Source organism: Prunus persica, chromosome G6, assembly GCF_000346465.2.
Source record: "Prunus persica cultivar Lovell chromosome G6, Prunus_persica_NCBIv2, whole genome shotgun sequence".
NCBI lineage: Eukaryota > Viridiplantae > Streptophyta > Magnoliopsida > Rosales > Rosaceae > Prunus > Prunus persica.
The window spans coordinates 4,871,312-4,941,019 of record NC_034014.1 but is presented as its reverse complement, the minus strand read 5'-3'; the positions used below and the strand labels follow the sequence as shown (position 1 = coordinate 4,941,019).

The 69,708-nt window shown below is 36.8% G+C and overlaps 11 protein-coding genes and 1 long non-coding RNA gene across 17 annotated transcripts in view; 4 read left to right on the top strand and 8 right to left on the bottom strand.

Moving 5' to 3' along the window:
* Positions 1-1,808, bottom strand: part of LOC18771933 (abscisic acid 8'-hydroxylase 2) — a 6,059-nt gene extending 4,251 nt beyond the window's left edge. The window contains exons 1-4 of one of the 2 annotated variants that reach the window (XM_020566801.1): positions 1,198-1,808; positions 627-945; positions 361-510; positions 1-88 (exon numbers count right to left, since the gene is read on the bottom strand). The exon at positions 1-88 is cut by the window's left edge and continues 167 nt beyond it. In XM_020566801.1, the coding sequence (XP_020422390.1) occupies positions 1-88; positions 361-510; positions 627-945; positions 1,198-1,418 (778 nt within the window). In that variant the 5' untranslated portion in view covers positions 1,419-1,808. The remainder of the gene's footprint in view (positions 89-360; positions 511-626; positions 946-1,197) is intronic. The other variant, XM_007207259.2, reaches the window with a different exon arrangement.
* On the bottom strand, positions 5,379-7,658 carry LOC109949490 (zinc finger MYM-type protein 1-like). Its single transcript, XM_020565173.1, has 2 exons — positions 7,381-7,658; positions 5,379-7,266 (listed from the first exon to the last, which is right to left on the bottom strand). Exons 1-2 carry the CDS (start codon positions 7,656-7,658, stop codon positions 5,379-5,381), a joined length of 2,166 nt encoding a protein of 721 aa, XP_020420762.1.
* On the top strand, positions 13,338-16,265 carry LOC109949547. The gene is made up of 2 exons (XR_002271997.1): positions 13,338-14,234; positions 14,337-16,265. It is a non-coding gene; the product is annotated as an uncharacterized LOC109949547 (long non-coding RNA).
* On the top strand, positions 20,309-21,314 carry LOC18774905. Its single transcript, XM_020566724.1, has one exon. The coding sequence runs from the start codon at positions 20,693-20,695 to the stop codon at positions 21,002-21,004; it is 312 nt and encodes a 103-aa protein (XP_020422313.1). The 5' UTR covers positions 20,309-20,692; the 3' UTR covers positions 21,005-21,314.
* Positions 24,907-27,646, bottom strand: LOC18772760 (laccase-2). The gene is made up of 6 exons (XM_007207954.2): positions 27,475-27,646; positions 27,221-27,372; positions 26,873-27,117; positions 26,560-26,688; positions 25,482-26,459; positions 24,907-25,276 (listed from the first exon to the last, which is right to left on the bottom strand). The coding sequence occupies exons 1-6, from the start codon at positions 27,601-27,603 to the stop codon at positions 25,146-25,148; spliced, it is 1,764 nt and encodes a 587-aa protein (XP_007208016.1). The 5' UTR covers positions 27,604-27,646; the 3' UTR covers positions 24,907-25,145.
* On the bottom strand, positions 30,153-32,384 carry LOC18774245 (zinc transporter 1). The gene is made up of 2 exons (XM_007205751.2): positions 31,646-32,384; positions 30,153-30,769 (listed from the first exon to the last, which is right to left on the bottom strand). Exons 1-2 carry the CDS (start codon positions 32,271-32,273, stop codon positions 30,378-30,380), a joined length of 1,020 nt encoding a protein of 339 aa, XP_007205813.2. The 5' UTR covers positions 32,274-32,384; the 3' UTR covers positions 30,153-30,377.
* LOC18772465 (E3 ubiquitin-protein ligase SDIR1) lies at positions 32,664-36,498 on the bottom strand. 2 transcript variants are annotated; one of them, XM_020566437.1, is made up of 10 exons: positions 36,245-36,498; positions 35,579-35,588; positions 35,388-35,498; positions 35,180-35,234; positions 35,038-35,090; positions 34,694-34,922; positions 34,393-34,510; positions 34,164-34,212; positions 33,502-33,630; positions 32,664-33,118 (listed from the first exon to the last, which is right to left on the bottom strand). In XM_020566437.1, exons 3-10 carry the CDS (start codon positions 35,463-35,465, stop codon positions 32,993-32,995), a joined length of 837 nt encoding a protein of 278 aa, XP_020422026.1. In that variant the 5' UTR covers positions 35,466-35,498; positions 35,579-35,588; positions 36,245-36,498; the 3' UTR covers positions 32,664-32,992. The 2 variants fall into 2 exon arrangements, with proteins under 2 accessions (XP_020422026.1, XP_007207345.1); XM_007207283.2 differs by having other exon boundaries at positions 35,388-35,588; positions 36,245-36,497.
* On the bottom strand, positions 40,234-41,898 carry LOC18775003 (E3 ubiquitin-protein ligase RDUF2). The gene is given in 2 exon segments (XM_020566594.1): positions 40,234-41,124; positions 41,127-41,898. Coding segments are annotated over 2 exon segments (1,089 nt in total). The 5' UTR covers positions 41,812-41,898; the 3' UTR covers positions 40,234-40,720.
* On the top strand, positions 48,890-57,463 carry LOC18773001 (pumilio homolog 1). The gene is made up of 9 exons (XM_007208058.2): positions 48,890-50,151; positions 51,517-53,081; positions 53,167-53,308; positions 53,396-53,503; positions 53,846-54,058; positions 54,158-54,268; positions 55,330-55,524; positions 56,136-56,310; positions 56,937-57,463. Exons 1-9 carry the CDS (start codon positions 49,510-49,512, stop codon positions 56,972-56,974), a joined length of 3,189 nt encoding a protein of 1,062 aa, XP_007208120.1. The 5' UTR covers positions 48,890-49,509; the 3' UTR covers positions 56,975-57,463.
* On the bottom strand, positions 58,438-59,409 carry LOC18772541. Its single transcript, XM_020565196.1, has 2 exons — positions 58,951-59,409; positions 58,438-58,843 (listed from the first exon to the last, which is right to left on the bottom strand). Exons 1-2 carry the CDS (start codon positions 59,290-59,292, stop codon positions 58,670-58,672), a joined length of 516 nt encoding a protein of 171 aa, XP_020420785.1. The 5' UTR covers positions 59,293-59,409; the 3' UTR covers positions 58,438-58,669.
* On the top strand, positions 64,654-68,113 carry LOC18775462 (transcription factor PCL1). 4 transcript variants are annotated; one of them, XR_002272264.1, is made up of 3 exons: positions 64,654-66,043; positions 67,178-67,218; positions 67,927-68,113. XR_002272264.1 is itself a non-coding variant. In XM_020566937.1 (2 exons), exon 1 carries the CDS (start codon positions 65,066-65,068, stop codon positions 66,017-66,019), a length of 954 nt encoding a protein of 317 aa, XP_020422526.1. In that variant the 5' UTR covers positions 64,654-65,065; the 3' UTR covers positions 66,020-66,043; positions 67,870-68,113. The 4 variants fall into 4 exon arrangements, 3 of the variants coding, with proteins under 3 accessions (XP_020422526.1, XP_007205582.1, XP_020422524.1); XM_020566937.1 differs by lacking the exon at positions 67,178-67,218 and having other exon boundaries at positions 67,870-68,113; XM_007205520.2 differs by lacking the exons at positions 67,178-67,218; positions 67,927-68,113 and adding an exon at positions 66,576-67,094.
* The window catches only part of LOC18771923 (pentatricopeptide repeat-containing protein At5g59600), a 2,319-nt gene continuing 546 nt past the window's right edge, over positions 67,936-69,708 (bottom strand). The window contains exon 1 of the mRNA XM_007208523.2: positions 67,936-69,708. This exon is cut by the window's right edge and continues 546 nt beyond it. Coding sequence (XP_007208585.2) covers positions 68,382-69,708 — 1,327 coding nt within the window. The 3' untranslated portion in view covers positions 67,936-68,381.

Here is a 69,708-nt window from a genome sequence, read left to right as displayed (position 1 = left end):
CTCTCAGCAAGCCACCACTTTCTTCCCCATCACTCTTCCTTCTCTTCGCTATCAATCCCCTCAACGTCTCATTGAGAAGCTTCCTTGCCTACTCCACAAAAACACGAAATTCACAAAAACATATTTAAAAGTTCAATTATTTAGGTCCGTTTGATAATCAGTCTAAGAGCTAGCATGTATGCTCTGGTCCAATCCAATGTATGTGCTTGAAGACCAAATTAAGGTGAGCTTATGACATGTCTTAAATTCCAATGCTGTTGTAAAGAAATTAAAAATGTCCAATGTCCAATGATATTGATTGAATTTGGAAAATTGGGTGGACCACAAAAATAAAATATACATAATTTTTTTATATATCACCTTCATGGCTTTGTGAAAAGGAGTTCCAGGTAGATCAAGAGGCATAGAATTATAGCCCTTCTCAAGGCATTGATACAGATGTTTAATTCCTTCCATTTCAAAGTCCCTATTGTTGCCGAAGGCTGAAATCATTGCCACATCAAAAGCAAACTGGCAGGCCAGGCCAAGAAAAGGAACAAACTTTAAGATTCCAAATGACTCAAGAGTCATGCAAGAAAAGTCAAAATAAATTATACCAACAAAACTGACAGATATATATATTTTACCCTCTTCATCTCTTGCAAAGTGTTGATGCTGCTGTTTTCCCAAGTCGGTAGAAGCCTTAGAACAATTTGCTCAATCTCTGAAACTGACCCTTTTATTGCACAGGGCAAAAGGGCAGCCTGAACCAGCTTCTTCAGACTTGCATGGTAGGCCCCTTGGTGGAAAAATATGGCTTCTGGTCCTATCATTCTCTCTTTGCTTCTTGGATAAGTTGGTTTGAACAGATGCGCCTGGCTCACAAGAACCATTCTTGCTGCTTCTGGGCTTGTAATCATTACACAGGGGCACCCCAAAACATGGGTCTTAAATATATTTCCATACCTACAAAAATATAATGAAAAATAAATCAATGAACTATATTTCCATTCCTCTCTCACATCAACTCATTACATGTCAATCATGTAGCGAGATTATATACAACTGTCGTATATAAGAATTATATATGCACTAACTATGATACAATTAAAATAAGAAACGTGTTTGATAAAAAAGAAAAAAGCTAGCTAGGATGAACTAGGAAATGAAGAAAATTGCAAGGCAAAGTGGGGGGGTTCTGGTGGTTGAATTGAGTACCGTTTTTGCCTGCTGGAGAAGAATGAATTTGGGTTTTCAGTGTAAAGCCTGAGAGTCTCTCCAATATAAGGCCAGCCCATTGAGCCAGGGGGCAGGCGCTTGTGTTTGGGGTGGCGCCATTGGAGGACCAGGCCTAAGAGCAGAAGGGCTGGAATCAAAAGAAGAACAAAATCAGACTGTGAAAAAGGTGGTGTTAGTAATGATGAGCAGAAAAGTTGCATGGTGGTGAAGTGGTGATGGGTTTGAGAGGGAAATGAAGAGGTGGCGTTGGGTGGCTTGAACAAGTAGCTATAGTGGGGGTGACAGTGAAGCAAGAAGGGTGAATAAATGGAATGGTGGGTTGGTTTTTATAATGATGTGTGGAGAGAGAGTTGTTGGTGGGGAGGTTTTTGGGACAGACGGCACTGGTTTTATGGGAACACCTTGCTATGGCCCCCCCCCCCCTTTTTTTTTTTTCCTCTTTTAGGGTCATCCCCACCCTCCTTTACCCCCACCCTGTCTATACTATCGATGGGACACTTATAAATAGGGTACCGACTACTAATTTACAGTATAGTATATGTAACACGTGATTTAGAATTTGTAATTCAAATGATTCAGATATCATTACAATCAATATTCTATGTTCGGTTTTCGTCTTCTCTAATATCGCTTGAAAACCAAGCAATTTTTTTTACCTTTGTAATTTTCAAATGGACAGGCCTAGACCTACAATGGCTGATCCAAGTTGCAGCCACAAATCTTGTTTAGCCAACTCGTGGCCTCATACGTGGAAGAATCTCAGGTTGGTTCGTGCGACTGAACCATCAGTCCGTACAAGTTTTAGCACCAACTGCGGGCCACCCTTCTCTTTTTTTTTCTCTCTCCCTTTCTCTTCCTCCTCTAACTCTTAGTGTATGTTTGGCTCTTTGCCCTCCCCACCTCTTTGTTTTTCTGGGTTTCTATTTTTCTCTTGTTTTCACTCGTCTCATGCCATTTTAGGCAAAACCATTCTCTAAGCTAATTTGCTCGCACTCTCGCTCGATTGACAAGTCATTGTTTGCCTTCCACGTACACCAACAAACACCCCATTTTGTGCATGTAATGAAGCACAGCTTTCAACACATGGGCATGCTGACAGGATACCCAAACATTTCCTTTTTATATACCTCGATTCAAAAGCTCACGATTTCCATTCCTCGTCAGAAAAGGCAAAGATTTGACCCAGAAAAAACAGAGAGACACGGCAACGAGATTTTTAAAAAGAAAAAAAATAGTTATTAATTGTTAATGAATTTCGTAAGTAACCGTCAATCAATCGTTGATAAGTCTTTGCATATAAATCATAATTTGACCGTTTCACTAATTATATATGAATTTTGATGGAATGGGTAAAAAAAAAGGGTGCGTGATGATAAGTTTTGTAAACCTAATTAATCCAAGCAAAGCAATTCACGTGGGTGGTGTCTGGTTTACAGTTTTCCTTAAACCAAGTGCCTGCCTTGACTTGTAACCACAGTAACACAGAGAGAGAGAGAGAGAGAGAGAGAGATGGCTGTGGGCTGTGGGCTGTGGCCCTCTCCTCTGTGCTGTGGGTGCCGCCCGCTTATTGCTAGCTCATTGCTCACGTTAGTCTTGTTCCAAAAATTTGACACTGTTCTCACGTGTCTTCCCCCACGTCACAGCTGGCCTCAGCTACTCTACCCACACGTGTGCCATCATCACCTCCACTCCACATTCATATAAAACTAAAAATAAAAGTTTCTTTTTTCTGATATAAACAAAATTAATATTACCTCATATTTCAGGAGGATTGAGTTCACTAGAAACACAAGATATGCATACGTGATGGATGACAATAGGTTTTATCCTTATTTATAGAGAATTTTTGTTCGACATTGACTCTTATTTCTTTTCTTCTTTTTTTTATACAAACGATATTCGGTTTTATCGTCATATCATCCAGCTAGGGTCTTATTGACATCTCCCTCTAGTATCTGACACGTGTTTCGTACTATTATTTAAAGACTAATAATAGTAAAATTAAGGCAAATTGATTGAGTATCATCTTCCTTTGTCAAATTGAAGCCCTATTGATTAGGTTTCATCATGTACGCAGAATGTGAACTTACAAATTTAACCACTCTCTTGGGTTTACCTTACTATTTAGTTTTATGTGACTTTTTGACTCTTGTTTGTAACTCATAAAATATGATGGATGGAATGGATGCATGGAAATTAAATGCGGGCGGGCGGGTGGCCGCAAGAAAATCCCAGCACGTCATTACTCTAAGATGGACTATCCAAAGGACCTCAATTCTCCAACATCTGCACGGCTATGATTTACCCACCTGCCCCTCTCCTTGAGATCATCGCCCAGCTGCTCCCTCTACGTGTCTAAATCTCGGTGGCTGCTTGTCGGGTTTTCCCTCGATTGCACCGTAAATGTCAATGCACTCGCGGCCGGCATGAACGGCGACGCAGCGTTTATGGGTCCCATTTCTTTTCTACCTTCCCTGTTTACCTCACCGCTGATCTGAATTTTGAGATAATATGGGCATCTGTGTGAACAGAATCACAAATAAATATAATATTAAGCTATGCGTTTATTTCATGCAGGCTTGTGCTTTGAGGATATGGGCATTGTAAATGCACTGTTTACAAGTGTCAACTTAGGGTATTGGGACCCAAAAAAAAAACTTAGGGTATTGAGTGGGACCACAATATCTTTTAGAGTCTTTGATAGTTCAGTCATCAGACTGGACGGCCATGATCCGTCATAATCATTGAATTATAGTTTTATGGTAAGCCTCAAATGTTCAAAGTTTCAAAATCAAAATGGTGTGCTCCTTATTCACCTACCGCATATATAGTCATTAAGATGGCAGAATCAAAGGAGTTTTGCCAACATAGGTCAACCAAAAGTTGGACAACACCAACGATTCGATGGGATCCGAAGGAAACCTACTAAATCTGAAGTGCTCTTTTTCTCTGACGTTACGGTTAGCGGAATTGTGCCAAGTTGAGATGATGTAAAGTGGCGACTGATGAATTGAAGAATTATTATACGTATTAGAAAGTTACAGAAATTTCATAACGATCACGCATCAAAGCTACTTTTAAGGCAAGTCCAATTCTCATTGATCTAATACATATATAGTCATCATGATTCGGCGGTATCTGATGGAGTTCTTGTTAAATTTTGCTATCTTGCCTACATGAACGATTATAAGTATTATCGTGAATTAATAATTTGTGTGGATCGAACAGTCTGTTTCACATAATAAAAAGTTATAGAAAATATATAACGTTTACATGTGGGGTTGCATACATGAGTGATTATCAATTCTTAATCAGTATTTGTCCGATACATGAGTGATTATCAATTCTTAGTCAGTATTTGTCCGACAAAATATTAATTATTGGTTTTGCCATAAATTAGTAAATTGCCAATAAATGCATGACAATTGTTGATTTATGTGAATCCAACATTTTGTTTTACGTAACAGAAAGTTATAGAAAGTAAATAAGGCTTACACCTATGCAACTAGCTGACGTTATGATTGTTTCTTATGATGAAAAATGGAAGTGGCCTTGTGGACTTGGATTCGATTGTCTCTCTTTGAATAGTTTCTTTTTTTTATCTGGACATCAATATATATATGTATATATTAATCAAATTTGACTATTTTACCAACGAGATATTTTTCATGTGGACTTTAGTCATTAGATTGTCGGAGAATATAGGGATTCAAATTCTTCCCGTAGATGTCTCAGGTTGATTTTTCTTTCATTCATATTGAATAAATCAATGACGTGTTATCTTCGTTGTTGAATGTCATCCACATTTCCCATGTGGATTTCTGATTGTTCCCATATGAACAAAAAAAAAAGCATAGAAAATTGTTTTTGAAACAATGCTCAACTATTTCTTTGCCAACTCATGACTTTCCTTAAGTGGTGTACAGTGGCAGATCCAGGATATTTCCTTTCAGGGGTCAATATCTAAAGGTGAAAAAAATTTATACAAAATATACTCATAAAAATGAAACGATAATATTAGAATTCATAATTCATAGAAAAAAACCACATTACAATTGTCCACGACGAGTTTTCATATTCTGAAAACGTAGCATTATAGTTTCATTATCAATACAAGCAAACACATCTTTCTCAATATAAACAAGTAAACTATCACTCAATCATTGATCTCCCATTCGGTTGCGAAGTGGACCTTTCACAATATTCATAGCAGAAAATGCTCTCTCCACAGAAGCAATTGCAACCGGTAAAGTTAAGGCTAAGCTGATCAGCAAATAAACATAATTATATGTTCTATGCAACCCTTTCTCCACCATTTTTCTTGCAAGGCGACCAATCCCTTTCAATTGAGAAAAATCAGTCATCGTACGCATATGAGTAATATAAATCTCAAGTTGATCTTCAAGTGCCAAGAGATCTCGGGAATTAAAATCTTGAGGATAAAATTCAGCAAAACGAAATAGCTTTTGTTTGTCAAAAGCTATGAATGAATCATCTGGACTCAAACATGTCAAACAAAGAAGTAACTCAGTATTTACCTCACTAAAGCGACGATTTAATTCCGCAAGTTGCCACTCAATGATTTGAATAAAGATGTCCACACGATAATGATGGAGGTGTGTTATTATAGGAGCTCTCCGATGTGATCTCCATTGAGCTACATATGCATCATCCATGTTTGGAACCAAGATATCATGTTTGGCACAAAAGGAAGATACTTGATCAAGCAAGGCTTCAAATGCATTCTCTCTCATGTGTTGTAGTTGGTCCTTGCAAACTTTGACTAAAGTCATTACATTCTCAATATCTTGGTCTTTCCTCTGTAATGCTTGTGACAAGTCATTTGTGGCTCCCAATATAGATCTCATGAAAAATAGGTGAAATACAAACTCAAAAGATTGTATTTCTCTCAATGACCTATTTGCTTCACCTAGATTATCAGTGGAGCCATCCTCAATAATAAATTTGAGCACTTTCACCACAGATTTAAACATGAAAATGATACTAAGTAATGTACCATAATGTGAGTTCCAACGTGTATCACCGGGACGCTTGAGACAAGTTTCTTGATTTAAGCCTCGCCCTGTTGGAAAAGTATCTTTTTCTACAGCTTCCGTAACATCCTTTTGTAGTTGATCTCTAAGAATGTCACGACGCTTGCACGATGCTCCAACAATATTAACCAAGCTATTGCAAGATGTGAAGAAAGTGGCAATATCAGCATTTCCCTTTGCCACGGCCACAAGAGCTAATTGAAGTTGATGTGCAAAACAATGAATATAATAGGCACAAGGATTTTCTCTCAAAATCTGTGTTTTAAGACCATTGAACTCACCCTTCATATTACTAGCTCCATCATATCCTTGTCCTCTTAGCATGGAAATGCTCAATTCCTCTCTTGCAAACAATGTGTCAATAGCCTCCTTGAGTGAGTTTGATGTAGTATCGCTAACATGTTGAATGCCCACAAACCTCTCAATTACATCCCCACTTTTGTCAACATAACAAAACACCACCGCCATCTGTTCTTTTACTGACACATCACGTGATTCATCAACTAATAAAGAGAAGAATGCACTATCCATATCCTTGATGATTTTCTTAATAGTTTCAGTGGCACAAGTATTCACAAGATCTTTTTGAATTTTTGGAGCTATTAACTTGAGATTCCCGGGAGCATTTTCTAACACAACGGCCTTCACTTTCTCATCATGATCAACAAGAAACTGTAAGAGCTCTAAATAATTCCCCTTGTTGCTTGAAGTGTCACTCTCATCATGCACACGAAAAGGAAGACCTTGCCTCAATAAAAATCTCACACAATCAAGAGAAGCTGTCAAGCAAATACGATAATCAATACGAGCTTGCTCTGATTGCTTTATCAAAACTGTTCGAATGTGTTGCTTTTGATTCATAAGATCCACACAATACTGTCTAGATTGATTATGAACACTTCCAACAGGTCCAACATGTTGCCTAATTTTATCTTTCTTCTTCAAATTCCTAAAACCCATCTCTGTGAAGGCGTCGCTACACCCTTGACCAATTCTGAAATTGAATTTGAAGAGATAACAATAAAGGCAAAATGCAGCATCTCTACTAATACTGTACTCCAACTAGTCAAACTCATCAAACCACTTGACATTAAAGCGTCGATCATACCCTGAAAGATCAATTTGTGGAAATGTGTGATCCTTGGGCTGACATGGACCCTTTTGTAGATATGCTCTTCGAACTTCGTCTCTAATGTTAGGATCATAATCCAACATTTGAGGTCGAAGTCCAGGGTCTGCAATAAGATTAGCTAAGATATCTTGCAACTCACTTTCTTTCGAACTATCCACATCTCTAGAAATATCCACATCTCTCGAACTCGAACTACCTACATTATCCGAACTAGAAGTAGTTGATGCGAACCTTCTCTTAAAGTATCGTTCCATAACTGTATTGGTAGAAATAACCAATCAAACATCAACAATATTAAAAAGCCATAACTTATGCAAACTAACCAAAATAAAATCCAACAACTAATCAAATTTACCAATTATTATCTAACATAAAACACTAATTTATTCAAACAAACTAACCAAAACTAGAAGCCCTTAATTTATTCAAACTAACCAAGAGATATAATCTTACATAAAAGTAAAATCCTAATTTATTCAAACTAACTAACCAAAATCAAAACCCCTAATTAATTGAAACTAACCAAGATAATCATATAATCTAACATAAAAATAAAACCCTAATTTATTCAAACTAACTAGCCAAAACCTCTAATTTATTCAAACTAACATAAAAGCCCTAGTTAATTCAAACTAACAAACTAAAATAAAATCTTAACAACAACTAATCAAGAAAAACACTAACATATAAGAATCTTTACTAATTAATTAAAGCATAAAGAAAATAGGATAACATACTTTCAAACTAACTAACCAAAATCAAAACCCCTAATTAATTGAAACTAACCAAGATAATCATATAATCTAACATAAAAATAAAACTCTAATTTATTCAAACTAACTAACCAAAACCAAAACCTCTAATTTATTCAAACTAACATAAAAGCCCTAGTTTATTCAAACTAACAAACTAAAATAAAATCTCAACAACAAAAAACAACAACTAATCAAAAAACACTAACATATAAGAATCTTTACTAATTAATTAAAGCATAAAGAAAATAGGATAACATACTCTCAAATTTGAGGGATAAATCCACCTTTGAAATCAAATTGAATTTTGGAGGCACTTATTCAATTTTCTGCTGCCCAGTGCCCACCGCCGACGCCACTTTACTGCCTCCACCGACTGATTTGTGAGGGGGGAGGGAAAGCCACCATTGAATTGGATTGGAGGTTGGTTGTTTTAGTTGGGGTTGGAATTTAGGTTAGAGAATTTGATATTGAGAAGAAGAAATGGGTTTTGAAACTGATGGGTATCGGGCTGCTGCTGCTGTTTTGTTTTTTTTTTTTTAACCTGTGCCAAAACGACGTCGTTTTGGCCAGGTGTTATTAAAATAAAAAAGTATAAGTGAAACGACGTCGTTTTGAAGAATAGCGAGCAAAAAAAAAAACCTTAAGTGCAACGACGTCGTTTCGACGTCGAGGGCGCAAAAAAAAAAAAAAAACCACTTAAATGAAACGACGTCGTTTTGACGTCGACCAAACAAAAAAAAAAAGGATGCGCGCTGTGCGCAAGCTCTCCACAGCTGCACAGCAGCACAAGAGTTTGCCCCATTGGGGCATTTCATCGAGCACCTTGCGAGGGTCAATTTGGGCGGCTCTAATGGAGGATTTCAGAGGTTGCAGGGGTCAATTGACCACCCTTGCTCCTCTGTGGATCCGCCCCTGGTGGTGTATATATATATATGATTTCGAATCAACAATTTTGATTATGACATGTGTATGTTGAAAATTCCCTAATCACAACGGGATGGACAAAGAGATGCACATAAATATATAACGATTTGAAAGACAATGCTCTCGCTTAATATGTGGCATTGCTTGTGCTTGTACTTTTTCTTTACCAGTGTGTTTTTATAATAGACGATGGTCTAAACTGCAAGGAGGAAATGAGGTTTCTCATACACACTCACACTACCAAGATGTCATGGAAATTCGAGTAGGTTACACTCCGTTGGCTTCTTAAGGTGTGTATAATGTTGATTGAGTAGGCAATCCTTGATTGTTACTGTATAGAAGCTCTTGCATGAAACACAAAAACCAACTGCTAGACTTCAGGACAAGCCCAAAACCCAAAAACTAATTGGGCCTCCAACTACTTCTCGTGCGCCCAATATCGTTTTAGGTCTACAATATAGTTTCCCGCGCTTTCCAACACCGACCTACATTTCGAGCCTTGCATTAAAAAACCCAAAAGAGCGCATTACGCACGGTCGTAATGGAGCCACGTGTCACTGCCACGCTCTTCGAATTCGCGACACGTAGATGTCGCAGCTGTCCCTGGGGCTGCCACAACAAGTTCAATTTAAAAGCGGCACCTAAACGACCGAGTAGCAAGTAGCGACTTCCAGAACAAGCTTTACTAAAACAGTGCTTCCAGAAGAAGCCACTCTGTGCCACCAAGTCTCCCGCCACTTCAAAAACAAAGCCCTATAAATCCTCTGTTTCCCACATCTTCAGTTTACTGCAGGCCGGCCTTGAAACCGACTAAATTTCTTTTTATTATTTTTGTTGTTGCTGTTCGAGATTTGGTGAAGATGGTGATGAACATGATGATGATGGAGATTAAAGAAGAAAACGATGGTTGCTGTACGCCGAAACGCTGCGAGTTTCGGATACCGGAGTCGGTGGCGCCGCCTCCCGCACCGAAAAAGAAGGCGTATTGGGCGGGGAAGAAGAAGCCGCAGCCGCCGAAGAACGGGTATTTCAACCCTCCTGAGCTTGAGCTGATGTTTGCAGTAACTCCAACACGCCAAGCTTTGGATTAATCAAATTAAATTAATTCCTAGGTGTTTCCTGATTGACATGTTTTGTTTGGGACAAGATAAGCGGTTATTTGTAAATTTTAATGTAACATAACTACTCTGTTTTGGGCTGTGTCTTCTTGTACACTTGAACTTGAAGCGTAGGGTTTGTACTTTGGTTATGGATAATGATATCGACATCATGTGCACAGTCCATCTTCATCGTCTTCCAGAGAAGGAACTGCTCTGCCGCAAACATAGCTAACATACACACGACATACTCTCGGCTTTGATTTGTAGTTTGAAGTTTGGACTTTTTGAATGTAATTAGCCGGAGCATGCAGTCCACTAATCCAAAACCAAGTTGGGCTTTACCATTCCAATATTTGCTAATTGGGCCGGGGCTAATTTAAAAAAAATCAAATATTAGAAATTTATGGTAGAAATAAAATACGGCAGTTGTCTATGTGCCCGTCTCTTTTGAAGGGAGTTGATTTTCCCACTCAACTCTCCTCGGTGCGGCTCTTGATTTGAAGCGAACCGAAGAATCACAATGGAAATTAACGTACGATTGTCCCAAAGTTAAACATCTAGCTAGTTAAGCGTCCCATCCATAGCATAGCTAGTTAAATCTCTGGATCACGATGCTTCCTGTATTTAATTAAAAGATTCATGTTTAGAGCGTGATCGAACAAGACTCCCAAAATCAATGCCCCAATCCATAGCAGATAAATCAAAAGCAAAAAAATTAGGTGGTAAAGACGGCAACGTATTTTATTATGTTAAATTTCTAAAAGATGAGGGCATGTGACCCACTAATAATGGCACCAATATTGTTTTTAATTTAACCATTTATAAAGCTCAGAAGGTGCGAGGTTATATCACAAAAAATCTCGATGTTATAATGAATGGAACTCCTTATTATAAGTTATAGCTTATTGTAGTCAAGTTTTCGATGTCAGATTTTATATTCTTAAACATATAGCATCTCTTCTCCATTAAAAAATAAAAAGATAAAAATATGATAGAATCATAGATATGCGTACCTTCATCAATAACATACATGTGTCATGAGAATTCGAATTATAGACCACTGATTTGTAAATTAAATTCCTTTTTTCATTAGACTAACCCGATTGACACTAATATTTTAAGCTAAACGTTGTTGTTGATGGATAAGACGATTTAATATTTAAAGTAAAAATGCTTCCTTGACAGATAAGGGCAGCAATACAAGCCAAAAGGCCAAAGGTATAATCCTCTTACGCACTAAGCTCACTGGGCGCGGCGGAATCTATGAATTAATAATAATATTTTTTATTATATGATACTAAAAAGATTTCTTTCAAAGTTTAATATGACTTTAAAAGTTGAACAGAAAATATGATTCTAAAAAGTTACCACTACGCGTCATATTCCCATTAACTGTTATCCTTCTTTTTATTTTTGTTCTTTATGAGTGCACTAATCTTAAAAGTAGGCTTAATTATTGATTAGATAAAAAGAACCCAATTATTTTGTCATTTTCTGATATCTTTTAGTTTCAAGTTATATTGTCTTCAACTTAAGTACATAAAAGAGCATTACGCATAGGTTTTCGTTTGATAAACAATAACACATAAGTTATTTTTATACTTGGGATAACTTACTTATTACAAAGCTACAACAATATAAAGGGTTAGTCACAATTAGTTATCGAACTCACTATAAATATGTGTCGTTCTTACATTCACGTGAGTTGAACATGATTGAGCCCTCCATCGAATTATTAATATATATATAAAATAATTCTCAAACGCAAGTTAAGGTGGTTCGTTTCCATTGATTGTTGATTAATATAGACTTAGCAAATACCGGCCATCACTTCCGATTTGTGGAGCGGTGCCTTTACACGTGACCGCACGTGGCACTGTCTATTACTATTACCCGTACAATTACAATTAGCCTGCTTGCAAATTACAATCATGATGATTTGTTGTACTATAAAAGATGAGTATGTCACATGGCACTTGCCCATATATCAAAGTTAAAGCAGCCGCGCGATTCTTTTTCTCTAGTTGGACTGATAGTGCCTTGTGTTATTTTGCATAATCAATGTAATAAAGCAGAACACAAGGAATTGTATATTGGATTGCAACTGCCTCCGAGGCTTTGCTAGATTGCACGACATCATTACTTAATGTACATATGTTATATGGATTAGGACTATGATAAATTATAGGTTTATCCAACCGTCACTGAGTTGACTCTAGTCATCACCGATTCAGCCTACCGATAACATGGTTGGGTCTAGCAATCACCGGGTCAGCTATGACCATCATCGATCGGGCCAGTCAATTACATGGTCGGGTCCAAACTGGCACTGGGTGGGTCAAGACACATTTAATAGCTTGTTTGTAAATCACATGAAACTTTCTTTTCTTTTCTTTTTAAAACAATTCTCAATTTTCTTTTTCATTTGACAATTAATATAGTTACCAAAAAAAAACATGTCTTTCTTTTTTTAAAAAAATAAAAACTAAAAACTGCAATGATTAACAAATACGCACTTAGTTTTTCGGTTCGATTTCAATAGTTTTCACTACAAAATCAATAAAATCCAAAACTATTTAATCATCTAATTATCGTCGCATATGGCTTTTTTACTAATCTAAAATAAATGATGATTATGATAATCAAAATTATTAATGTTTTTGTAATTTGTTTGATTTTTATTCCATGAAAGTTTTTAATTGATACTCCGAATAATGAATACTTCTGTTCATCATACCCTACTTTAGAATGGTTCCAAACAATTTGGATCTTTTGCTTAAACTTTCTCTTCTAGGATTTACTTGACTCCTCCTCTCAACTTGCCACATCATACCCTATTTCGGCAACTGGTAAATATATATAATATATATATATATTTTTTTAAAATAAAAAATTGTGATGTGTTAGCTCTCAAGGCCCTTGGATGAAATTTAAATGATGTGGCATGTGGAGAGGAGAAGTCAAGCAGATCCTAATAGAGAAAATTCAAACACCTCTAGAATGAGGTTTTCCCAACCCCAAAAGAAAAGGAATAGAAAAATAAAATAAAAGGCTTCCTTATTAGAGGACTAATTTACCCGTAATTAGTGACTTTCTTGAGCCAAAGGTCCTCTCCTAAATTATATTAGGTGGCTGTGGTGTAACATGAAAAGTTGGGAAGCTTATGCGATCTGGGGTCAGGCATGTCCATTCCTCCCACATGAAAAAAGCCTGAGGATCTGGCTTTGTATAGATAGAATGGAGCGAAATCTTTTAGTATAAAAAGATAGCTACTTAGTTTCTCCTTATATGGGATGGATGCCTGTAAGTATCAGTGGCCTAGCTAGCTAGGTCTCCTGTGTACTTCTCTCAGGAGTTGTCATTCTGGTCTTGATAAATTAGGATGTTCTTCTGCAACTGCATCTTTGATTGCTCTCTCTTTCTACTCTTCAACCATAGGCATGTTTTCTCTTCCCCTTAGATGGGACTCGTCAAAGATCTTGCTATCAATTCTTATTGGTTTGCTGTGATCCACACAAGCTAAGTGGCTCTGATGGCCTTCTTTATAGATATCTTGTAGTTTTTGAAATAATTTTCCTCTTCTGATTTTTTTTCTGTTAAATCAGGTGGATGGGTCTTAATTAGCTTCTGTAGTTCCTATAATGATATTCATAAGATGGGTTGGTTCTTTTTCGCTTTTCCTCCAACTTTATAGAGTCTAGCTAGTACTTCATCCATGGGTTAATTGTCTTCCCTTTAGGGTTAGGGTTTCTGCTTTTATCTGCAAATTTGCATGGGGAGATCTCAAGACCGTCATGATCATCAGTCAGTAGTGAGTCGGTATTCGCAGGTGCGGCATCATCAAGATTCACATACTTTAGTGAGGGGTCTACCTTTATCGATCGAGTTAATTGGTACTACTAACACCACCAATTGATTTTTGTACTCGAACTTCCTTTAGTACTCGAAAGGTAGTTCCTTTGAACTTTGAAGTGGGAATCTTGATGATGCTGCATCAGCAAGTACATGACTATTTGGAACCGGCGCCAATTCTCCGATTCAAACATGACAGGTTGCCCCTTCTTGAAGAAGATATGATTTCTGCGGTTCTTTCAATTTCAATTTGAATATGAATTTTGATGATCTCATTTTTTGTTGTCTTGCTGAACTATAGATAATGACCATTCATCATCATGTTGATTCTTACTTCAGTCGTATATTCAGATTCACAATCTGACATCAAGCATCTCGTCGGCAATATATAAGTTTGGTAAGAGAATATTACCCTTATTGTTATAGGTTGTTTACTTTAGCCCTTATTGCTTAAGTGGTGCTAGTGCTACCTTGATTCAAAAGACTGGTATTACATGAGATGATATGACCCAACAAAGCACCATCTTTGCTCAGTTATTTGCTGTATGTATTAATTTTCTATGCATTTTAACACCACCCAAAAACAGTCAGAGCACCTGATGGATCTTCTGATTGGCCACCAGAAATGCAAGAGGCCAAGGTAATATTTTATGATAAATACTGCTTCATATATATATATTTCGATGATTGTCATTCTCTTCAGCTTTTATTCTCTTGAGGGATTAAGGTTAATTATGCATGAAATCCATGGTTTTTGTTTACAAATTTTTCTTAACCGACCGACTTCATATATACTTCACTGTCTTTTTTTTAATCCTTATTTTTGTCAAATTGAGGCTTATCATTTTGCTGTTATCATATATTCTTCTGTAGTTTAGGAATTGGAGCTCTGATGTTTGTTTGATTCTCTTTGCTCTTTATTGATAATGGGCCGGGTTACCCAAGAATGTCAGGAATCTGATATTTTATGTTTTACATCGGAATCAGCTTTTAGTTTTAAGTCTGTCCTGTCGTATGTGGATTCATGACATATGCTTAATAATAATAATATATATATATATATATATATGTGTGTGTGTGTGTGTGTTGTATTATTACTTGTGAAAGCTTTGAATGACCAAATTACAGCAGATCATTAATTTTGTGATCCAATTGCAACACGTTTTCTAAGCGCTAAAATGCTGTTTTCTGGCTTGGTTGGAAGGAAAATAACAACTTTTGCTAAAGAAAACAGAGTAACTTTTCATCATCTCAAACAGAAGCATTAATTGGTGTACCTCGGACTAGTAGGAAGCTAGTTGAGCCTTCACTTTTACAGAAGGTGAAAACTGACTTTATGTTTTTTTTTATTTTTTTTAAATTTATTTATTATCAGTATAAGGATATGCAATGGATGGTACTAGCCAATCACTTTCTTTGAAGCAATTATAGCCCTTTTATATCTATGTTTTTAAGTGGTCAGTCTAAGGTTGATATACATTGTTGGCTCATTTCTTGATAGCTTAAAATTTTAGAGCGAGTGTCTAACATGATACCATAGTCTTGTTTACAAGTGGTGTTGAGTTCGATCCTTGTTTCCAACTTCTTTGTTGTTTTGCAAGAGTGTTAGTTTGATACACATAGTTGACTTATTCTCTAATAGTTTAATCTTTTGAATCGAGTGATTGTCTAATGTACAATTAATAATATAAGTTCCCTCTTCATCATTTTTTGGCCGCAAAACATTCTTATTTAGATGGATATATGCACTTGACTTACTTTGATGCTATCTTACACTACTTAAAGTTGAAGGAGTTCTTCAAAAGTTGATATTCAGCTTAGTATATAAGGAGTTCTTCAAAAGTTGATACCTTATTAAGCAATAAGGAGTTTGTGCATGGGAATAACTTTTTACAGCAATGCCCAAGTTCCAACTGTCTATGAATTCTTTGGCCTGCGTTGTGGAAAAGAATAAAGAAACAAGCTTAATTGGCATTGCTGCCATTGACAGCATTTTGAATCTTTCGTTAGTTAATTGTAATAGATTAAATATTGTTTTCCTCTCAAATCTTGTTGTTAACTTCAAGCTTCAACTTTGGATTATGTAGTCATACTCATTCGCCTTCAAGAATCAGATAGATGCTGCTAGACAAACATATGCATTATTATCTAAATGTTCATGCTTATGGCAGTGAGTGAGGACTAAGTCAATTTAATTTTATATCATACTTTGCCACAAAATTACTCTAAATGTCTACATGTCACTTTGACTTAAGTTCCTTCATGTGCTTGTTACTTGAACTTCAATATTAGAGAACTTTGGGGCAGTAGTTGAGGATTAGACGAGCACAACTACACACTAGGATCCAATTATCCAACTATCAAAGCAACCTACATATATGTACGTACCATCTTCTTGCTGAAAGCGATTAGAGATAACTTATCTGCAAAGCTGGCGCTCCCTATCCCTACAAACGTACCATTCCAGCCAACATGGATGATGGTTTATTCAAATCTAACCCAACAACACCGCCAACAAGAACGTTTGAATACTAATAAGTGAAGCGAGAAAGAAGGACAAAATGGATAGCATACCAAAAATATAAAGGACAATATGGAAGAGGGGGTTGGGGCCTAGTCAAGTACGTACAGCCTGCAGCATCTCTTAGTGGGTTTTTATTGGGTCCATTTCTAGCAGTGACATCAAAGCAATGGACCCAAGCCGTAGTCCTATTGTAAGTTGGATCCAAAGCTATGCATAATAATCTCAGTACATAAATTAAATGGTTTTCGATTCAATTGGTCTCTGAACTTGACAACGAGTTGCATTTTGATTTTTTGACTAAATTCTTCGTTTAAATAGTCCCTTTACTTTCTATTATGCCACAAAACTAATTCAATATGTATTTTATATTTCAAAATTTTAATATGACCAATTAATAATATAAATACTTAATATTGAATCTGTTGTGCTTCTGCAAATTATGAGTCTTATGCCAAAAAACAAAACAATTGTCTTATATTTATGCATATCTCTGATCAAGATACATACTTAAACAAGAAGGCACTACTTTTAGTCGGTCATGTTATGTGTGCTTATAGCTTAGGCAAGTGTGTATCCATTGAAATTGTGGACAGAACCGAAGCCATTTATGACTGATGATGCTTTGCTTGCTTGAGGAATGTCAATTCCGCCTCAAGAATAATAATACACAAATTATACAGCGCGATTTCAAACGTCCTTCTGACATTTTTGTCTCTTGGAAAATTGTTATTATTATTATTATTATTATTATTATTTGGGGTATATATGAAGCCAACAATGTGAAACGTGAGGACCCTTTTGTTTCTTTCAAACCTCTTTCTCACGAGAAAAATTTGTATATCACCGAAATAACACTGTTTTGTTATCTCAATCAATCATATTCCACTGCGCATGATAAAAATTTCAAATCACAAAATATGATTGAATGAAAATAACAAAACCGTAGTATTTGCATGACATACAAGTCTTTTTCATGCACACACAGCTTTCTTTCGAGTGTAGTAGACAGGGTCCACGCCTTCCATGGTTCCACGTCCTCCTGGCCACCCTTGTGCGGCTCACATGTATGCATGTGGGCTCTCTCATGTCCCAAATGCTCATATTCTTAAACCCACATGATCATGAACCAGAATTTAAAAATTACTTCGTTTATCACAAACCAAAAAAAATAAAAAAAACTCTATAGAAAAGTTTAAAAGGTGCATTGTATACCAACCACAACATACCATGTGACTTTATTTTGACCCATCATCAAAACTTTGGTTCGATTGACCAATTCAGTTTTGTCATTAATTCCCTAGATCGAGTGGTTAAACACTATTACTTAGATATAATCATACCCATGCAACTAAATAATTTGATTCATTGATCTAAATTCAAGACATGATCATCATGGTATTTGAATTTTGTTGAATTTTGATTTAACTACCTAGATATAATCATACCCATCCAACTAAATGACTTGATTGATTGATCTAAATTCAAGACATGTGTGATGATAAATATGGTATTTGAATTTTGATTTAACTACCGTGTAAATATCCACTCAAACGATTCAATTCCGATCAACTAGCTCTTAATTTAATGACGCGCGCTTCTCTTCTCAATAGTGTAAGATATCTTAAGTTGGTACCCATCTCTCCCCAAATGATTTTAAAAAGAAAAACTATTGAATACTAAAATTCAACTCTAAAATGGCGACGTTTATAAACATTAGTATCTAAATAAGAGCCCACACCACAAGATGACCATACAAGGCAGAGGCACCGCCTGTGTCTAAAGCACGTGCACCTGTTTATTTACCCATTTCTTTGAAGGACTTGTTTGCGTTAATGTGTACTTTTACTAATTTTATTAAGCTGAAGTTGATTCTGCTTTGTGGTCAATATTCCTCTAACAATGATTCAAATCTTCTGTAAAGGTCACATGGGAATACTATTCTTTTTCCAGAGAGAAAAAGCCTTTAATTGCTAAATATGTTTACACATTTTAATTTTATAATTAAACTATAGACTAATTATATGTTCACATATTACCAAATTAAACTGGAACTGCAAGCACCAAAAAAGTTTAGAATAGACCTTTTGACTGGTCAAACCTTCTAGCAAAACATAATTTGTTTAGCTAATTACATTCCCAATCACAAGATTCCTCCTTTTTATTTTTCTCTTTTATATATGGGGTTATTTGGGTTGTAAACGCTATTTTTTTTAATACGAACGATCTATTGGAGTAGAGCGCGCATTCGAACACAAGAGTTCAAATACAAGAATAACTACTCTTAATCATTTGAGCTACAAACCCCTTATAACAATAAACGTACGTTTTTAGAAGTTATAAAATGGTTCAAGATTTATTTTCTAGATGAGTGTAACAATTAATCTTGCAGCAGGCTGGCCAACACACAAGAAACATAACCCAAATCAATTTCCTCATGCACATGCAGCAGGGAGCAGCACCAATGGACACAGATTTGAATTTATTTTAATAGTTACCGGAAACCATACTTGCATAAGATTTCAAACTCGCTCTGACTGTTGATCCAAAGGGTGCATGTGCATGAGAATCCTAACCTCTTACATATGTACATAATTATTTAAACTTGCATATTTGGTATATATATATATATATAGTAGCATTCAGTTTAGTGGCATATAGTTAGGTCCGTTAAGATTATCTTAGTACAATGTTTTACAATTACAGAGAAGGTATCTTTGATTAATTAGATAATTAGGGGCCTAGATGTTTATAATTAATGACTTCCTTTTCACACAGTCGTCATGAAAAAGAATCCAAGATAAAGCTGAGGAAATTTAAAGAAGAAGAATAGCATGCATTGCATGGTCAAACAGTAACAATTTAAGCGCATGCAGTTACTCCTTAATTACAAACACAAACTAATTGGTAAGAGGGGGTTTGTTTTCTCTCTCTTCCATATAAGGTAATTATCATATGTAGCGGAACGTAACTGATTGTGAATAGCAAAATAATATTATCTCTGTGATATACAAAATTTTCTCGTTCAGATGGGCCCTGTAAATTTTCAAAAAGATATTCTCAAGGTAACCAAAAAACAAAAGGAAAAGAAATTTGAATTTTCAAAATCTGCAGAGTACTGTATGTGTTGTGTAAAATAATTGGTACAACAAACCTTTCACATGAAGAACAGAAGTAAGCATTGTCCAATGACCAAGGTTTGCGTGGATCTCCATGTATTTGAACGTTGCAGCACCGTACAATAATGGTGTCTCAAAAGAAAAATATGCATTAAAAAAACAAGATAAATAAAAACGAAAAAGAGAGGATCTTCTCCTCCTTCAGAATTAGGAGGTGATATGCAATGGGAAAAAGACTGTGAGTCTGCGGAGAAAGCAGCCAATTGGTCAATGACATAGAGCCATCTGACACTCATCAATAAATGATCATGCACACATGCTGCAGTGCTGCACCAACAAAATTACTTGTCCAATATTTACCCATCAAATTTTCATATTACAACATAAAATAAATCTTAATTTTAGAATTTCAGTATATATTACACCTTAGATACTTTGTTCTGGGTATATTCATGAGTGCATTGTGTATAATCATAATAATGTAACTAATCAAAATGACCAAATCAAATAAACTAAATTTTTTTGCCTAGTAATGATGAAACGTTAATTTAACGAGTGTCAGTTGTCGAATTTTAGACATGTTGACCTTTAATTATATCACAAAACTGACAAGTTAAAGAGGAGCAGCAAATCAGATTAAATACTTGGGTTTAGTAAAAATAAATAACCCATCTTAATAATGGATGAAAATCTAAGGGCTCAATAATAAAATTTCTGGTAAGTTCTACTCATATGTGGTCAGTAATATCATCACTATACGTAAGCACTCACAAAACATCTCCACCAAAACACTCCCTGCACCACTATATATAATAACACCAATACCCCCACTGTACCCACCGACCCACAGGGCCATACTCCCATCTCTCTCTCTCTTTCTCTCTCTCTCTCTTCAGAAACACACATTGACATTATAAAGCAAACAGGTTGATGAGAAGTTAAGTGCCAGCTACCAGAGGCCAGAAGAGATCAAAGATCAACCTCACAAGTTTGAGCATTGCAAATTTACATACTATTATGGATGAGAAATGGAAGCTGCCAAAGAAGCACCAAGAAGGCACTTCGTCTTCTTCTTCTTCTTCCAAGTTTGCATTCACAAGGAGTTCATCAACAAGAAGCCAGTCTTCAAATGCTCCTCTTTTGATGAGGAGCTATTCACAGAAGAGCAATGCCTCTAATTCCAAGTGTCCACTTCCCAGAAGTATGTCACAGAAAAGCTCTAAAATCAGCAGAAAATGTAGCAGCCTTGCCAAGGAACAGAAGGCTAGATTCTACATCATGAGAAGATGTGTTGCTATGCTTGTTTGTTGGCATAAGCATGGTGATTAATTAATCTTGATGGGATTTCCCAAATTAATCCATTATTGTGTTAGTGCTAGAAATTAAGCTATCTCCCCTCTTTTATTTCATTCATATATAAATATATATATATATATATATCATCTTCCTGTGTGATGGGACTCATAGATGTATCAAATTTTCTCCCATCTGATCAAGAGGAGACTGATAACCAAAAGTTCTCTAGTTTTTTAATTTTAATTTTTGCTTTCCTTAATCTTGGTTTATATTAGAGAATTATATATATCATTTGTAATTACAATTGAGATGAGGTACCAAGTCTTTTATATGTACATTGTGAGAAGAGATTAGCATATATATCAAATACATATTCAATGTTCAAGTTAATCAAATCTCATGACTAACCCAACATCCATAATTTTCAATATTTAATTTTCAATTTTAAATAAATAATTATTTATTTTTATATATTTTTAATGTTTGGAGGAGAGAAAGATTCCCTTTGGATGTTGGGGGGAGCTGCCAATATAATAAGACATTAGAAGTAGCTTCTATCTGCCTCGGAAATGCAAGCCACACCTTTTCGTTGCTTTGATGAGAAATTTTGAGTAAAAATTCTCTTAGAAGTGACATCATACTTTAGTTTGATTTAATCTAGGAATGTAGCTTCTCTCCCATGTATCCTCCTTATACACTAATCTCGATGCCTACCTATATTCTAATTGTGCCCTATGCCGCTGCTGAAAAAAATGGAATATATTAATAACTTGCTTAAAATTTTGATACTTTTCAATTGTCAACATGGAAAGACCAATGGTTTCAATTTGACAATGGAAGAGATACATGAGAGGTTTAGCTCATTTTTGTGTGGAAAATTGGTGTTCTCGATTGATGATTTGAAATAATTTGGGGAATCAATCCTGTAAAACGTGCATGCCAACTATGGGTGTGGATCATAGTTGAAGCAATTGATTTTCAAATACACACAAATTCTAGTGAAAGTAAGTAAGAGCTTCTATATTCTTGCCAATAATATTGTGATATATGTGTATAAGTTTTTTGTATGTATGGCAACATGTGAATGTGTATACATTCCACTTCATTTGCAAAATGTGCCATAGAATATAGATCAAGAGCTGATCCCACTATGGACGGATCCAGGATTTGATAATAGGGTGGGCTGAATTTACCTTACATACAGACCTACTAAAAGATAGAAAACTCAACGGTACAAGTTAATTTCATTGTTAACAAGAAAAATTGAAGTAGGAATTTTAAGATCAATTATAGCAATTACACAATACACTTCTCCCTGAAAGGAAAAAAATTGAAAGCATTTATCCATTACAAAAGAAGAAAAAAAAGACTGAACCATTTTAGTCCATCTAGCCATTCAAGCCAACTTAGAAAATAAAAATGAAAAGAAGGTATTCAAGCGAAGATAAAGGATTTTCTCTAAATGAATGAAATGAGTGTTTTCTTAAAAGGGGTATGTGTTACATGTGTGGGGTTAGTTCATATTTTTCTTTCTATCAGACTTGTTGGGGTAGTTAACGAAAGAAAAAAAAAAAAAAAAAAAAAGAGACTTTTTGTGGGTGGGATAAGGGTGTGTGAGCCCGTGTGGGGTATAAAAAATCAAGTCACCTAAGGTACCTATTAACCTTGGGCTATAAAAAAATCAAGTCACCTAGGCTGAAACTCAGGTTAATTTATGAAATTAATTAAAATACTTAAATGTTAATTATTCATTAAATAAAGAACAATTAAAACATAATTAAGAATTAATATAATTGAATAAGGCTAAGGTATTACTTAATTGAAAATATTAAACTAAACAAACTAACTTTGTATAAATAAAAAATAAAATAAAACAAAGTCCACAAAATAATTTAAATAATTTATTAAATTATTTAAACACTAATTATTCCCTAAAGAAATAATAAGTAAAACATAATTACTAATTAAAGTAATCAAAAAAGGCTAAGAGATTACTTAATTACAAAAAGGAAAAGCATCCCAGTTGTGCAGTATTTAGTCGCGTGACTATACTTTTAAAATATATTAATATTTAAAGAGTATCACTGCGCTATATTCTTCAAATATATTCAAATATTTTAAAAGTATAGCCGTCGGGCTATACTGTTAAAATATTATATATTTTGAAAAGTATAGCCACGCGGCTGTACTATTTAAATATTAATATATATTCAAATGGTCTAACAAAATATTCTATAGAAGGTACAAACCTTTATGGATGCATTTTCTACAAATTCCACCAAATATGTAATTCCATTTCAGTCACCATGAAAGTTTAAATTTATTTATTCTTTACTCCAAAACTTTCCCAAGTAACATGAAATGAAAACAAGATCCTGGTTGATTAAATTAACACTGAGTTATTGACAAAAACAAGCAATTGGGCGTGCACACACTCACATATAAGCATATAGAAAAATTGAAGTAGGAATTTTGAGGTCAATTATAGCCATTACACAATAAACTTCTCCTTGAAAGGAAAAAAATTGAAAGCATTTATCCATTACAAAAGAAGAAAAAAAAAACTGAAATATTTTAGTCCATCTAGCCATTCAAGCCAACTTGAAAAATAAAAATGAAAAGATTGGTATTCAAGCCAAGGTAAAGGATTTTCTCTGAGGGAATGAAATGAGTGTTTTCTTAAAAGGGGTATGTGTCACGTGTGTGAGGTTAGTTTATGTTTTTCTTTCTATAAGACTTGTGGGGTTAGTTAACTAAAGAAAAACAATATGAGATTTTCTATGAGTGGGATGGGGGTGTGTGTGTTTGTGTGGGGTGTAAAAAATCAAGTCATCAAGGCTACCTATTAACCTTGGGCTATAAAAAAATCAAGTCACCTGGGCTATAGCCCAGGTTAATTTATGAAATTAATTAAAATACTTAAATTCTAATTATTTGTTAAATAAATAATAATTAATATAATTAAATAAGGTTAAGATATTACTTAATTGCAAATATTAAACTAAACAAACTAATTTATATAAAAATAAAAATAAAGTCGGCAAAATAATTAATTAAAATTTATTAAGTAATTTATGAAATTATGAAAATATTTAAATACTAATTATTTACTAAATAAATAATAATTAAAACATAATTACTAATTAAAGTAATAGAAATAGGAGCCGATTTCCCACTCCTCTTTTGTGCACTACACTCCTTTTTTTGTTATAATAAAAACTATTAAAAAATAAAAGGGAGTGTAAGTGGACAAAACGGGAGTGAGAAAATCACTACCCATAGAAAAAGACTAAGATATTACTTAATTACAAAAAAAAGAACAGTATAGTTGCGCGGCTATACTTTTAAAATATATTAATATTTAAAGAGTATAGTTGTGCATCTATATTGTTCAAATATATTCAAATATTTTAAAAGTATAGCCGCATGGCTGTACTGTTAAAATATTTGAATATGTTTGAACAATATAGCCGCGCAGGTGTGTGTGTCCATGCGGGGTGTAAAAAATCAAGTCACTGAGGCTGCCTATTAACTTTGGGCTATTAAAAATCAAATCACCTAAGCTATAGCTGAGTTAGCCTAGACGTAGGACCATCCCTGGTCCCACATTGGATCACAATAGGTTCGATAAAGAGTTAATGTATATATGGGTGGATAGGTATCAACATGCTAGTCTTTTGAATGGAGTGCATGTATGAAGCTAGTGAGAGGCAAAACAGGCCCATTTCAATCCCACATTTTCTTTATGTTGGGGTGAATGTCGTGGACAAAAAATATACCTCATGTAGGAATGGATTTGATCAAGAGTTTGAGTTTGCATCATTGGATCTTCTATTGTTAGTGTTAACAAGGAGAAATTTGATTTTTTTTTTTTTTTTTTTTAGTCAATGGGAAGAAAGAATTTGAACTTAAAACATCTTCTAACACCGAAAGAAGTATCAATGTAAAATTGCATTATTATTTATTTCCAACAAAAGCATCAATGTTCCGGCTAACACAAAACCTCCACAATTTTCTTCCATTTTCAGGGGAGGGTGCCAATGTTGCAAGCCTCTGGCTGCTCTATAGGGCGCAAATTAAAACAAAAAATTTAAGTTACCAAAAAAGAAAAAGAAAAAGACAGAGAGATAAATGTATAAGGAGCCTCATTGTATCCCAAAAAAAGAATCAACGATCAACACTTGGGGAGATCCGACGGTGGAGGCGGCAGTTTCTGATTAGGGAGCTTCCCATCCTGGACTACCCATGCCATCCTTAGTCCCCAACTCAAATGGACGTCAAAGTGGCAGTGCAGGAGCCAAACCCCTGCAATTTCAGTCATACCAAAAACATTAAAGGAAAAATACTTATGTATTGTCAATATTTATTAAAATTGTGTGAATATATGATAGCATCGAACAAAATATAGATTACTACTCGGTACGAGCCAATCACTGCCTTAACATTATTTATTTGCTTTGTTCTTATTATGTGTTGATATTGTGCTTATGTGAAACAAACCAGCAGTTACCTGGATTGTCCGCCAGAAATCGGATAGCCACCCAACCCCCAGAGGGCACTCCAATAGTGTTCCGTTCAACAGGATCAACAAGGTTGAAGCTGGCAGGGTCTTTGTTAGGGTTAAAGTTTCCAAAACCTTGTCCAACAACAAAGAAGTTGAAGCCATGAAGATGGAGAGGGTGGCTCTCAGCACCCAAAATGCCAGTGCCCTGCAACACCACTTCCACACTAGTATTAAACTTGAGCACCACCGCTTTTGTCCCATTGCTCACATTGATGTTGGTGTTGTTGGATGGAGTGCCTGTGTAGTTGAATGGCTGGAGAGGATTGGTGGGAAAATCTGTGGTGAAAACTCCATTGGATTTGCCAAAGAAATGAGATTGAAGGAGGGCTGTTGTGGGAAGAATAAAGGAAATGTTGTTAATAGAAGCTGCAAATTTGCTGCTGTTGTTAGGCCCTTGGCATGTCTGGTTTTTGGGGCATGGGTTGGTTCCAAGGCCTACTGTGAAGAAGAAGCGTTTTCGGACAGTTTTCGGCACATTGGCTGGGAATTTGGAATTAGCCAAACTCCTGAATTTTGCTGAAAAATTTGCAACAAATGAGGTGGCATTGATTTGGGGGAGGGTTGGCCTTAAAAGAGGAGGGTTTCTGGGGGAAGTGGAGGCAGAGGGATTTGAAGGGTTTTTATATTCAAGGATTCCAGCCACAGTGGAATTGTCAAAAGTGCCCATGCCTGTGAAATAGGGCCTGGCAAGCATGAGGAAAGTAGCATTTGGGTAGCTTGGCTTTGTCCTGAGAAGCACATTGGTGGTTTGGCCTGGTGTGATGAGCAAAATATCAGTCTTGAAGGGCTTGACATAAAGAGCATCTGCTTCCACTACTGTCAGGCTGTGGTTTGCTATGCTGAAAAACAGTTCATCATTGACTGCAGCGTTGATCAAACGCAAGAGGTAGGTCTTGCCTGGCTTCACCTTCAGCCTGAAAGTGTCTGAAAAGCATAAGAACAAGAAGAATTAGAACTTCATTTGTAGTGAGACAAGACTTGTGCTCCATAGACAATAAGGCTCACATGACCAAGATATATATACCCTTTTTGGAACAATTGTACAATGGCCCTGGAAGTCCATTAATTGTGTAGGCTTCAGAGACATTTGGACCTGCTCCAGTCTGAAGAGCCTGGCGAATTACAGCCTCTGGATCAGCCTTCCACCACTCACCTGTAATGAATTGGTCAAAACAAGTTAGCAAATTAATTGTGGCATATGTTATTATGTTGTCAGACAGTCGAATTTTACGAAATATATTCTGAATCTAATGTGTGATTCAAGATTAACAATCTAACAACATAACATGAAAATTACTCGTATAATTAATTATATTAAATTTGGTGGGTTTAGTTACCAAAAATGATGGGAACTTCTTTGTGGGGTTTGGGGAAAGGGTAGGAAGCATTGTGCTTAGGGAGGATAATGAGGGGTCCATAGACAGTAGCTCTTAGCCATGAGATGTGAGCATGCCAGAAGAGAGTTCCCCTTTGGCCAGTGATGGTGAAGTTGTACACATAACTCTGGTTAGTTTGAATAGGGCACTGTGTGATATATGATGGCCCATCTGCCCATCCACTCTGCAATTGTCTGATCCCATGCCTGTGTTTAAACAAAATTTTAAATTTAAAAAAACAGAGAATTATACATAGATAATTAGAAAATCTGAATTTTATGTATGGATAATGTGTAAGTTGTGTCATACCAATGGAGGCTGATGTTGTTCTGAACATGATTGACCACCTTAACCACAATCCTGTCTCCCTCTCTAGCAATAATTCTAGGACCAGGGAACTTCCCATTCACAGCCACAATGCTCTTTGTCTGGCAAAGCCTAGTCACATTTTTCAACTTTATCTGCACAAAAATTACACAAAGATATAATTAATTTCAGCTAAAAATAAAAAATAATAATAAAAAAGCTCAATGGTGGCAGTATAAAATATTTATGGTGCGTACGTCAAATTTGTAGTGCCTTGTAACACCACTTGCTGCTGCAGCAGAAAACTCAGGAAGGGACCAAAAGCAGCTCAGAGCAAGAAGAAAAGCAGCTACAAATGCTGGTGATAAAGGGAAAGCAGAAGCCATTTTTTTTTTAAAAGTTGGTGTTTCTTTTGAGATATCTCTGCAAAGGTCCGAGGAACTAAGGCTTGTGAGAGTAGTTTATATACAGATGAAAAAAAGTGTGTTTGGTCAATTAGGTAATGGGATGTTACAGGTTTTTGACAAAGAGAAAATTTACCAACTGAACTTGTTGGTCAAGTTGGTCAATGAAGTAAAGTTAATTAATTTATTTCTGTCTGTCAATTTGGTGCACGCCGCTGGCCTCTTAATTTTTGTTCTTATTTACCAGATTTTGTCCATCGATCATTATCCTCAACAGAAGCCAACGGATTCTTTTTATATCTTTTCACAAAAGCCCTTTTGGTCTAGTTCAAAAAGCCACTAATTGTGTAGTTACAAGTGGGGTATGTGGAGGTTTGTGTAACTATTGACAGGTTAAATTAAATTTCTAGGGCCTTATTTAATTATTCACCTAATTTTCCACAATTTAGATATTGCTTATGTGACAAGTAGCCATGTAGTTTATCTTATGACCCTCACAAAAACCATGAGTTATAATACATTTGAAATATACTGTTCCATACAAAATTATCTTTAAAAACTAATATACATATGCCGGGTTAGTGCTGGTTGAGATTTTAGCAGTACTGACTGATGTCAATCGGTTGTTGGATTTGTGATTTTTGATCAGTAACCAAATCGATTTCACCCTTAATTTTAACCATCTATATATATGATATCTTTTCGTCTCTTTCAAGTGGTGGAGTCACATGTAGGTGTGAGATGGCCTTGGCTCTCCAAATCTACATGTAATTCTATGTACTCTTCTAAGAATTAGTATACAATTTTGAAACAAAAAATTCATGCAATGGCTCCCCAATTAAGATATTTGGACTTCTTGACCACTCTAGAATAAAATTTCTAACTCCGTCCCTACCTCCAACTCTACGTACATAATCCATAAACCCTAGCTAACTCAAGGCCACATGACAAATGATACGTCATTAAGCTTGCACCATGAGCTATGATTTTGCCTTGTGCACGACAATACACCACGAATATCTTGCCATCATGAACACCGACAATTTTTGCATTTCTAATTTCATGTGACAAAAATATTCTCTTTATGATTAATTATGGTTTTATGAAATGGTTGAACTTTTGGTAAATTTGGAAATTACCAATTTCCACAGAATTCCAACAGTCCGTTGGACTTTGGTGGCCCAACCCAAGAGATATGATCTATCAAAGAAATATTAATATATTTTTCTGAACCGAAAAACAGAAGAGAGAAATATTACATTTGAAGTCATGATTTTTGTGTCCAATCATGTTGATGCATTTCATGCAAGACTCACTTGAGGTTGGGCCTCTGCCAGCCAAACAGAAATTAATACCAAAGACTCCAAAGAGGACGACATTTGATCCACCACCAATCTTTCAAGCAAGAAGAGAAATGATAACAATTGAATTTAGGTTTGGTTTCAATTGTGCTTACCCCATTTAGCACAAGCTTAAACTTTAAAACTGGTTTGGATTGAACAAAAACTAGTTGGATTTTCACCCTACCCTATGTGTTGATGCACCAACTACACTCCTTATAATCTACTCTAAAACTACAATACATTAAGACAAATTACCTACACCTACTTGTAGTTCAACACTTAGTCCCCATCCCATGATTTTATCACCCAAAAAACAAAAACAAAAAGTAAGTAATAATTCAACTGTGGAGACCAAGTAATAATTCAACTGTGGAGACCAAGTTGTTATACGTACATAACTGTACCTGCAAGAAAAAGATCAGCCTGTGTCTGTGTAATGATGATATTGTGGGGAAAGAAACCGGTGTTGAAAATGATTAGCACATGAAGGGTGACAATTTTTTTATGGTGTACCAAGAGAAGGGAGCAAGAAACCAAAAAGGTTTAAAGCATGTTCACTCTTAATTAAATTCATTAATGTGGAAGAAGCAGCGATCCAATGATCCAATGCAGAAATCCAGGCTTTTAAAACGCATAGTAAGCAAATGGTAACTAAAGAAAGAACAATTTCACTTTTAGTGATTTATGAATTAGGATGTGAATCCAAACTCCACATGCATTATTCGAATATTTTGAATCTTGCCGAACTCTTGTTGTGAATGTGGAGTAACTGTAATATAAGTGGCTGAACTCAGAACTGTCGTTTATGAGATTTGAATTTAAAACTTGCTTCGACAAGTGGAGATTGTAACTAAGAGCATCCGCAATGGTTGTTCAATAGTGCAATACTATTTTGGGATCTATTGAATTGAACTGCAGTTTTACTTACAATGGTACAATTCAATAGCTTCAGTTTATTGGCATGTGGGTCTCATAGTTAGCCTATTGTAATTCAATAGAGGGTTCACCACATAGCACTCTCTATTGCAATGAACTAAATCACGTCATTGCAAGTGAGATTTTACTATTTTAGTTCAATTTCATGCAATAAAATTACATTGATCCTATCCATTGCATATGCTCTAAGATACAAAGTGAGGGATCAAAACCTCGGCAGTGTAGATGCTTATCCAATATAATAAATAAGGATAACACAAAGCTAAAAACTTTTCTAGGGCCATTATTAAGAGGAGTGGATTTGGTATTGCTTACATGATGAACCTTTCACGCAGAAAAAGCACCAAAAGAAAAGTAAAAACAGGATAACCATTGTCCAATTCCAAGTTCCAGAAAACACTCGAACATTCTTAGTTTTAAACAAACACAAAGCAAATTATTGAAATCCATTTGTGGTAATTTTAATTAGCTCATTAATTAATCCCAGATCATAACAACTGCTATCACTCCCACCCCAAGAAGTACAGCAAGAAACTTGAAAGCTGGAGTGTCAAAGTAAGATTTGGCTTGTGGCTTGAAGCCTTTGGCAATGAGATGGTTGATTGCAACATAGATGAAAACCCCACAAGCAAGCCCCATGGAAATGGCATAAATCCAATCAGCTACACGTCCTTGAGTTGTGGCATCAATGGCAATGCCTATGCCTACTCCAAAGGGGCTAGAAACAGCAAAAGCAAAAGAGTAAGCTGCAGTCACCAGCAATGCCCTCTTAGGTAGCATTCTCAGTAACGCTATCCCCATAGCAATGGCCGCAAAAATCTTGTGCAATGATATCGTCCACAGATTCCTCCATGCATCTGCCTTTGTATCTGCAATATATATACATATACTTAAATGCATGCGTATACGTAAACGGGTGTTCGAATTCCTAGAGTCGGATTGTGGAACTTAAAAGTTTAGGGTTTAGATCTTGCCAAGTTAATCAATATTATACTCTAAACTTTGAATGTGTGTCTTTTAGCAAATTTATATGCATTCAAATGATATATGCACATCGTCGCCTCAAATTGCATAGACTTATTTGAAGAATCAGATTTACATACCTATACATAAATATTAACACACATAGGAAAGATGACCAATTTGGACTCTATATATAGTTTGGGAGTTTTTTTTTCTTCAATCAGGTTCATATACGTTCAATTCTTCAATCAAGTCCTTAGTTTACAATCTTGATAATCTATAGAAAAAGTGTGGGCGAAATCCGACTGTTTATCTATTGTTGGCCTCATATGCACCAACAATCAGAAATCTCTCATGCATGCGTAAGCGACTGACCGTAGCATAATTTTTAGGGCGATTCTTCCTAACATAATCTTTATTGTAAATCAATATTTGAAATATTGTATTGTGAGATAGAATCATTTTTGCTTCGTTTATCAACTTGTTAGACAAAATTATTACTTCTTTGTGACTCAAAGCTGTGAGAACCGATTTGAGGCACCATCTAACAATCTGACGAAGTTATGAACTAACCTCAACTATAGCGACCTAACTACAACTATGGGGACTTAATTGAGTAGACGCGCGAACTACAAGGTTCAAATTAATTAGTCATTTTCTATGTACCAGCAAAAGAAAATTTGCCCATAGTTAAATGGTAAAGCATGCAGAGTAATAGATATATACCATATATATGAAATTAATGTGAAATCAATAAGAGTTAATGAGAGCTCAAACTATACCTGCAACTCCAACAGCAATACCCTCAAAAACTGAATGAAAACAAAGGGCAATGATGAGAAGTATGGTGTCTCCGAAAGACGATGTCTTCAAGAAAACCGGGCTGACGCCGTCTTCATCTTCCTTATGATCATGCTCTGCATCAGTCCTTCCCTCCTCCACTTCCACTCTAGCTTCTTTTTCGCTGGAACTTGTCACGAATAGCACGATGCAATCTCCGAGCATGGTTAGCAGATACCCAGCCGATGCTAGCATGAATGCAAAAGGGTATGTTTTGGTGGTAAGGTCACCAAATGTCTCAGCTGAGTCACTCAAGAAATGCATCAAAGAGGTACCAAGAAAAACCCCACCAGCAAATTGCGTGCCCAAGAGAAGAAAGCTTTCGTTCCATCGGTAGAAGTAGGGGGAGATCCCACCCGCGAAAGTGCTCACCAGTAGAATAATCAAACACCATACTTTCACCAAAACCAAGCCTTTTGAATGCAGAACTTTATGTTCGTCCTCAGTGCCGCTACCACTGTCATGTTCTTCGCCGCCGTGACACTTGACTAGAAACGGTTGCAGGAGTAGAAGCAAAGAAACTAAAACACAGGTTGAGTTGAGAGTCTTAATGAAAGGGATGGAAGCCATGGATGAGTTTTGATGAAGCTCCTCTCAAACCCAATGGCTTGTGTGCTAAGTTATTTATCTAACGGTTTCGATTGCTTATACATTTAAACCTTCTTGTTTAATGGTTAAACAGCAATACTTAAACAGAAGCCGACTGGCCATATATTGGCTCGCATTAATTCTTTCTCATTGCAGTACAAGTTTGACTTTCGAAGATCGTATAGCATTGATGTACTACACAAGTTCCACAAGAAGCTTGTTTGTTCCCCTATGCTTAGCTTAAGCCATATACCAATATTCTATTTGGTCCGGCTAAAATAATATGGCAAGTACTTTTTTATGTGACTCATCAAATCATAATATATTCAGTGATGTGAGATGCAAAATCAAACAATATTCAATACCATAAACTTCAAAATAATATGTTGTATCTCTATAGACTTTATTTCTTTTATAATATGGAAAAGTCACATCTCTCGTAGTCGAGATCACGCTAATAATACGCACATATTACGCATGAGATATACACATGATAGATACTGAGTAAAACCCCAGACATATATCATTGATCGGACATATAATTCTATAATATTGAACACATACATACTGGTTATGTACAAGTTATGCAAAAGATCCCCTCCTTATTTGCAAATTGCGGTAGTACATGTGCTTCATTGCGTATTTGTACTACACTGCGTGTATGTACTCCGTTGCGTATACAGGTTGTGTAACAAGGCTCGTTACACCATGTCTGAACCGTCGGATTCGCTCTCCCTGCTCTCCGGCCATCTTGATCCAGCTCTAAATTTGCACACAGGGCATGTGCCTTGCTGCCGGAGCCATGGATCTATGCAGTTGGCATGGAACTGCAAAATAAAATGATACTCTTGGCATTTGAATGTACAAACCAAAAATAACGGCCAACACACATCCTGGATTATTAGAATGGAAAATTCCGAATTTTACAACTTGCAGCATAATGAGTAGTTCAAAGTTTCAAACCTGAGATATAAGCAATTAAGAATGACCACAACTTTCTTTTCCTTTTTCCTTCTTTTTTTTTTTCTGGTTGGGTACCACGTCAGGAAACCAGTATTGACAACGCTTGATGAGAATTTTTAAAATAAAGAGGGAGGATGGAGGAAAGTGTACACAAGAAAACGATTGCAATTTAATGAATCTTACTAATCGCATTATGTACTGCTAATGATAATAACCCACAAATCAAGACTGAAGGCAGAGGGTGTACCTGATGCAAACATGGCAAGCTACGCACTAGGTCCCCTCCGTTAACTTGCTCCAAGCAAATGCTGCATGTCAACTCATCTTCTGGATCCTTCATGCCTCCATCCACCCTTTTGGAGTCTTGCTTTTTCAGCTAGAAAAAATGGAATCAAGAAATTGAAAGCTATCCATAGGAAGTACGCATAACGATGACAATGTGCACTGTGCATTTGGGAAGAGAAAAAGAAAAGCCACAAAGAGACACATAGAGAGATGTAATACACTACTATGTATATGTTGGTATGGGTTTGTCATGCAACCAACCGTTAGAAAATTATGCAAAAAGTAAACAGACTCAGCAATCCAAGCCACCACCCACAGATTACCAAAAGCTTGAAAGAAGGATGAGAAGGTAACAGGTCAGGGCCAAATTCCATCTGCCGCATGGCTGAACAAAACTGTGTACTGAGAACCAATAAATGAAATGTGCTAATAAGCTTCTCATAAGATTTCAAAGTTGATTGTACCTTTCCCTAGTCTCACTGGAAACAGAACACAGCTCACAAATATATATTTACAATGTAATACAGTTAAGTGACAAGCTAGCTGTTTTAATCAAGAAAAAGTAACAACCGCCAGGCAAATTCTTATTAAATAGGCAAGCAAACTAAGGGTTCAAGAGAATACCTCAACTGGGGCTGAAGATGATGATGCCTGTTGCAGTGATGAACCATCCCTAAGAACAGAAAAGACATCTTATCAAATAATGTCACATTTGATGAAATTAAATCCGAATAAAAAGAAAAGAAACCTGCTATTTGTTATATACGAATATATTGAAAGAGTCGCAGATATATATATAAATTCTCACAAGTGACATCATGCAAGAAGTGATGCAAGTTTTTTCCCATCTTACAGGATCTCTGGGTCGGTGACTTTGTGCTTGTGGACAGGTAAGGCATTAATCTCCTCCTCGCTCATTGAAGTTGCTGTAGAGGCATTATCAGAGTCCAGAGCCCTCAAAGTATCATAATCTGCAATTGAATGTACAGAACAATTCATCTTGCCAATACACACATGATTGAAATCCAACTAAACTAGAACCAGAGATCTAGACTTGCTTTGGACATCTTTGAATGCACCTTTAACATCAAAGAGGGAGCCACTCTGATGACAAAACTTATCCAACAAGTACAATTCAGACAAAAAGACAGTACCTAGATCATCAAACTCCCGGTCAAGTAGTGCCAACTGGAGTCTTAGTCCTTGTAACCGTCCTCTGGTTGCAAAAGCTATTGAAGGTGGCATGTGCAGTCGCAGTTCCGTATGATTAAGCAACCCACTGGCAGCTGCAGCATGTGCTCTAGCCTGTGCTTGAAGTTGCTGACAAGTTGCAAACATCCTCAGGGTTGTGGCCATCAAAAAGACACCCACAACTAGCCAGAGCTGCATACACAGATACAGAGGATTACCTCCTTCTAATTGTTATATAAGTTCTATTTTCCAAAGTTTCTAAGTGAATCACTAGTATGCTTAGATTGGACGCTCAGTGAAAACATACCAGAAAATTCGGTGACATCTGGTGAGAGTTTAAAAGCATGAATAGCAAGATAACTGTTAAGCAAACAGGCAACTTATGGATTAAAAATGTGGTCTAGTACAGGGCATGCAATGAACAAAAAATACAGAAACAAATGCATTACCCGTGACAAGAAAAGCCAGTGAATTCGTGCTTACTGGTCGAGAAGCATGAATACGCTGATACAAAAAGGAAAAAGTGTCAGCAGTCAGCAGAATGGCATGATAAACTCATCAAGACATGTATGAGTTACAAATGACCAGGATGCAAATAGATACGTATACAACATAGCACGCATACTTCCACATGTAAATGTATGTAAATGAACATACCATTGCTGGTCGTTCAGGAATAAATCCTGGAAAGCCACTTTCAATATCTGCTCTAGCCCCTCGGAAAACAAAACTCATAGTTGCCACTTGCAAAAGATTTCAAAGAATTCCCTTTGTCAAGAAATTAATAAAGAGATAAGTATGGTGAAGTACTCGAGTATTCGAGTATAACAGTTTATATATCTCCCAAACCTGCAACAGCTGCAAAAGTTCCGAAGTACATCAGTTACTACTACACAAACAAAATTCAATTGTGAAGCAGTGGAAAAGCTGACATGCCTCATAAAAATTTTCCACAACAAATCATATTTTCCTCTAACAAGTATCATTAAAAGTTTCCCACCTGGAAAATTTTACCATAAAATTTCTCATATCCTATTTTACACAACCACATGGTTAACATTTCACCCCTAAAATTAGTGTAGCAAACTTAAAAGATCCAACCCCATTTCTACCACAAAATTCAGAGAGATTCCCTTATTCTGAATGCAAGGTTAAAATCTCTCTGATTAAGCTGTCAATTCCACTACTGTTTTTCAGCTCATATTGTGATTCACAATGTAAAAGGTACAATTCATTTGATAATTTCCTACATTTACTCCATTCCCAATTTCATATTGCTAGCTAATTCGCCCATGCACACTCCATCATTATACATGTAAATGATGAACATAAACACAGATCTAACAAATTATATAAATTAATCACAACTTATGCAGAGATGAAAAATGAAATGCTTAACCTTAGATTTGGTGGAAGAAGCAAAGAGACTGCGATTGTACGACAAGTGCAGCAAATAGTAAAATTGCCATCAGATTTTCTCGGAAACAAACAGAATGAGAAGGAAAAGGACTTACAGATGTGAAGCGAAACACAGAGCAGGTGGAGAGATCTTGTTGCGGGAGATAATGTGGAAGCGGAGATTGGAGAAGTGGAGGGAACGAAAGAGATTGAGCAACGCTCTTCCTGTTTGAACAGTTAGTTCTGCTTCTTCTTTCTTTTTTCTTTTTTAATTTTTTTGAAAGGGGATGTATATATTGGTGAAAATAATACTAATTTATTAATTTGGAGAAGGCTCTAGAGGCTGCCACGTCCGCTTGCCTGTGATCCAACCGCTGCCACGACTTCCTCAGCATGCAAGGTTGCGCCAACGCCGTAGGATTTGCGCTCCTTATCCGAATCTGCCACGTCACACCAGTGAAGTGAAAAATAAAAATAAAAATTGGAATTTTTTAAATAAAAAAAAATCAAAGAAAGATAATTTCATTGAAACTTCAATCTCTGGATTTTATAAAGAAAATTTAATTATTAAAATTATTATAAAAAAAAAAAACGAACTACTACAAATTGATAATCAATCAGCCAATTAATCCCAAAAAATATTAATGTACACTCTAAAAAGTCAATTGACAGTTGGACTTAACATATAAGCAAAATTATAGCAATGGTCCCTCAAACAAGACCCCATTTTACTTTCGTTCCTCAATCCCAAAAGTTGTTATGGTCATCCTTCGTTAGATATCGCGTTGCACTACTCGTCCTTTTGTTAATTCTATTAAATTTTTGCCAAAATTAAGGGTAAATTGAAATTTTCATATCAAATTTTAAAGACAAATAAGACTTTTACTTAGTCACCACCTCATTCTACCCAAACCTAACAACAACTCTCTCTCTCTCTCTCTCTCTCTCTCTCTCTCTCTCTCTCTCTACAATGATCTTTTTGGGTTTTGTTTAGATTGTTCAATTGATTGAGAGGAAGACCAATCAACGAAAAAGGTTGGAAGGAGGAGGGGGTTGACAGACAAAGAGGAAGAAAATGAGAGAATGAGAGAGTGGGTCGAGGTCGGAGTGGGTTTGTGGGGGTGGGTCGGCGGCGTATGTGTGGAGTTAGGTCGGTAAAGGGTGGCTGGAGGAGAGAGAGGTGGTTGTTGAGGATGGGTTGTGCTTATTAAGGATTCAGCACATGAAAAGACAAATGTAGCCTTATTTTTAATGGAAAAGTTGACATGGTTGACGGAAAGGACGAGTTTTGAAAGTCGAGGCATAGTTGAAACACCATCATAATAATTTTTAGAGCTAAGGGACTAAAAGTAAAGTCGGGACTTACTTAAGGGATCATTGCTACATTTTTTCCTATCATATATATAAGAGTACATATAGTGCAAATAATCTCAGCACTTTTCTATCTAAGGGTTTTTTTAAAAACTTACATTTTATATTGAAAATGTATCAATAACTTGTCCCTATTTTTTTTACATACCTACATACTAAACATTTTTTATAATCTCATTTTTAGATATAACATCGACATTATTATCACCAACAAAATATATTGACAAATTATTGATACATTTTCGAAAATATCGATTCGCATTTGTTCTCCATCATGCACATATCTAATCTAAATTAAAAAAACGACCATCTTGCACAAAATTCTGGTCCAAATTTATTGTGTTATGTGTTTTTTTTTCTTTCACCCTGTTATTTGCCAACCGGAGTTATTCTATAATGAAGGCCTCAGGGGCGGCCCTGGGTGGCGCAAGTGGCGCCACCGCACAGGGCCCCCGAAATTATTTTTTTATATATTATATATATTAATATTATAGAAATTGTATATATAGTATAGCGTGCTACCCATTTGCACAAGGGCATGTCTAGTGGAGTTGGCTCCAGCGCTTCTCCATTCAATCTAGCGCTAGAGTTTGATTCTCACTGAAGTTGGACTATTTGTTGTTTTTATATTATTTTTGCATTATAACTAAAAACTTTACATACTTATTAAATAAATAAAAAAATAAAAAAACAGAAAGCCTTGAAATAAAGGAAACATCGAAGCTAACCATAGGATGAGTATATATATATATATCCCCCAAACACTTTCTACTCCGATCATTCTTTTTACTAGCCTCTCTGCACGCGCTTTCGCGCCTGCGATAGGCTTTTTAAATTAAAATTTATTTTAGATTTAAAAAAGATAATAGGTAGTTGTGTTCCATAAAAATAGGATTCATTATCTGATTTTTCTTTTAATTTTAATTTTTTTAATATGAAAAGGTGTAAATTTACCATATTATCCTCATTTAATTAATAATTATAATTCTTAATGTTTGGATTAACCAAGGGCATTTTATGGTATTATGAATGTTTCACCATTCTCTGCCTTTTGCTTTATATATATAGATAAAAATAAAATAAAATAAAAATAAAAATTTCTTCCCTAAAAAAAATACTTTTTTCATTCAAAAAAAACAAAAAAAAAACTTCATGGTTTCTGAGTCATATGTAAAGCTATAGAATTCTTGTTGCCAACCGTCCACGAAGCACAGAAGTACAAGCAGCCAAACTGGACCAAAAGTAAAAGAGAACTGGGCCTAATTTCAACCCCTCAGTTAACTCGGGCCTCCACGATTTGACCTCCTTGAATTCTGTTTTTCTTTTTTTGTGATGGGCAGAGGCAAAAAATATCCCATGGGGAATATTCCTTTCCAATTGCTTGGCAGAAAATAAACGACTTGCAATTTCTGTCCAGCCAAACACAAAAATGCTCAACAATATTTGTTATAATATCTATATATATATGTGTGTGTGCAAGCTAGATATGAGTTGGCTGGACTTTCCTTGCAGCAAAAAGCCGAAAGTCAAAAGCCAAAAACCAAAAGCCAAAGCCAATATCTATATCTAGTCTACAAGGATATGTTGTAGACTTGCTTGACTTGGACATTTATTTTAACTTTGATTCGGTAATCACTTCAAATCAAGGACCATTTAAAATCTGCGTGCTCCCGTTGTTCTAATATTCTATTGCCCTTTCTGGCAATCTGAGGATATATCAAGAAACAATTATATGACCAAGTTTATCTGCTAATAGGGAAATCCAGTAGCTTCCCCCTATGGACGTCATTTTTACAATAATTGATAACATAACTGATCACGGAACAAGCATATGAATTAAAAGAAATTTTTACGTTCTTTCTGACTAATAGTGGTGTCTAATTATAAAAGAGACGTGTGTTTAAGAAATAAAAATTAGTTATGCGTCATCGTTTAATTGGATTATACGATCACATAACGGCAATAATCCAGTGAAATATTTCTATACTCACTACACATTCTTTGTATTCAAGAATTTTTCTAATTATACATAGGACAATACTTAAATGCAAACCTTGGGTGCACCTCTTTATCCACTCCGTTGTGATTAACGGATCCACCATACACGTCATAAACAAAACAGTTCATTTTCAAAATCATCGTTTAAATATCATGTTTGCAAAAGAATATAAAAAAAAAATTTGAAGATCATTTAGTAATTCATGTGTATATAAAAAAAAAATTAACAATTTTGATAACAATTAAGATCCTCATGATGAAATGTCCATTTAATTGGCACATATAGATGACTAAAGGATCTCCAATTCGATTGATTGATTAATTTATTTTTATAGAAATGATATGTGATTTGTTCACCCACTACAGATCCCATACTACCCCAATAAACTGAAAATCCATAACTCCAATTTAAATGATAATTTTAAAAATGGACAATTTGAATTATTATCACATGTGTTTAAATGAAGATGAAGATTTGTTATTCATAATGTCACCACCAAGAATTTTCCTGATAAATAATGGAAGGGCTCCCGCTCCTCCTACAAACAAACTCAGTGGGCGCGTTGTTGGTGCCAATCAGCCAGCTAGGCCTCAGGAATAATTCTGATGAATAATGGATCCTTTTTTTTGCTATAAGTGAGATGACCCATCACAACCCAACTCACGGGATATAAACACTGTAAACTTAACAAGTAGCTTCAATTATTTGAGAGAAGAGAGGGCCAAAATTTGGTGCTTTCCAGCCACAAAGGCCAAACATAACATTCATTCATTCACGGTCGCATTCTCAAGCTACATAAAAGCAGAACTATGAGCTGACACTTTTGCTGTCGCTCACTTCATAAATAAAATCTAACTTTTTTTCTAATTTATCGGGACGGGAATTCGAACTTGAGTGTAAAGAGCCAATCATCAACCGACTTAATCCACATCTGCTAAATAAAATCTACTAATTAAACTGTAATGAGCAACAGAAGAAGTTGCTGTAATTAAGTTTTAAGAACTACATTTCGAATTTGCTGTAAAATGCTACCTTTTGAGCAAATTTTGCTTTAAAACAGAGGCCTGCTAGTTCTCAGCTCAGTTGCTTTTGTCATGAACACAGAACCCAAATCCGGCGAACTTGAAATTCTTCGAAACTCCAATGCTATAAAAGTATATACAGTGATGAATATAAAAATAAATAAATAAAACCCCAAAAAGAAACAAAATTTGCGGCCTGTTTAATCATCCAACACCCAAGCCCTGCTACGCCTCTGGACAAACCGGCCAAACACCGAACTTGAGTGACTCTGACTTCTGCTGAAAACCGACCCGGATTCGGACCCGGACCTCGAGGAAGACGAATTGGACCTAAACCGACCCCAAAACGACGCCAGATTACGGAAAGCCCTGCGAATCCCACGACTCTCACTTCCTCTACTTCTCGATGACCATAGTACCCTTCTCGGAGCCCCGTTCCCGTTGAATGGGCCATCCATTTCCGTGTACACAACCGGCAATTCCCTCTCTCCGGGTCGTCTGCCGCCGGAGAATCTCCCCACAGCGAACCCACCGCCGGGTAATCTCCAGATGGTCAGCCCCATGGTCTCTCGTCGAGACCCGGGATCCGAAGTTCGGTCATTCGGTCGGCGGGCAGCTCGTGCCGGCAAACCGGGCACGAGTTTCGCATAGCAAGCCAGGGGAGGATGCAATCCGAGTGGTATATGTGCTTGCACGGCATTTCTCGGGCCTCCGACCCGAGTTCGAATGCTTCCTTGCAGACCGCGCAGTGCGCATCCGACACGACGTGTGTTTCGCCGATTTGAACAACGGGCATAGAGTCCACGGCTGATTTAGACGCGGGCGGATTTTCGGGTCGGCCCAGCCCGGTGATTTCAATCTGGGAGAGCTGGTCGAGCAACCGGTCGAAGCCAGAGCCCATTAAGATCTCCGACATGGTGGGCGGGAGGGGCTGGAGCCCCGACCCGGCAGCGTCGTCGTAGTAAAGCTCGAACGAGTTGGACTCAGTATTTGACTCGGCCCCGCCACGTAGGACAATAACCGGGTTGAAGGGGGAGGACCTGTCTACGGGGGCCCGACGGACTCGGCGGGAAGTCGGAGCCGGGTTTTGATCGTGGACGTGGGAGGACGGGAATCGACGGTGGTGATGGATCGGCGGTGGCTGTGGGTGCGGCGTCGTTTCGATCTCTTCCAGAAAACCGGTTTCGCAGTGGGGGCATGAGAGGGTAGAGTCCTGTACCCAGACACGGACGAAGCGAGTGCATCTGTAGCACCAATACGACGTCGTCGGCGACGGCGATGACGTAGCCATAGAGGTTTAGAGATCTGAAGGGTGAAGAGAGAGAGAGAATTTTAGAGAGAAGGGAGAATGAGGAGAGATGAAGAGCGGAGGGGGAAGAAGAAGGCTTTTATGGAGGCACGCGTGGGAGGCGAAAAAGGACGAAATAGGGTTCTTATTACCTGGCGCGTAATTTCACGCGGAGTTTCACTGAGCACTCTGATTAGAGAAAGTATTAAGACTAATTGTCAGTAAACACAAGCTGCTCCACCATCCTAAATGATTTTTTGGGCACTTTTATATTTTAGATAAGAATGATAAATCCAAGATGCAAAAGGGTATTTCTTCTCTTCCTATGGATTCAAAGAATTTAGATAGTTTATAATATAGTGATAAAGAAGTATTTATAGTGTTGTTATTGATGTTTTAAAATCGTTATTTTATTTTATTTTTTATATCTTTTAATGTCATTATTTAAATATTGTATTTATTGTAAATGAATTGTAACTCAAGTGATTTCAGTCAATTATGTCCGTGAGATTCTATATTCGAATTCATCATCCGCCAACGTCGCTTGAATTTATAAAATAAAAATAGTGTTATCTTTTTTCCAAGAGAAAAAGATTTCAAATTAGTAAATTATGAACATGAATAATTAAAATTATATAATGTTTTGGGAAAAATCAGAGTACTTTTATATAATTATAGATTAAGGAATTTCGAAGAAGCTACAAAAAAAAAAAAAAAAAAAAAAGGAGTCCACCAAAAGATGAGTCACTCAGAGGCTCAAGTGGGTCAATTATAAAATTGGACATGTGATTAAATTGACAAGGGAAAGAAATATGAGAGTATGAGAAATTAGAGGGATTGGATGGCGCGTAGGTGTGGGACGTTGACTTGAAATGGGAAGGGGACGCCGGGTTTGAAATTTAAAATCGGTCGCCGGTTTCGGCAAGAAGATTCCTAACAACAACAACAAAGGCAGAGGCAAAGGCGCGTCCTGTAAATTTGGCTTGGCTCGGCTTCACTCGTCTACAGAGGCCACACCTATATCTGGCATGGAAATTGGAAGGGTCATGCTAGGGAGATCAACTTTAGATACCAACTTGTGTACTAACTCTCTAATAGAGGTGGAGCCCACCAATACAATGGGTCCCACACTCTATTAGAGAGTTGGTATCTAAAGTTGGTCTCCCTAGCATTTTCCAAATTGGAATGGCCTCCACCAAATTGGGCCCCATTTCCCTCTCAATCATGATTTTTTAATTATAAATTAGGTGCTGAGTTCCATTTCCATCCAACTGTATGTATTCTCTACTGTTTTGACTCAATTCAAATAAAGTGATATAAAAGTGTTTCATATCAAAAAGTTTATTTTAATAATTTTTTTTTAAAAAGAGAAAGCGATGTTTTTTTGCCTAACTGTATTAGATGGGACAATATATTGGTCATATAATATTATAAAACTCACAATAAATTTAGAAAAATAGTCTCATGATATCAAACTATTTGGTAGTGAAAGGTATAGCGTACAAAATGGTATCCTAAATCAATCTAGGCATAACCGATAATATATTATCACACTCTAAATAAACTTGGAATCACGTATATATTATATATTTTGTATAAGTTATGTTTCAGAAATAATCAACAACATTATAAAGAGATATAATTATCTTTTTTTAAAGGTTGGTTTGAGAGTGATTCTAGATAAGTCATAATTACTTTTGGAGAGAAGTATCTCCTATGTGCTTCTCCATAAAAGTGATTATTGACATATCTACAATCATTCCCAAACGAGCCTTAAGAAAAAGATAATTATATCTCATTCTAATGCTATTGTTTATTTACAAAAATTAACTAATACAAAATATAACATATATATGTGATTCTAAATTTGTTTAGTGTCAGTTTGGCATTGCTTATTTAGGGTGACAAGTGATTTTTAAAAAAAATTGGAAAGCACAACCCGTTTGGTAAATTATGAGAAAATCACTTATTGTTAAAAATCGCTGTAAGATAAAACTATAAGGGAAAGCAGCTAATGAGGTGCTTTCATTTTCAGATTATGCAGGAATCAGTTTCAAAGAGGCGCTGGGTTTAGGGCCAGTTTGGCATTACTGTACTGTGAAAATAATCACTGTCAAATTTGCTGTGAGAGAAATCAACTGTGAGATAAAGTAGTTTGGCGTTTTGGTAAAATTTTTGTTAAAAGTGTTGTTGGTATTGATTTTACTCATAATCAGAAAATGATTGCCAATTAATCATTAAACCCAGCTCCTCTTCGAAACTGATTCCTGCATAATCAGAAAATGAAAGCACCTCATTAGTTGCTTTCTTTTATAGCTTTCTCTCACAGCAATTTTTAACAATAAGTGATTTTCTCACAGTTTACCAAACGGGTTGGGCTTCCCAAAATTTTTAAAAAATCACTTATCACCTCAAATAAGCAATGTCAAACGGGCACTTAATGATTATGCCGCAATCATTTTCTGATGATGTGGGAATTAGTACAAACAACACTTTTAACAAAAAGTTTATCAAACGCCAAACGGCTTTATCTCATAATTGATTTCTCTTACAGCAAATCTGACAACGATTATTTTCACAGCACAACAATGCCAAACTGAGCCTTAGAGTGTGATAATATGTTATCGGTTATGCTTGAATTGATTTGGGATACCATTTTGTACGCTATATCATTTTGTACGCTATCAGTTACAACACAAGTTGAGATACTAACAAGGTTGTCAAGGATCTAATTATTGGTCCAAACGTTGACATCACACATTTAAGTGGGAAATTTTGTGATAACTGTATAGTCGACTTATACAGAGAGCCTATTAGTAACCAATTCTTGTGGGATATGACGCTGATATATAAGTTCAAAAAAATCGCATTTGCTTATGGGGCAAGGAAACTAGGAAGATTACAATATAGTTCGTTGGGTAATATGGTAAATTAATCATGGATGTATATAATAATAATCTTGACAGAAAAGTGATTATGAATTTAACCACATTTTATTTATTTAAATGCAATTATGAATGCATGTTCTGCGGTACGCTCCCCCTTCTTTAAGGGGCAAATAATAGAAGGGCTTATTTTTTATTTATTTATAAATGAAAATTGAGAACTGAAATTAATGAAGATGTACAACAGGAGAATCATATTGTCCTTTAAATAATATTTTTCAGAAAAGAAAGATTAATGAAAAATCGTACTATAATGTTTTTATTTATTTATATACTAAGAGTTTGGTAACACATCAATCAAGAAAAATTATTTTGTGTCTGGCTCTTGTTGGCTTCCGTCCACAAAAATCATGGCGCATAGTTTTCGATCTGTTCGGTTTGCATGCGTGAAAAGTGTGAATTACAACTTCTATATGGCAAGGGCTTTTATTTTACTTTCAGGCAAATTCGTTAGGTCAAGCCCACCATAATGCTATTCAAAGAAAAAAGATAGGAACCCATGAATGCATCACTGTTTCAATATGTGCATCCAAAATAAGCTCAAGCAATTAAGTGAAGATGTTAGGTACTGGCTCACAATTCAATATTTTGAAATTTCATTGTCAGTGTAAAGATTATGCTACGGTCAGTCGTTCATGCATGTATGAGAAATTTCTAATTGTTGATGCATGTGAGACGAACAATACATGAATGGTCGGATTTCGCCCACACAACTCACCTAGCAAAATTCATGCTGTCAAAACTTCTTAGTTATTTTCATTCCTTTCACATCCAAATATTTATGTAAGTATAAATTAACCATAATATGAATAAATAGCATTTTGTGTAAATGAATCCACGATTGAAATTAGTTTAAGAAAGATAGGGGAGCGTCTTGTCGGATTGGTCCTCTCAAATGCAAAAGGTTCAAACCCCAAAAAGCTTACAAAGCAATGTTTGTGTGGTTTCTCAAACCTTTCCCAGTGCCAGCCTTTTTTTATTTTTATTTTTTAACACTATTATGCTACTTTGAGTTGAGTCACTCTCGCACCACTTTTCCAAAGAAAAGAGGCGAACTTCTTTGTTGGAAGAATTTTTTTTGCTTTCTCATCGGAGTCTCGGGGAAAAGCCAAAAAGCAAATAATATTCTTTTGACAAAGAGAAAACTCATTATGTGATCTTACTAATTGAATTTTGCTTAAAGTATTAACGTCATGACATGCGTGATAACACTTTCATGTGACAATATTATTAGTCTGAAATAACAATATAATGTTATTCCCGTTACAACTAAGTTTTTTTCTTAAACAGGGCCAAATCTTTGACTTGGTTTTTGGGTATGAGTTTTGTGTGGAAAACTCTAGAGGGCTAAAGCTCCTGTGTAGGGCCCAGTTTATCATAAACCCAATTTGTGTGTTCCTCGTTATTATAAGAGAAGAAATCCAAATTTAGGATTTTGGGTTTTCTCTCAATTTGGTATTGGGTGGGGCTTTAAGTTGTTGGGACTGTGAACATTAAAAAACACAAAGTAAAATGGAAGAAAATACAAGGCCCAACTTAAACCCAAAGGGTTGCTGCTAGGTATGCCTTCCGTTCCCTTCCTCATTCAAGATTCAATCACCACCCTACTCTCGGCAGCTTATCAATGCACGACATAACTGAGGAAGTAGGCAGAACAGAAAACCCAGAAGAGATAATGTAGTTAAAGTGCTTCCACGTGCTCGGGCCATTAGCTTCAAACTGAAGACTTTCAGAAGCAGAGAAAGAGACTCTCAGAGGCATTTTCACGAACAGGTGGTGGGCTTAACAGACGACCTTCCTCATTGATCTCCTTGTTCTAAATATAGGCAAAATACCCAAATTGCCATTTTGCTGACACATGGAGAGAGTCAGAGACCTTTCCTACCCCAAAGGGTTTTCCTTAATTTGGCATCCAATACCAAACTTGCTTATGTCACTTCTCTCTTGCTTCTTCTTTTTTTCACCAATCAACTGTCTCTGATTATTTTTTTTTCCTGTATTTATCTGCAAGATGTGGACAGCTTCATTTTGTAACTTTTTTATTAAAAAAAATCATGATTTTAACTAGATAATCAGAGTGGTATTTACTATTTACCTTGTTAAATTTTTTTTACCCCTCCCACTTTTTTATGTGGTGTAATTGCTGCTATGCAATCACGTGACAAATACAAATGGTGGATCACCGATAACACCAACCAGATTTTGTACTTTTGACTTTCTTTTGTGACTAAGACCTCTTCATATGCTACTCAAGGAAATATCACAAATAAAGTTAAATTTCCTGGCAGAAAATAAAGTTTGGAGTTTTTATTTTATTTTATTTATATTTAAAGAATTTAAATAATGACTAAAGGAGGTGCTCTAATATTCTTCTCTTCATAATATTATCCATTGATTAAAAAGAAATGTATAAACTACACATACAATGATGGTTTTGCGTACATAACAGTTTGAATTAGGGATGGAGGCCCAATATGACTTGAAGGCCTTTACAAATTTACTTACTTAAAATAGGGAAAGTAAGAAATCGGAAACTTAAGAATATAACAATTAAGGAATCAGATAATATAGGAATAGAGAACTTAGGAATTGGGAATTAGCCTTTTTAGTTAATCCAATTTTTTGTTTGGGAAGGTATTTGGTTACGAATTTTAATGTGAAACTCACATATTTTTATATATTATGTGTTAGTAAATATTTATTTTTTCATAAAATGAGTATTGGAATGATTCTAATTTATCATAAATAAAAGATTATGTGGGTTCCACATTAAAATACATACTCAAAGACTTAAAAAAGCATAAAATAATCGATTTAGAGAGTAGTTGATCTCATACCCATTCAATCTCTTTAGCATTCCGGACTTTCCCGATTCATAACTTCTCGCAAGACTACAATTTTATTATTATTTATGACAGGAAACACACACATAAGATTTTCCTTCGATCATGGAAAGCTTTTATTACTATACAAGAAGGCCAACTCAAGACTACGATGTTGATTTATATATATATATAAATCTTATGTTTTTTTTAAATAACAAATTATATTCCTCTTAAAGCTTTATTACTTTAATTAATTAAATTTCTAAATTAATAGTTGCTTTCACATTTTCTAAATTAATTTTATTTCCTATATACTCGTCTAAATTATATAATTTCATTTTGATACATACAGAAAGAACTTCCTAAACAAAAGCAAAATAAAATCTGATTTACACACATGATTAACTGTAAATTGTGGTCCTTAATTACAAAGTATAATGAAAATACAGGTGAGATCCCCACCTAATTATAACGTTTGCAGAATTTAGTTTTTGGGCAACAATTCCATGCAGCAGGCCTAATAAAGCTGCTTCTTTGGACCCAACACAGCAAAAAGCCCTGCAAGCCTCCAAGCAATTTTGTTTCAAGTCTTGTCTTAATACACTTCATGAAAAAATGGTTTAATTCGGTGACCCAATTGAATGAGCTAATAATAAATAAAAAAAACTATAATTGTCTGTGTAAAATTGATAGCATTGCACAATAAATACAATAATAAATACACACATTTACTAGTATAAGTTATGTTTTGTTTTTTATAGGCTGAGACCCTTTTTTATAAATGTGTTTTGTTAATTTGACTCATTATCTATTCGTATTCGACATCTTTGTTGATTTGTATTTGCATTTGTTTTTGTTTATATTGTCATCGGTATTTTTTTATAAAAAATTAGAAACCAAATTTAGGCGAAATGCAGGCATAAAAATGACAGAAAGAAGGCAAAAGGAGGAAATAAATTTTAAAAATGGAAAATCAACCTACTTACCCAAAAGGAAGGGAGAGATTTTTTACCCAGAAAATTATAACCGTGCAATGAAACTGTACTTGCCCCATTTTTTTAACTCACTGCTAATTTTTTTGGGTTCATGGAAGAGGCAGCGAATCTAAGGAGCTGACGTGGCAGTCAGAGATTCTTCCTATTTGAGACGAGAAAAACTAAACAAACATCATTATCATTAATCATTATAATTAAATTTTATTTAGTGAATTTTTTCCTTTAAAACATCAGTCCGTTATCACTTGGTCAATTAGCCCTAATTTTTAGGCACGTTAATTAGCTATTTCCAGATATTTCATAACCCAAAAATAACGAAAGAAGAAAAAAATATTCCCATAAATTTATTTATCATTTTTTATTACTTTCTTTCCTGCTTTCTTTCTAACTATCACTGTATTTAATCCGCTGCTTGAACTGCAACAAAACCCTAACAAGGGTTCTTGTAAGAACCAATCGCCGCCCTATTGATCTCAGCCGTCAGTTACCCTTTGTTTCTCTATAATTCTCTTTGATCTTAGACACAACTCCTCTGCTCTCTCACTGATATTGTGTTCTGTATTTTTTTCCTTCACAAACTTAATATTTTTGTCTATGCTCTTGTTTTTGTGCTGTTACATGGAGAACATGCTGGAAAAAAAGTGGTTTGAATAATTTTATGGGACTGAATTCAGGGAAAGATAATAACTTTATGAGCTCTGATTGTTGTTTTGGGGTATATATATTTTAGGCGAGGCATGAAGTGGCTTGGGAGAAATTTTGGGTTTTGATCAGTTTAAAGTTAGCAACTTTGAGGTTGTAAATATTGGGCTTTTAGGTTTAAGTCTTGATTTTGGGATTGTTGTAGGGGTTTAGGGTTAGGTTACTGCTAGTGGGTAGTGATCAATTTGAGTTTTTGGAAGAGGGTTGATTGTAGGTTAGTGTTTTTCATCGAGAATGTTGTCTGAAATAGGAAGAAGACCAATGCTTGCAGGTAACGAGGGGTCCTTTGGTGACGAATTTGAGAAGGAGATAGGTATGTTGCTCAGGGAGCAGCGCAGGCAAGAGGTTGATGATCGTGAAAGCGAGCTGAATATATTTAGAAGTGGATCAGCACCTCCAACTGTGGAGGGTTCTTTGAATGCAGTGGGAGGGTTGTTTGCTGCTGGTGGCGGTGGCGGTGGCGGTGGTGCCGCCGCCTTTTCGGATTTTCCTGGAGCTAAAAATGGGTTTGCGTCTGAAGAGGAGCTTAGGTCCGATCCTGCTTATCTCCAATACTATTACTCGAATGTGAATCTGAATCCGCGGCTTCCACCTCCATTGCTGTCAAAGGAGGATTGGAGGTTTGCGCAAAGGATGAAAGGAGGAGGGAGTTCTGTATTGGGTGGAATTGGAGACAGGAGGAAAGTGAATAGGGCTGATGATGCTAGTCAAAGATCGTTGTTTTCGATGCCGCCAGGTTTTAACTCGAGGAAACAAGAGAGCGAGGTTGAGCCGGACAAAGTACGTGGCTCAGCAGAGTGGGGTGTTGATGGACTGATTGGTTTGCCAGGTTTAGGACTTGGTAACAAACAAAAGAGCCTAGCTGAAATCTTTCAGGTGATTTGTTTCTATGGTTGTGTTCGATGTTCGATTTGGTACACGTGTAACTGAAGTTCGTGCTTTCTTAATGTTTGCTTGCATTTGTTGATAACGCTTTGAGTATCACTTAATTTTTGTTCCTTGAATTGTCTGTTCTTACATTTATGCTTCCCATTGATATTTGAGAGTGACATAATGTATAACTTAGGAGAATATTGATTCATGGGATATAAAATATGAGTATTTGATTATTTTAGAATGCAAATGTGTGCCTTGCCCCATTTGGCTTGGACCAAATGTCCTCATCCTGAATGCTACCTTTTACGTTTATGTTAACAACTTGATTGTGTACCTACAGCTGGTCCACTCTTTCAGATATTGGATATTGAGGAGGTTTTCTACTTCGGACAATTAGTCAGTCATAACCACACTCTCTATAGGAACTCGCTTTGAGAACTTTGAAAGTCCAATCCATCCTTTAGAAGCTTTTAAAAAACAGGGAAATTTTTAACTGCATCTAATCTTGTTTAGTTTTCCCTTCTTTCTGATGGCTGTAAGTAGCACCAAGTTGTTCAGCTTAACAGTCCTCTTCATGATTGCATTGGTCATCTTGGTTATGGCTTCATGTCTGTAGTCATACTAGCACGGAGTGCATTTGTTTTCTTTCTTTCGTCCGATTCCTGGGATAGGTTGCCAGCCCTCGTGGTTTCTAATACAATCTAATGTTTTGCAACTATCCCTTATTGCCTTACATCTCTCTTCAGCTATAGTTTCCAGGTTATCATGCTATTCTTTAGTTGACCAAAATAATGCTCCACAGAGCATAGTAGTACCACCAGTATCAGTGAATTTGGATAATCCACCTTGCTTCTTGCATTTAACTCAAATGAGTGAACTTGATGAGTATGTTCAAACCCTTTTAAAAAAAAATTCTGATTGAATACAAATTGGTTATGCCATCACAGGTACACCATAATTTTTTTTTTTTTTTTTTCTCAATAGTATGGTTGAATATGATCCGGATAATTTTCAGTCCATACCATACACTTGTTTGGCAACCTCAAAATCAGAGTTGTAATTAGCACTGCGCAGAAAAGCTCTTATTTAGATACTTTATTCTTAAATTCTAAAGCTATCAAGATAACATCTTTTATGCATTCATAATTTAGATTCCTATATATGTTTAAACCATTTTTTCCTATATCTTTCTGAATCAGTAGTACCTATAAAGTTTTATAGTTGTATGGAGCCTTTGTTGTTGCATGCTAATCTTACTTACGAGTCCTCATTTTTGGTTCACAACTGTTGTGCTTGTGCAGAATCATTAGTTTGATCTGTTTACTATATTTTATTTGCTGACAAGTTAAAATTTTTGTTGTTCAGGATGACTTGGGGCGTGCATCTCCTGTTTCTGGGCTTCCTTCTCGTCCAGCCAGCCGTAATGCATTTGATGAAAATGTAGATGGTTCTGCTGAAGCTGATCTAGCTCATTTGCGCCGTGACGTGATGGCTTCTGATGGTCTACGATCTAGTGCAAATGGTCAGGGCTCATCTGCAGCCCAAAGTATGGGCCCACCTTCTTCTTACTCATATGCTGCAGCTCTAGGTGCTTCATTGTCAAGAAGCACCACTCCTGATCCTCAACTTGTCGCTAGGGCTCCTAGTCCTTGCCTTACACCAATTGGAGGAGGAAGAGTTGGTACTTCAGAAAAGAGAGGCATTAGTAGTCCGAGCTCCTTCAATGCTGTCTCATCTGGCATCAATGAGTCTGGAGATCTGGTGGGGCCTTTTTCAAGCATGAACTTGTCTGCAAATGGTGTAATAGATGATGAAAACCATTTGCCATCACAGATCAAACAAGATGTTGATGATCACCAGAATTATCTCTTTGGTTTGCAAGGTGGTGAGAGTCATGCCAGGCAACTAACATACCTAAAGAAGTCTGAATCTGGGCATATGCATATGCCATCTGTTCCACACTCAGCAAAAGGTTCATACTCGGATTTGGGTAAGAGCAATGGTGGTGGGCCGGATTTTAGTAACTCATCGTCTGATAGGCAAGTTGAACTACAAAAAGCTGCAGTTTCTTCAAATAACTTGTATTTAAAAGGATCCCCCACATCCAATCATAATGGTGGTGGCAGCTTGCATCCTCAGTATCAGCAAGTAGATACCGCAAACTCGTCATTTTCAAACTATGGTCTAAGTGGGTATTCTATGAATCCTGCATTGGCATCCATGGTGGCTAGCCAACTTGGCACTGGTAATCTTCCACCCTTGTTCGAATCAGCTATGGGATCCCCTGGGATGGATTCAAGAGTGCTTGGAGGAGGTATGGCTTCTGGACCAAACCTAGCAGCTGCTGCATCTGAATCACATAATCTTGGTAGATTAGGGAGTCCAATTGCAGGGAGTGGTCTTCAAGCTCCTTTTGTCGATCCTATGTATCTTCAATACTTGAGGACATCTGAGTATGCTGCAGCACAGCTTGCTGCTCTTAATGACCCCTCCGTGGATAGGAACTACTTGGGTAATTCATACATGAATTTACTTGAACTTCAAAAGGCGTATCTTGGAGCCTTGCTTTCACCACAGAAGTCACAGTATGGTGTTCCGTTGGGGGGCAAGTCTGCTGGTTCTAATCATCATGGTTATTACGGGAATCCTGCATTTGGTGTAGGCATGTCTTATCCTGGAAGTCCCATGGCAAGTCCTGTTATTCCTAACTCTCCAGTTGGACCAGGTAGTCCTATGAGGCACAATGAGCTTAATATGTGTTTTCCTTCTGGGATGAGGAATTTGGCTGGGGGTGTCATGGGACCCTGGCACCTGGATGGTGGCGGTAACATAGATGAAAGCTTTGCATCTTCACTCTTAGAAGAGTTTAAGAGCAATAAAGCGAAGTCTTTTGAACTTTCAGAAATTGGTGGACATGTTGTGGAATTCAGGTATCAAATCCTTATAAGTTTTCTTGTCATTCATCTTTATGATTTTATCATAAGTTGGTTATGATAATTTTGTTTGTATGTGCAGTGCGGATCAGTATGGGAGTCGGTTTATTCAACAAAAACTTGAAACAGCCACTACAGAAGAGAAAAACATGGTTTATCAAGAAATTATGCCTCAAGCGCTTGCTCTAATGACTGATGTGTTTGGTAATTATGTGATTCAAAAGGTAAATGATATTTGCTGGACACATGCTTTAGTTTGATTTCTGCTTGTTAGTATATATTACATGGTAACAATTTGTGTTTGTATTCAGTTTTTTGAGCATGGACTTCAATCTCAGAGAAGGGAATTGGCCAACAAGCTTTTTGGTCATGTACTGACACTTAGCCTTCAAATGTATGGTTGTCGGGTGATCCAGAAGGTACCAATAACTTGTGACTGGATTAACTTTTTCTCCTACTAGGTTGTGCCCTGTATTTCTTTGGAATATGGATATCTTTCGTTCATCTTTCAACGTACGATTGATTATTCAACCATTTGTTCTCATAGTACTGCAAGAAACAATCCTAGTCTTTTCGGATGCTATAACTATTACTTCCATTATTATGCTTTTGTGCAGCAAGGGAGGCTTAATAATAACTGTATGCCAATGCTAATGACCTGATTTCCTTTTAACTTTCATGCTAGTAGGACTAAAATTCATTTGTTTATCCAAGGATTGCTACAGTTGGTTCTAGCAGTAATATACTTTTATTATGTTCAGGCAATAGAAGTTGTTGATCTGGACCAAAAGATCAAAATGGTTGAAGAACTTGACGGTAATGTTATGCGCTGTGTACGTGATCAGAATGGGAACCATGTCATCCAGAAGTGTATTGAATGTGTTCCTGAAGACGCTGTTCATTTTATTGTCTCAACGTTTTTTGATCAAGTTGTGACCCTTTCCACCCATCCATATGGTTGCCGTGTGATACAGGTTGAGATACATCTTTTTCTTTTTGTTCTTTGATTTTGATAACTTCTTCTGAACAAACAATTAATGTGTAATCCATAATAATGTTTGTGTATTTGGCAGAGAGTGCTTGAGCACTGCAATGATATGAATACACAGAGTAAAGTTATGGACGAGATATTGGGAGCTGTTAGCATGTTGGCACAAGATCAGTATGGCAATTATGTTGTTCAGGTTCATAATCTTCCCTAATTAATGGACTCTTCTGTGCTCAAACACTCGCTTTTGTGAATTTTTATATTGGTAACGTTTGTCTTTTTATCAGTCAGCCAAGTGGCTTACTTCTAAATATCTATCTCTAATGCCTTTCTGCCTTCTGTTCCATTACCATATTCAATGATATATTTGCAACAAAATTTCTGCTCCTCTGCCTTTTGTTTTTTGTTTTGACATGTCTGGTGATGCTCCTCTGTTTCTTGGTGTTTATATTCATAGAATGATTAATTACAAAACCTCGAATTTTTTTATTCTTGTTTTTTTCCCACTGTTTCTTGAGTTCGAAACTGCAACTCGTATTGCTTGTTTTAACATGTCAACGTGTTATTTGTACTTTGTCACTTATTTCTGTCATGAAGACCACAGGGTTGGAAATTTTTCTGGGTTTAGCAGTTTTTTGTATTTGAAACATTTAAACCACCTTTTAGATGTTCATTTGTCCAGCTAGCCCAAGAACATGAAGAGCAACTATTCTAGTACTGTTAGATTGATATGTTTGAGATTGGACCATATACTTGTTTCTTTGATCTTCTGGGTAGGGCAGCAATTGAGATGAGATAATCTTTGCCCAGCTTGAGCTTGTTTTAATTTTACAGAAGCTCAAGATTTCAGTTTAGCTTAAAAAATACTTTTTATTGAATTCGAGCTGAGCTTGTGTTTTATTCATGCTCAAAGGATATTGCTTGTGCTTGCTTATCATGGATATTGATTATTAAGTTTTCTTAATGGAAAACCTAAACGATCCCCTTGGCTAGGTCAAGCTTTGAGCTGCTTGCGGACTAATTGGCTCACTTGCAAGCCTAGTTCTAGGGCTCTTTTCACTTTTTTATTGCTATATGTTTCAGTTTTTCATGAAAACACGAGAATACTTTCTTTTTTGCTGTGTTATTACTTATCAACTGAGTTTTTCATTATTGAAAAGAAAAGAACTTGGGGTTTTCATCCAGTTTTGATTTATATGTACATGTAGACTTTTAATTATTCTTTGGTCATCTGCTTGCCGTATTTTTTTTAAACAGCATGTCCTCGAGCATGGAAAACCTCATGAGCGTTCTGCTATCATAAAAGAATTAGCTGGGAAGATAGTCCAAATGAGTCAACAGAAGTTTGCCTCCAATGTAGTTGAGAAGTGTTTAACTTTTGGCGGTCCCGCTGAACGTGAATTACTAGTGAATGAGATGCTTGGCACTACCGATGAAAACGAGCCTCTTCAGGTTTGTCATATCTCTATGTGCTTAGTACACTTTAATTTGTTGGAAATAAAGTCATGGACTCATTGTTTTTCTGATAAGTGTAATCATAACAAGCAGGCATAAGTAGAGGCATTGTTTTTGGAGGAACATCATTATTTTTTTGGTCTGAGGGTGGGATTTTTTTGGTGGAACAGGATACATGTTTTACATTTGTATACGTTATCATCCTAGGGATCCCTTGGTATGGATTAGACCTTTTGTGCTTCATAACCAATGTGTATTAGCACTTCCTTTGGTTCCATCAAATGGATTGGAAGCAATTTTAGATTATGTTCTGTACATTTGTATATCAGCCGTTGCACACAGGTGTTGCAATAAGGACCCAAGTTAAGAACTTGGATTATAGCCCTTAAATGACGAAAATTAGTGATCATTTTTTGGGGATTACAGTGACCTATATTTCTTCATTCTTCCCTATTGTTTTTGTGGATATTGTGGCTTCAGATGTTTTCAAATCCTTATGCATGAATATATGTGATATCATTCTTCTTTCCGCATGTCTTATATATGTATTCTCTCATCCCCAACATTTTGTCCACTTATTTAGTTTGACTGACTGCTTGTATATATAGGCAATGATGAAGGATCAATTTGCGAACTATGTTGTACAAAAAGTGTTGGAGACTTGTGATGACCAACAACGTGAACTGATTCTTTCGCGAATTAAAGTTCATTTGAATGCATTGAAGAAATACACTTATGGGAAGCATATTGTTGCTCGTGTAGAGAAACTTGTTGCTGCCGGGGGTACTCATTCTTCTTTTTGCCTTCTCATTTTTATACATCTATGTCTGTAAACTGCATATCTTCATGACTTGCACACACACACACACACACACACACACACACACACACACACACACGTGTATATGTGTATGTATATGGATATATATATATATATATTAATGAGTATTGATGTATGACTGAATGTACAAATATCTGTATGTATCTTTGGATGCCAATTTTTTAATTTATAATTGGGGTGATTTTATGCTTGGTACAAGATCATGCTTCTTTTATCTGGCGTGCAAGCCATTGAGTGTTATTCCTGGCTTTTGTTTTTCTTTTGTTTTACTCTTTGCCTTTTACAGAAGTACAAGTTTCAGCCCTATAACACATTTTGCTATATGAATGCGCGACCAAACTTAACAAACTAAAAGGACCGCTTTATCATTCTGTGGATGCATTCATCTATGTACTTGATTTTTCCTGATTGTTTGTTTACCTTAGTAAAGACACATCTCCCTGCAATATGTAGTACATTATCTTAATACATAGTACATAATTATAGTTGATTAACTTCCAAAATAGCATATGTGGCATGATTCATTCTTTAGAGATACCTTTCTTACTGCGTACTTTGATGCGTGCAGAAAGGAGAATTGCTGCTCAGTCTTCGCACCCTGCTTAGGTGGTGTAGGAAAGAAAGTTGTTTGTACAGCTAACTGAGGCTAGTGTGTGTTTCCCTCTCTTTGTCGTCGTCGTCTCTTCCTCGTATCTATATCTATGACTGGCTCTGCCTATCTTTGAAAGACAGGTATGAGGCCGATTGAAAATAAAGTTGTTGCTTGTACTGGAAAACTGTACATTGTGTAGTTTAAAGTTTATACATAGAGTCGAGCTAGCTGAGGTTCAGATGTTGAACACACCTGATGCCCCTGCAGAGGAGATAAATGACTATACAAGTTTTTTAAGGGTGTAAAAATGATTAATGGTGAGGTAGTTTATATGTCGACGTGACTGTACAAATGTTGCCATGTGGAGAGCTGTTCATGATTAGGCGAGGCTGCAGTTTTTTTAAATGTATGGTAATGACGTTGTTTTTTCTGAGTCACATAAAGTACAGTTTTTTATGGAAGTATATTGTTCGAGGCTATATATCTCATGTATTTATTGCTGATTTTCTCTGCATCACAAGCTCCTTAACCCTTTGTCTGGGTAGTGAATTTTTATCTATCCCTCCCGTGAATAGAAAGCAGCTCCAAAAACTCAAAAACTATAATTTTGTCTCATTTTGCAACTTCCAATTTTTGAAACAGTAACTCCCAAGTTGAAGAAAATTTCAACTTCTGGGAAGATTTGAAGTCTTTTGTAAAAATTTGAGAAAAGGACGGATGTGGGAGGGGGAGAGATCTCTGTTGTCTTTTGTGCATAAATTGATCACTTTCGATTGGGGAAGGGGAATCTGAAGAAATAAATCTTTTGAAATGGTAACTTATAGAATTATATTATGCTTTAAAATGATTATAAAACCTGTGAAAATGATGGTGTCTGTTCTGATAAATATTTTGTCAGCATGTACTAAAGCGTGAAGCCAGTTGTGCTGCTTTCATATTGTAGCCCAAGCCCTAAACCCTAAAACCCTGATGTCTAAAGTTTTGACGTCAAGTTTGCTTCACTAAACGAGGGTTCGACCCCTAAACCTATGCTTTGCGGCTCTCAACCAAAAGCTGGAATGGCCCCATAAACTGACCTTTACATGTTTCCACATCAATAAATTACAACATCAATGAATAAGCCAGTCAACCCTCCCATTTTACATAATCCAAAAATTGAAGAACCGGAATCGTGGTTAGATTATGATTAATATATTACAAAAATCAAATCTTACCAATTTATACAATAGGGCTAATCAGGGATTGGATTGAGCAATGAAACTAAAAATTCTTAAACGATGTATGAGGTTGTTATTGTATTGTGTGATTGTCAACCGTTGATAAATATAATAGAGTTTGCATGATAAATATAATAGAGTTTGCATGCATCTACGGTGGCAGTCACTAATAAGTAGTGTTAGAATTTTGTATCCATCTAACACATACATAACATTTCCTCATGCATCAGATTAAGAGACAGGCTTTAGGCTTTAGGGTAGCACTCACTATTTACAGCATCTAATTAAAGGTTGATAAAAAATGAAACCATTCAAGGTCTGCTGCCAATAAATGTAAAATCTACATGCATCAAGTTCAAGAGAATGTGCCTCTTCGATCATCACTCATGCTATTTCCAAGTGGAAGACAGTCACCAACAAACCACTGAAAACTTCATAAATTACATTTTATAAGAGTTACCCAAAAATACTAATCAAAAGAGCAATTGCATTTCAGTCATCATCGTCATCATCATCAATAGTAACCTTTTGCCCAAATCCTTTAGGCCCAGCCCTTGCTCTCACCCTCCTCTTCTTTCCACTCTTCTTCTTGTTAGTTGCCTCATCTTTCTCAAGCTTCTCTCTCTCCCTCTTCTGCAGAAAATCTGTCACACCTAGGTAGATAACCTGAATCCAAGACAACCCAAATTTAGCAAAACCTACTTCCCAAAACCATAAATTTAGTAACTTACACAAATTGGAATTCAAAAAGGAACATGGATTCTTGAGTTTACCCCAATGGTGAGAACAGATAGACCAACAAAAGCAATGAAAAGAAGAACAGAGATGGTGATAGAAACACCATCCTCATCACCAGTGGACACTATCTGCTGGGAAGTCTCAAGTGGGATGGCTTCTGCAGGCACAGCTTCACCAGAGGTTGCATAGATTTGCCAAATTGGGGTGCTTTTTTGGGTGAAATTATCATGTGGGTTGTGGAAAATTATGCTCTTTTTGGTTGGTGAAGCAAAAGGCAAACATGGTTTCTGGGTTCTTAGAAATTGACAATGGCTTGGCTTGAGAAAATGGGAAAAAGTTGGTGGGGATAGAGATATGGATGTGGTAGCCATGCCCATTTGCTACCACTTCTCCCTGCTGCTGTGGCAAAAACAGCCTCAGTAAATGTTGGGGATGAGGGGAAACTCTATGGTACTAGTCCATCACACCATAGTAATGTGTTTGGAAATTTCTATTGGGATGGTGCTTGAAAGCAAAGGCCTAAATGCGCCCTTTTGACCAAAAATGAAAAAGACCTAAATGCTCTCTGGTACATGGGTGGGCTTTTGGACTAGAAATGGTAAGACAGGAAAGATGCTATATCAGGATACGCATAAAGCCCAGGCCCAGAACAATGTCAAAACTCCCCCATGCCTAATAAACACCACAAGCCTAACCCAACCTTTGTAAAATAATAGTGATTTTTTTTTTCCCTACTCTTATTCAACAACTTTCATTCATGACACTTGGATTGGGGCCATTCTTATCAATGGAGTGTTTGTTGGATTGACTTAGATTTTTGGTGTGCTCTTTAGTGGTCTTGGATTAAAATCCCTATGATATTCGTGTGTATGAATTTCCCTCTCCCCCTTCCTAACTATGGCAGAAAAAAAAAAAAAAAACTTGGGCCATTCTTTGATAGTTCATTATGTATAGTGCTTGAGGTTAGATTGACAAATTACTATTGGATCAAATTTTTTTGATTAAGTTCGAATTAGGACTTCAACTAGTAAAATTTTATTCGAACTCCCTTAAAATTTTCATTCTAAACCTACATAGGCTGGGCTCGGGCTTGGGGGAGGGGGTGTGTTAGGGCCAAAAAGTGGTTTTCAGCAACAAAAGCTGGCCCGGGTAGGAGGGGGGGCCACCAGACTGGGCTGGCCCGCGGTGGAGTTCAGCCCAAAGGCTGGGTGATGTCATCGTTGAAGCTAGCCTGGCGTCAGCCCTTGAGATTTGAATTTTTTTTACCGCGCCAACGTTAAAAAAAATTGCACGCTCGTGCTACAGCAGCCACCAACGGCTAGCTTTCACGTGTCAGCATCTAGGCTCTCCGATATGATTTTTTTCTCCAATCCAATGGCAACCAATTTTTGTGCAATGAAAAAAAATTGAATTTTTTTTTAAAAAGAACACCAAAAAATCAATGAATTTTTTTTCTATAAGTACCAACCAATACTCTTCACTTTTAACACCAAATCTTCATACATTTTCTTCTCCTTCAACTATTATTCACTTTCTACTCAATATTTTTTTCACTTTCAAGTTTTATTTTTCTCTATCATATTATGGCTTCTTCTATTAAAACCGGAGCTGGCCCGGGCTGGAGGTGGGGGCCACCAGACTAGGCTGGCCTGATGTGGAGTTCAGCCTGTGCGTGAGCTCGAGGGCTGGGTGATGTCATCGCTGACGCCAGCCCCTCTTGTTTGAATTTTTTTTAATGTTGGAATTTTTTATTATTATTGGGCCAACGTTAAAAAAAATTGCACGCTCGCGCTACAGTAGCCGCCAACGGCTAGCTTCCACGTGTCAGCGTCTGGGCTTTCCGATATGATTTTTTCCTCCAATCCAACGGTAGCAAATTTTTGTGCAATAAAAAAATGAAAAAAATTGAATTTTTTTTTAAAAAAAAACACCAAAAAATTAATGATTTTTTTTCTATAAATACCAACCAATATTCTTCACTTTTAACACCAAATCCTCATACATTTTCTTCTCCTTCAACTATTATTCACTTTCTACTCAATATTTTTTTCAGTTTCAAGTTTTATTTTTCTCTATCATATTATGGCTTCTTCTATCGAAACCGGAGGGGCATGGAGCATGATGGAAGATGTTTTGTTGTGTGAGTGTTGGGTCCAAATTAGTCAATGTCCCGTCTCGGGCAATGAGATGAAATTCTGTCATATGTGAAAAAAAATTCATGACAAATTTTGTGAAAGATCGGGTTCAACTCGTACAGAAATGACATTATCTAGTAGGTGAAAAATTCTCAATAAAGAGTTGGCTAAATGGAGAGATGCCTTGACAAAAACGATGGACAACCATAGAAGTGGGGAAAATCTTAGTAATGAGGTAAATTATTTGTAATTTTTGTTTTATTAATTTTAATGTCCTATTAATTTTTATTTAAATATTTCTTGCAATTTCTATATTTTGTTAATATTTCTTGAATTTCCAATAAATTGTTAAAATTTCTTGTATTTCCATTATTTTGTTTATATTTGTTGCATTGCCAATATTTTTTTTAAACGTTTTTTGCATTTCCATATTTTTTATTATTTTTTTAAAATATAGATATGCAAGCACAAATGTGGTATGGTGCTATTGGGCAAGGTAAAAAAACTTTCAACCATACCTAATGTTGGGAGGTGGTGAAGAATTGTAAGAGATTCTGAATTATTCCAACGGGTCCGACAGTGGTGTTGAACGAGACGCCACTCCATGATTCATTGGCATCAGATTTGCCTATGGATTTCCTGATGAGTCAAGACTCACCCGTCCAAAGGGAGCCGAGGCCTATTGGGAGGAAGGCGGCAAAGGCGAAGAGAGGGAGTAATTCTACCAATTATGCATCTAAATTTTTGGAGGAAATTGCAAGGCAAAGCACCATGAGAATTGAAATAGACATGAAAACCCAAGAAGACGAGAGGGCAATTCAACTAGAATATGCAAAAGAAAGGGAGTATGTACGTAAAGAAAGGGAGTATGTACACCAAGAAAGGGAGTATGTAAGCCAAGAAACACATTGAGAGGAAGGATCGGGAAACCATGGCCATGGATACAAGCCATATGTCCCCTGAAACAAAACAATTTTGGAAGCTAGAATGAAGGGATGTTATGAGACAAATACTTTTTTGTGACGATGGGTCTAGCAACACGGATTGGTTAAATGATCAAAACCATTAAGTTAGTTTGCTTGCATTTCATTTCATTGTATTTTAATGTTTTGTTTTAAAAATTAGTTGTAATTCATATATTTTATTTTATTAGTTGTATTGATTTTCTTTGAGTGAATAAAGAAAGCATTCAATAAAATACCTTTTTATTCAAAACATTCCATACATAAAAAACAAACAACAACCAAAGCATAAAAAATAAACAAACCACAACCAAAGGATTAAAAAAAGAAAGCGTAACTAAAAATACAACATAAACATAATAAATTAAAAAAACATCTTCACTGCACTTCATTCACCGTCATTGCCTTTCACCGCCCATAAATGCTCCATCAAGTCAACTCATGAATATAAGACGATTGCATCTTCGTGTATCGATCAATCATACGGGGCATGAAACGACCGTCCCTAACCAACGGTTCATGCTGCACTAGTTCTCCATTTGGCCCTATGAGTTTTTCATAAATTCTTGTCAAGGTTGTGTTCATGGGATCCGGTTCGTATACGTCTACAGCATTGTAATCATACTCATCCTTCACAATCATGTTATAGAGGATGATGCATGTCATCATTATGCTTCTCAGCACCTCCTCATCAAACAGACGCGCCGCATCCCTAATAATAGCCCACCGAGCTTGGAGGATACCAAAGCACATCTCCACATCTTTTATGTAACCCTCTTGATAGGCATCAAATAATTTTTGCTTATGAGATTGGGGATGCGAAATTGATTTCACAAATGTGGTCTACCTCGGGTAGATGCCGTCATCTAGATAATACCCATTATGGTTGATGGTATTGTTGATTTCATAGGTGATATTCGGGGCTTCACCTCTCAAAACATCGTTGAACACCGGGGATTGACCCAGGACGTTCAAGTCGTTTTGAGATCCGATAACTCCAAAGAAGGCGTGCCAAACCCATGTATCGAATCCAGCAACATCTTCAAGGATGATACTTTTTTGCCTTTTTCTATTTCCATAATCTTCTTGTCAAGCAGTTGGTCAATTCTTCTATTGCCAGTGCATGCAGTCGATGCTACCAATCATTCCTGGAAATCCTCGAGATTTGACTTTTTATAGAAGCTGTTGCAGGGCCCTGGGCGTAGGTCTGCGCAGGTAGTCTATGGTGTACAGAGTTTCGACTGCATCACAAAATCTCACCAAGCTCTCCAAAGTAGTGGACTTCCTCATCCGGGCAATTTCATCAACTTGATCAGTAGATGACCCATACGCCAACATTCGTATAACAACTATGAACTTTCGCTCGGGAAGAAGTCCCAAATTTCCAGCAACATTTTTCTTTTGAACAAAGTATTCATCATAATTGTAAATATCATGCATGACTTTATTGAACAAATGGGGTTACATTCTATATCGAGCTCGAAAATGAACATCAGAGTATAGAGAAGTTGGGATAAAATAATCTTCCAGAAGATTCTTACCCCGAGAATGTATATGTCTGTCCATATTCGGGTCACGGCCTTCTTATGAACCATGTTGGTTCTGGTTTTCTTCATCAAGCAAAGCCACTATCATGACAAGTTGCTGATCTAGGTCTCTCTGCGCCATTTTGCATGCAACTAGTCTACGCCTTCTTTCTCTAGTTTCTCGCTCTTACGTCTCCAAGACCTCTTGCATGTTTGCCATTTGAGAATGGAGAATAAAATCTAAAATATGAGAAATGAAAATGTAGAGAAGATCTGGTGTGAGAGGTATGAGCTAAGTCTCTGGTTTTATAGAAAAATTTATACAGATAGAAATGACACGTGGCGCAATTTTAGAGGGTGAAAATCTTATATGAAATTTGAAATGTATCTGAAATTTGAAATTTAGCTGAATTTTGAATTTTGAAATTATCTGAAATTTGAAATCCCGATTATGAGATATGAATAGTATTGACACGTAAGAACCCAAAAATCTTATGTAAAAATATTATCCAAATTAATTGTTTAGATAAAAAAAGTTGTGAAAAAAACAAAAAAAATAAATAGTATTTGCCATGCAAATGGTATGCTGAAAACACACATTACTTTTTACAAAGACAACTACTATTCACATAAATAGTAACTGTCATAACCTCCTTGTCATGACAAAGAATAAACTGCTGGAAATGCTCTAAAGTTATGCCATCATCACCATCAACCTCGACCAAGAAAATAAAAATCACCATCACCCTCACAAAAAGTACAGATATTCCACATAAAATAAAAGATTACATCCACAGCTGTTCACCAACATCTCTCTCTTCCCATTGGTCCACCTACCCTTCAACCATACCATATAAAATGCTCCACACTTTAATAAAAAAGATACAAAATGCAAGAGTCGGTTCTTTAATAATTTATTCACACTTTAATTACCAAAACACCCTTAAAAAGGGCAGGCACTTTGCCAACTCGGCACTTCCACCAAAAGACACACTTTCGGAAGCCTCCAACCGCGACGGCTATTCTGGTAATTTCTGATTCGGATAAAACCACACCAAAACTCGAACACGGGTGCACAATCTGCGCACGTGTTTGAACGGTGCAGCGAGTAAGCTTTGAAATCTGAGGGAGCAAGTGGGGAAGTAAACCCAAAGGATGAGATATTTGGAAGATCAAAAATATCTGGCTAAGTCGTCCACGTCGGCACAAGATGGAATCAGATATTGCACTTTTACCAACAAAAAAGCGCAAAAAAAAAAGAAAAAAATAAATTTTCTTTTCTTTTTTATAATTTTCCCTCGTTTTCTCACTTCCCAAACACCCCTCCGAGTCTCCCGAATTATATATCTGCTTCTTCTTCTCAATAGTCTTCGTTTCTCTCCTGATTTTTCTCCCAATCCGATCCGATCCCGACACGAACAATTCGACCTCGCTGATGACAAGAACCTAAAAAAAGCAACCAAAAAAAAAAAGAAAAAAAGAGAAAAAAAAGAAGAAGATAGAGGGAGAGCTTGAGCTGTTATTGCAATGGGTGAAGAGGTGAGGATGAGCGAGTACGAAGGCGGTGGCAGTGGCGGCGACGACGGCGACGACGAGACTCGAGTTCTCGAGTGGGAGGCGGGGCTGCCGAGCGCCGACGATCTCACGCCGTTATCTCAGCCGTTGATCCCAATCGAGCTCGCTTCTGCCTTCAGCATCTCGCCGGAGCCGTGCCGTACAGCCGTCGACGTCAACCGCGCGTCGCAGAAGACGGTCTCGACGCTCCGCGGCGCCGCTCACTCTCAGGGCTTCTCTTCGAACTACAAGTCGTTTGACGAGAACCGCAGCGACGACGTCGAGCCGATGGTCGTCGAGGTCGACGAGAACGACCGGTACGGCAACGCCGGATCCGATTCAAGAAAGTCGCGGAAGATTGATTGTACGGAGGAGGCCGATTCGGCGCTGAGGACCGAGAATTTCTCGGCCGACGACACGTCGGCGCGGACGCTGAAGCGGCCGAGGCTCGTGTGGACCCCGCAGCTGCACAAGCGGTTCGTGGACGTGGTGGCCCACCTGGGGATCAAGAACGCGGTGCCCAAAACGATTATGCAGCTGATGAACGTTGAAGGCTTGACCCGAGAAAATGTGGCGAGCCACTTGCAGAAGTATCGGCTCTACTTGAAGAGGATGCAGGGGTTATCGGGCGACGTTGGGCCGTCGTCTTCGGACCAGCTTTTCGCGTCGACGCCGGTGCCGCAGAGCTTGCATCAAGAGTCGGGTGGCGGGTCGAGTCAGGCGGGTCAGAGCCACGGGCATGGAAATGGGCAGTTTTCGTTTTCTATGCCTTACCCGCCTACAATGATGCCCATGCCGGTTCTCGGGTTGACCCACGGGCACGGGCACATGGGCATGCCGGGTGGTGGGTACCATGGGTTCGAGTCGCACCATTACAACATGGGTTCGATGGTTTCGTATCCACATGGTGCTCCAAATGACAAATGAGAAATCTTTACACATTAAGTTGAGGTGAGTGAGTTTTCTTGACCTTACACTGAATTTAATTTAATTTTTAGCTTTAATTGCGGTTTTATTTTATTGGATTGTTGTTCTGGCTCTGTGCTTGGAAACTAGAATTTGATTTGTATGATTTGCTTAGTTTATTTGATTGGTTGTTGCTTACCATATTATATTATGTTTCCTTAGTAGAATTTGCTGGCATGTGTATGTACCCAAAGTAACAGGGCATCTTGGAAACTAGTTTTATTCCCTGGAGTTGATTAAATGGTGACAGTGTGTACCTGTGTGGATCTCCTCTGTGAAGTTCTAATTCTATTGGACACCACTGGTCTTACCATGTAGACTGCACTGTAGTTAAGTTTACTGTGGTCTTGCCATGGAGAAATAATGGAACTCTAGCTCTAAAGCTTGCTCTTCTTTATCAAGGCTTTATAGCACCTTCTGGGTTTGTTGTAGTTGCTGTTAATTTGTGTATATGATGCAGTTCTCTATTGATAACTGCTCAAGAATTTCAGATTATTCATCGTATGTTTTTGTGTAGATTCAGAAGTTTCAGCAAGTTGGTTGAAGCTAACTCTTGGAACTCAACCTGTAAGCTTGCTTGATTGGTAATGTTGAACCTGACAGGCATGGGAAGGGTTCTTAGGAATTATGTGGAGACACTTTAGAGGTATATGGGTTTTGAATGAATCAGCCAATGTAACAAAATCTCCCTCATTAAATGCATGTATTCCCAGTTACCTAACAGTGGGAGGTTCGTTCCTAGTCTACATAGTTGACACCGAGGCATCGAGTACATTCTTAACCTGTTTCTAGTTAATATATTCTTTTTGCATCAATAAGGTATTAAGCCTTTTGTAACCGAGAAAATAAGGTATTGAGCCTTTTCTTTCCAGAATCAATGGAAAAAAGTCGATCTAAATATAGAAATGTCAGTTAGCTGTCCTTCATTGCGATATTGAATGCTTTTATCACCTTGTCACCTCCTATGTCATGTATGGAGATTCCTGTATGTTTATGCAAATATGAATGTGGATTTGGTACAACAATAATTTTGCAATTGCTTCCATCAACCTTTTAAGAGTGTTCTCCTTTGTCTGTTGCTCTTCAGAATAATGAAAACTGTAATAATTTCTTGTACAGATTTTGGTGAGAACAAGCCCCTTATGTTCTCATTATTATTTGTAAGGTTCCTTTCTGATCTACAAGAGTTATTTGTGCATTGTTTAGTAATGCTAGAGAAAGTTTATGGCCATTTTTTGTAACTCGGTGGATGTTGAGGCGATTAAAATTTCAAATTCATCTGTATTCTGTCATCTTTAACTTTAAGATTCATCTGTATGGTTTAGCATCTGCATTCTATCATCTTTAACTACATCTCATCTGTTGCTAGTACATAGTATGAGGGGAAGTTTTAAGACGCTTAAAAACCTAAAGAAGAGCAAGGAGGCCCCATGTGTATACAAGTTAAGGAAATTCGTCTAACCTTTCCAAAATTTAAGGGGCCTCGTTCGTATACGTCATTAGAAGTTACCACAGTTTTGTCAAGACAAGTTATTGCAGGAGTAGAGGATGACAGGGATGGATGTAGATGATCTAAAGAACTTGGGCAAAGGGTGAAAGACTGAAGAAGCTTTACCTAAGTACTTTTACTAGAAAGCTATGTTCAAACACTTTTAGGTGAAAATGTCTTTTACCTCAGTGGACCATATACATTCTGCTCTACTCTTTTGTTATAATAGTGTCGCAACAGTTTTTTTATTATTTTATTTTAAATTTACATTTGTTGCATAACAGTGCCTGTAGTTCATTTGGGATACATGGTTTCTTTGTAGCTTCAGGTTAGGATATTTTCCTTGGACTTCAAATTGATGTCATTACATCACTTGCAGATTGTTCCGATGGACTTCATCCGAAAAAGCCGTGTCCTCTCCAACAGGAGTAAAGGCTGAATGGCTGATATCCATTATTTTTTAAGGTTATGTTGTCAACTAAAATAATTAATACTGTACCTCTCTACAGATTGGAATTGAGCTCTTTTATATTTTTTCATATGAAATTGCTTGCTCTTGATTGAAAGCCTACTTGTTGTATACTGAACAAACTTGAGTGCGAATTAATAGGCATTCTAGCTTTGATGTTATATCCCATAATTTCATTTTCACTGTCATCCGGCTTCTCTTTCCTTCTCAATCATCCGGCTTCTCTTTCCTTCTCAATCTCACATATCTTTTACAATTTGGTTAGATTATCATGTTGCTGTGCTCTGCTGTGATAAAAGTTCGATAAAATAAGCTTATGCAACAGCTGCTTTACAAAATCTTCCTTGAAAGGCCATTCTATAATATCAGGCAGCTTCCATCCAACTGCGTCCTGGAAGTTTCCTTAACTTGTTTTTCATCATCATTTTCTTCAACCTTGCAACATTCCCCCAACTGCCAGAATCAGCATACAGACTTGACAACAGCAAATTGTTACCTGCACTCTCCGGCTCTAACTCCGACAAATGCTTTGCTGCTACTTCAGCAAGATCTATATTTCCATAATTCCGACATGCTCCCAGTAACGCTCCCCATACAAACAAATCTGGCTCCATAGGCATTGCCTTAATCATATCATAAGCCTCAGTGAGTTTCCCTGCTCGACCTAGAAGATCAACCATGCATGCAAAATGTTCTAGTCTTGGCACGATCCCATACCTTTCCTGCATCAAATAGAACAAGCTTTCTCCAAGTTCGATCATTCCGGCATGACAACAAGCTGTGAGAACTGCCATGAAAGTCAGGTAATCAAGTTTCTTATCGTCTTCCATCTTCATCTGGTTGAAAAGCTCGATTGCTTCATTACAATACCCATGATTCGCATATCCAAAAATCATCGAATTCCATGTCACCGTGTTCTTTTGAGACATCTTGCAAAACAATGCCTTTGCTTCGTATATAAATCCGCATTTTGCATACATGTCAACAAGAGCACTCCTCACATATACATCTTCTTCAACTCCTATCGCCAATGCGTAGGCATGAATCTCCTTCCCACGCTTCACATCCGTCACAGCTGCACAAGCAGGCAAGAGGCTACTAATAGTATTCGAAGTTGGACAGAGTCCATGACTCAACATTTGCTTGAATGTATGAAAAGCTTTGTTGTTCTGAAAGTTCTGCACAAACCCAGATATAACCGAAGTCCAAGATACAACATCAGGCTCAATCCCGTTAACCTGCATTAGGTTAAAAATTCGATACGCCAATGCTTCATCACCCTTCTGTGAAAACCCAGAAACCAAACTGTTCCAAGTTATCAAATTGGGCTTTAATCCCAGTAGCTGCATTTTCTCCACCAAACGCAATGCTTCTCTAGCCAAACCATGTTGAGCAAACCCCGAAACCATAGCATTCAAAGCCACCGAATCTTTCTCCACCATCATATCGAAAACTTGTTGTGCCTTCTCCACCCGCCCATTCTTTGAGTACATATCAATGAGCGCACTGCTAACAAAAGCATCAAATTCAAACGAGAAGCGGAGCACCACGGCGTGTATTTTCTTACCGGTTTTAAGATCAGAGAGGTGTCCACATGCTTTGAGAACACTGGGGATAACAATCTTGTTGGGCCTTGAAACCTTTCTTTGCATCTCCCAGAACACATCGATTGCCTGCTGATAAAACCCACAA

What these genes read in the sequence shown, in the direction of transcription:
- LOC109949490 (XM_020565173.1), bottom strand. Translation starts at nt 7,658, where the DNA reads ATGGAACGATACTTTAAGAGAAGGTTCGCATCAACTACTTCTAGTTCG. An exon ending in CCACAAATTGATCTTTCAGG is followed by an intron (nt 7,267 to 7,380) that starts GTATGATCGACG and finishes ATTCAATTTCAG; the next exon opens with AATTGGTCAAGGGTGTAGCG.
- LOC18774905 (XM_020566724.1), top strand. Translation starts at nt 20,693, where the DNA reads ATGGATGAGAAATGGAAGCTGCCAAAGAAGCACCAAGAAGGCACTTCG.
- LOC18772760 (XM_007207954.2), bottom strand. Translation starts at nt 27,603, where the DNA reads ATGGCTTCTGCTTTCCCTTTATCACCAGCATTTGTAGCTGCTTTTCTT. An exon ending in CAAGGCACTACAAATTTGAC is followed by an intron (nt 27,373 to 27,474) that starts GTACGCACCATA and finishes ATTTTTGTGCAG; the next exon opens with ATAAAGTTGAAAAATGTGAC. An exon ending in GTACAATTGTTCCAAAAAGG is followed by an intron (nt 26,460 to 26,559) that starts GTATATATATCT and finishes TATGCTTTTCAG; the next exon opens with ACACTTTCAGGCTGAAGGTG.
- LOC18774245 (XM_007205751.2), bottom strand. Translation starts at nt 32,273, where the DNA reads ATGGCTTCCATCCCTTTCATTAAGACTCTCAACTCAACCTGTGTTTTA. An exon ending in TATTGCTGTTGGAGTTGCAG is followed by an intron (nt 30,770 to 31,645) that starts GTATAGTTTGAG and finishes TATATATTGCAG; the next exon opens with ATACAAAGGCAGATGCATGG.
- LOC18772465 (XM_020566437.1), bottom strand. Translation starts at nt 35,465, where the DNA reads ATGAGTTTTGTTTTCCGAGGGGCTAGAGCAGATATTGAAAGTGGCTTT. An exon ending in CATCTTCAGCCCCAGTTGAG is followed by an intron (nt 33,631 to 34,163) that starts GTATTCTCTTGA and finishes CATTTTTTCTAG; the next exon opens with CTGAAAAAGCAAGACTCCAA. An exon ending in GCTTGCCATGTTTGCATCAG is followed by an intron (nt 33,119 to 33,501) that starts GTACACCCTCTG and finishes TTTATTTTGCAG; the next exon opens with TTCCATGCCAACTGCATAGA.
- LOC18773001 (XM_007208058.2), top strand. Translation starts at nt 49,510, where the DNA reads ATGTTGTCTGAAATAGGAAGAAGACCAATGCTTGCAGGTAACGAGGGG. An exon ending in GTTGTCGGGTGATCCAGAAG is followed by an intron (nt 53,504 to 53,845) that starts GTACCAATAACT and finishes TATTATGTTCAG; the next exon opens with GCAATAGAAGTTGTTGATCT. An exon ending in ATGGTTGCCGTGTGATACAG is followed by an intron (nt 54,059 to 54,157) that starts GTTGAGATACAT and finishes TGTATTTGGCAG; the next exon opens with AGAGTGCTTGAGCACTGCAA.
- LOC18772541 (XM_020565196.1), bottom strand. Translation starts at nt 59,292, where the DNA reads ATGGGCATGGCTACCACATCCATATCTCTATCCCCACCAACTTTTTCC. An exon ending in TATCTGTTCTCACCATTGGG is followed by an intron (nt 58,844 to 58,950) that starts GTAAACTCAAGA and finishes TCTTGGATTCAG; the next exon opens with GTTATCTACCTAGGTGTGAC.
- LOC18775462 (XM_020566937.1), top strand. Translation starts at nt 65,066, where the DNA reads ATGGGTGAAGAGGTGAGGATGAGCGAGTACGAAGGCGGTGGCAGTGGC.